Raw genomic sequence first — 64,902 nt, 5'->3', positions numbered from 1 at the left:
CATTAGAGGAAACTGGGTAAAATTTATACTAACAAGAAAATCAACTTTAAATCATAACTTCAGTTTCAAATTTACTCAGGATATTGAGGACATTTTGACCCTCATTATACTACATATAATCTTTTACAGTCTCTATCTATGAAATAAGTATAGTATCATAGTCTTCACCATTTCTTTTGAATAAATGAGTAAGTCAACATACAAGATACAATACAAAGCCTGTGCTCTAGTGAATTCCAAATCCTTGTCTTATTTAACCTTTTTTTCTGGTTTATTTTTCCTTTTCAAGCAAAACATCGCAGATCTTTTAGAGATAAATATGATAACCCAGTTCTGAACTGTACTTGTTTAGCTAAGCAAAACTCTGAAGTTTTCCATCTCTGGGGCCAGGAACTGCATTTTCCTGAAAGGGTCTAACACCACCAGTCCACAGACTGGGCTGGAACAGCAGACAATAGCTCTGGATGTTAATAAAAACCATTCTGCGACACCACATGCTTGCATACTCAGCAGTGCTATCTTATGTTCAACTATGATTAAAGAAAGAACAGAGATTTCTTTCCCAACTCCTTCTCAAAACTGATGCAAATTATACCTCTTAAACAGCAAACTGTATATTTGGTTTTAGAAGAATGGCAGTCTGTCTAATGTGAGTGGAATATAACCCAAGTATGTGAGTCTGAAGCTCTGACTCCCGTCTTCAGCCTCAGCAGGAGTTCCTGAGACTGCCTTCATTAATGCGTTACAGTATAACCTGCACACATCTGTGTGCATGCACAGAGCTGATAGACCAATGGAGCACAAAATGCGCATCTGTCATCAGACAATTAATTTCAAAAGTATGAAAGGATTAGTAATAAGGTAGAAAAAACCTGACACATTATTATTTCTCTAGCAAAAGCTTCAGAAAATGCATCTTGCCGTCTCTCCTATGCACATTTACATGGAACAAGGAAAATGTTAAACACCAACCTCAATTTAGATCTTATTTCAGTATTATCTGCCAGTTGTGTCCAAACCATAATTACTAAATATCCTGAGAAAAATATATCCTCTTGAGACTTTTGAATCAAATAAAAATAAGTGCAAGGTATATAGTTTATTATAAAGGCTATTTCAAACCTGTTTTAGCAGAGTTTGAATAATCAGCTGTCTGATTTTCTAAGTGCTTTTCTAAGCTAACCATATGGATTATTCCTATATAATAAATAGGAATAATCTGACAAGCTTTTCATCTGCTTGAGAATTTATAACATACAGAAAGAGTGAACAGCATGCTGTGATGGATTTAAGTTATGGGCTGATTATACAAACAAATGTTAGAGAGGTAAAATTGGAAATGTATTTAAGGAGGATCTTTGAATTTTATAGGACAGTCATGGCAGCAAGCCTGGCTAAATATGATTAAAAGTAATAGCTTTTGGATCATGCTTATAGTTTGTAACAAAGTTTAATAATTCCAGAAGCAGATATTGCAGGTTCTAAATCATCCTCTCCAAAAGAAAAGGGGGATCCATTGGTTCCTGTTGTTGTAACTATGGATTTGTTGTTTAATTTTACTGCAAATGTGCATGGTCCCTGTTAAAGATAATGTTTTATTCTTAACAGCTAAGAAATTCCAGGTATACTGAATGCAATGATGAATCAGATTCTAAATAGATATGGGCTTTACATATGCAAGAAAACAAGATTCTGGGTGCTTATTTAGAAAAACGTTGGTTTGTAGACCAGACTGCATGAAAATATTCTGAGATTTCACTGTTAGTATTAACCAGATGCAGCATATATCTGACAAATTTTAAATAGGCATTTTACTTTTTTTTTCTGGAAGATATTACAAGATCTGACACTTTAATCTGCTACATCAACCATGGAATTAAGAGTCACAGTAAAAGTACTTTAAAGGAAAAGAATAACAGCTTCTATGGGTATGTGAGTTGAAAGGGAATTCTCCATCAGGAACCAAAAATCAGGCAAACTGAGGTGAGAAATAAGGCACTTGAGTTGATCCACACGTAATGGGCTTTTAGTTATTTCTGTGACTCATTAAAAAGCTTTTTTTCTTCTTTGCATTCACTGTTTATGCAGAAATAATTAAACCTAAACAAGGCTTTACTAGTAAAAACAGTTGTAGCTATCTCACATTTTCTGTTTACCTCTCTTTTTCCTCCTGTTTATGGTGATTTGCACAAGGGATGGAACAGTTGGAGCACTCTAAATCCTTCTTTTGTACTTTGTTTAACTTTGATGAGCAAAATGGAATTGCTAATCCCTTCTGCAGACACATGATTTCCTTCCTTTCTCCTTCTCTCCGAGACATTTGTTTTTCTGTTCTCCAGTCTTTATTCCCTAGTTCCAGTGAATTTCATACAATGCACTTCTTTTCCCAGGGTCCTAGGGTGAATGAGGTTCCACAATCCAGCAATTCATGAAATGCAAGTGATACTGAGACAGGCAAGGGATGTATCAAAGCAGCTTCCTACCTCTCCATCCTCTCACTATGCCTTTAGAACAAACAAACAAACAGAAAAGAAGAGTTGGAGTGTTCAGTACCTCAGAAGGAAACACTCTAAAATACTGGTCTGAATTTTAGCCCTGAAATTGATTGTAGGATTTAAATCCTTCAGTGATTCCAGGATTTCACATCGTGTTTTCTCTTTGTTCAATGTAATTTTGACCACATATTTAAAATTGGAAAATAAATAATAAATAATGATTCTGTAAATAGTAACATCACACACCAAGAACAATCTGAGAAAAACATTTGCTTCAACATGAAGCAGACTGTCTGGTACAGTACATAACATCAATGAAAAAGCTGGAGGATTCTAGCATTAAAGGCCTGAAGGAAGTAGGATGTCAAAGAAGATGGATCCAGATGCAATAAGGGAAAGCTCTTTGTTAAATGCCTTAGTAAAGTTCTTCATGACTTCTATTTAAAAAATGGACATAGTTTGGAGTGTGAAATATTACTTTTATTTAGAAAACTAAAAACTATCCAATTGGACTAGGTTGAAGTACCTATATACAGGTTAGAGGGTATTGGTTTAAAAATCATATATTAAATTGTAAAAGAAAATTTTTATAAGTTCACTATAATAGGTATCTTTCCAAAGAGTTTAGAATGTCTGTAGAAGGATTTACATCTACTTTGCGGTCTCTTCTCTACAGTGAAGTCAAAGAAAATAATCATTCATTGTGGGCAATTTATTAATAAAGGGTACATGTGTGAAACCTGACCTAAATAGGCAAAATTTTATAGGCATTTAAAAAGGAGAAAAAAATTCAAAAATTAGATAGTATATCTAAATCAGTAACCAAAGTGACACAACGTATGGCATTTTATTACTTCAACTATGAATTCTCTCCTAGTATACAAAAGAATAAACTAGATATTACACAGGGTTTTTAGAAAAACAACACAAACTTGCTTTTTCTCAAAATAATCCTTGAGTAAGTTTAAATATATAAGGAATCTGCCAAAAATATAAATTCTAAAGTTTAAGATGAAGTTTTCTATACCCACTGAGGTTACATTCTCATAACAACTTTATTCAAAATAGATGGCTCTTACCTCTGCTTTGTTAGACTATCCTATAGTCTTTGGTTTACGCTAAATGCTTTATACCAATTGAATGTGACTATTTTTTGCTGCCTTCTTTTGTAAGTGCCCCACATTAGCTTCCTCATACTAATACTAGTGTTAACAAGCTAATGCTAATACTAACGTGTTAATGTTACCTGCATTTTGGTTGTAAGACATAGCATATATTGAAAAATGAATACTTAGGGAATTCCCACGTGACCAAAACACAATTGTCTCCATCGCGTAATGTGAGTGACACCATTTTGTTCATCTGGAACATGTACTTCTGGTCACAGAATGTGAAAAAGAGTTGGAGGAAACATGATCAATGCATCTTTTTAAAAAACTCTGAGGCCCAAGAAGCTGAACTTACTGTCACCAGTACTGGAATGCTCATGTATTTCCTCTCCCTTATGTAGACTCGTCCCTGTCCCAGGAGAAGGTGATCTTTCATTTTGTTACTATTATTTTGTGTGAAAATACATCAACATCTTCATTTATTGCTCTTACTCTATAGTTTCAGACCAGGAACACCTTTCAGTGAGGTGCCAAGTAGAAACAATCAAATGCATGACTGATTTTGGAACTCTGTCACTCCTTCCAAAGCTGGATATTATCTTGCCCTCCTTGTTAAAAATCAGCACTAGAACTTTCTAGAGCTGACACAGTAGACTGAAGACTTGTACTTCTGTTCAGGCTGACAGACTGTAAAGGTGCCAAGAGGGAAACTTGGTACCGTACACAAACTCTTTCTGAGGGTCAGACAGGATTTTTCGTTTTATGGCAAAGCTAGTATTTTTTCGACACATTCTTCCTTATCAGAAGTTCCTGGGGATGAATCTGTGAGGCCCAAAAGAAAACAAAGCAAAGAAAAAATTATATCAAGTGGATGCTGACAGTCTGAATCAAAGGCTTAGTGCTTTATAATCAAGGTTTTGCAAAAACAAGAATAGGACAACCCAGAGGCTTTGGCACTGAGTTCAAGAACACAGTTAGGAGTCACTGCACCTCCAAGAACTGAGAGAACTGAAATGGGAACAAAGCCCTCTCAAAAAACAAGGGAATAAATTAATTCATTTAGCACTGCCAGCAATTATACAATGGGAATGCATTTTAGCTAGGAATGTGTTAGGCAATGACCACAGCTGGATATGCTTCCAGCTGAAGTCATGTTCCAAAACCCACTGAATGTGATGGAACTCTCCGTTAACTTCTGTGAGCTTTTAATCAAACCCAAGTTTGTAAATCAGACAGCAATATTTAGAGGCAATTGAGGAAGTTTGCAAGACAGTAACTTAAACTGTACAAGGCCAGAGGATCTGGGAAAAAAAACAAGTGTCGGTGAAGGGACTAATTGGAGGACATGAAAAGCTCACTCCCAAGTGTCCTTTAGTCAGACTCAGGAATTTTATTATCTTCCGTGATAACAGGATTCAGAAAGCACAAGGCTGTGATCTGAATCAGTTCCTTGCTCAAGCACAGATTTTCTGTGAGCTTTTTTAAATGCTTGTCTTTCTGCTCAGCAACACCACAATGGCTATAAGTAGTCCTTCTTTTCCTTTGCTTCTAATGGCATAATATTCTTGAGTTGTTTAAATGTTGGGTGCCTTGGGCTTCTAGCTAGTCTTAGGGTTCCTAGTATCAGGACTTCTAGCATCCAAGCTCGAAAAAATGCCAAACATTAATTCCAGCATCAACTAAGGTGTATCCCCTACAGATACAACACCCAATCTCTAAGTTCTGGTTCTTTAAAGCATAAATTGAGACAAAGCTGTTTTACTTGTTTGACCCCTATTGGCAAAATTTGTGTGCCATACGAAACACCATTCTCATAAGCTTGTAAAATGTTTTGTATAAAACATATCCTTTTCCAGATAAGTTTCCATAGCTCTAACAAAAAACAGAAGCAATTTCAATGTTTGTAAATTAACATTTGCCTTCAATTAATTTTACTTGTTTAGTGTTTCTGGAAAAGAAGACCAGAAAAGTATATTGTAGTCTGACAGGAATACAGTAAGTCACTAAAATCAAGATTAAGTTAAGATCCAGAGCCAAAGTGGTTTGAACTTCATTGGTCTTAACAAAACAAAAAAAGCAAACAAAAAAGCAGACCAAAATATACAAATGTTTCAGGCCCTATGAAATCTATGTCTAAATCAACTGTAAGAATGAAGAAAAAACATCAATGTAGATATGAAGAATTTGTTGTAGATAAGAGTTTTCCTTCAATAAAAAATACAAGATTGGAGTCTTTTGTACAAGTGAAATCAGTGAACACTGGGCCTGTCTAGACAGAATATATTTTGTAAATGAATAAGACATATTGAGAGTGAGGATTTAGTAGAGTAAATCTTAAATGACCAAGCATAGCAAAAAATAAAATACTTAAAAGTGAAATAATGTTAGTTACTTCAACACATGGAGAATCATAAAAATTAGCAGTAGCAGTAATAAGGTGAAATGATTAATTTTGTTGCAGAAGATATAGCTATTTGCTTTGTTGCCAGGAAGGAGCATACATAGGCACTGAAAGCAAACAGATCACTAACTTAAGGAGAAACTGAGGCCAAAGCTACTGACCTGAAGAAAAAGGAAGGACCTAGTGTGGTACTCTCACTGTACTTATTGTTCTGATTCTGCATGAAAGAAGCTGCTTTTACAGTAGGAAGGAACTGTGAATAAGGAAATTAAAAATATCTGATTTAATGATTCAAGGTCCCCATTTTCATAGAAGCAAATCATGCTGAGCCTGCCTTAGAAAGAAGTCTGTCATCCAGGAGTCGTCATAGTACTGTAAAGCACTGCAGACTTGAGTCAATTGCCAAAATAGCACATGATACCTAGTACCATTTGATATGTCCTACAATATCCTACCCTCTACCTATCTGCTAACAGAGCTGTTGCTCTTCTGTCCTTTGATTTATTTCTCTGCCGAACCCTTTCAAATGTCTTGGATTCCCTAGGCTAACACTAGAAGTTTGATGTTGGACACGCAAATTATTGAGAGCTGGCTTAAAATTCTTAACACTCTTTCAGTGTCTCATACAAATTTGGCCTTCTAGTATGGTCTTCTTATTAGAGAAATTTTGATGTGGAAATCATATAAAGTAAAGGGATTCAGGTTTGCATAGCACATTGGAATCCTCTACGTGAATCTTATATTCCTCCATAGATAAGGAATGTGTTCTGCCTCTTCCTAAGAGTTTATATAAGACATTGTCAGTATTAGAAGGTATATTTCATTGAAGAGTTGGAGGAATGATGAAAATTTCAGAGGAATGGTTGTATGTTGTACAAAATACCGGTAATATAAAAGTAAGCACAGAATTAAGTAGGAACGGATAATAAAGAAAATACCATCAATAAGGAAAAGCGATGGCTTGAATTCTGCTAACATTGTAAAACTTCTTTCTGGTTTCATGATAATACAGTGTATGCCCAGCATTTGCAGTGTATTATAGCAGTTCATATCTATTAAGGAAGTAGTATTTCCCCTACAGGAGGAAAACATACTGGAAAGAGTAGATCCTATGTGAATTGCCTCATAAGTACTCACAGAAAAGTAAAGGGAAAAAAGAAACAAAAGTATCTTTAAATTCATAGCAGATAATATCCACAGCAGATGGAAATTCATTAAACATTATCACATACAATGAGGCCCAAAATATAAATTTTACATATAGGAAAAAATATTCATAAGTAATCCAATTTGCTTAAGCCTTGATTTTGGATGTTGGAAAATATGCATTTCCAGATTATCAAGACACCCAAAAGATTGTTTCCAGAATGCAGCTGAGAATGTTATTCGTATATTGGTAGGAGCAGTAAGAAATTTGAGGGGAAGGTGTAAAATCTGTGATGTGAAATAAATGGCATTTGTTTACAACAAACCTTTGTCTGACCTTGCTAAAATTCAATTTAGCAAAATCAAATATAAAGGTGTTTGAAGTCTGAGAAACTGTGGTCTCCAGTTGAGGGTAGAAGCTGTACCACCTCCCACAGCCCCAGAATGCCACTGCCATTGGTCAGGGTCTAATACCTCTGGCTCTGCATTCTCAGTAACTCCATCCCATTTGAGAGATTGGAAGCTAAAGGTAAGTTTTGGTACTTCTCTCTTAGAACAGTTAATTAGATTTTTAACACGGGAAATATTTTTATAGTATTTGTTTTACTTTATCATGCATATTACTGATTCAAAGGCTGCAGATTGAAACTATTTATTTTTCCCTGGATATGTCTTAGTTCCTTCCTGTGAGAGGAGCACATAATCTTCAACAAAATATTTGATCTTACAGCTATTGCATATGCCAATATCATTACAGTGTGTTCCAATATATTACACATAAGGCAAGTAGAAGGACATACAAACTCTGCAAGTTAGTGCAGTTACTATAGTCATAGGTAAATAATCTTTCTTTCACAGAGATTATCATTATATTTACTGGTTTTGTCTATATATATACAAAATTAAATACTTATCAAGCCCTATACCCTTTAAAAATCTTTTCTTTCTAGGCAATTTGAAATGAAAACAATTTGAATAATAAGTAATTTTTTTATTTAGGAATTGTTTATTCAGAGGAAAAATTATACTAGATATGTTAGTGTTACATTTTGGGTTAGTAGATAACAGCCTTTACAGCTGAATTATTTGGAGTAAATGACATGCAAAAGAAAAGCAAGACCTGAAACAGTCCTGTCAAAAATAGGCAGCAGAAAATATAAAGACAGGAAAAAAACAAGCTTCAGTATACTTCAGTTTATTTCAGAGATCAGTTGCATTTTAATTTTATTTTATTTCATTTCTTTGTAACAAAGCAGAATACCTTTAGTAGTATTGGAAGCTAATACTGAAAGGTGCAATTCAACTAAGTCTCAAAGACAAGCCCAAGTGACTCTGGCTTCTCCCAGCAGCAGCTGAAAAGTCTTTTTTCAATAAAGCAAATGAGAGAAAAATGAATGCCTTGTGTTGCTAACCATCCCCAGAGGAATTTCATATCCTCATGCCTAAACCAGTTTCATAAAGACCTCTTTTCATGAAGTCAAAATCCAGTTTGTTGCTCAGCGCACACATTCAAAAAATGTCTCATGCATTTCTTATACTTAATCTATTTTAAGTAGCTACAGTTTTAAAATGAAATATTTAAGTGTGTGTATTATGGCATCACATCAATTTATTAGACTGATACACTGCTCATTATCACTGTCTGTGCTTTTGGTGAAAACAGTGGGAACTGTAGCTAAATCAAGGTGTAAGTAGAGAATGACAAATAGAGCCTTGTGTCAGCCATCTTATATGATAATAATGAATTACTTACAAGGACTAGGGAACACAAAACCACTAATATTCAAGCCTAGTGTGAATTTTCTACTATTTTACTGAAATATGAAACATTTAAATGGATAAGAATTTGATTTTACAGTTCTATTCTCCAAGGAAAACAGGTGACTGTATTATGCTACCATTTCTCAAAACTTTAAAAATGGTTTTGGTTGAATAATGAAGGTATGCAGAGTACTGTCACTTTCAGGGTTATGGAGGACACTACTATTTTTTATTTTGCTCCCCAGACCTTTGCAGAAGTGATGATCCAAATATGCCTCACTATTCAAACAACTAAAACTATATACTGGCAAAACAACTATGGCGTGAAAAGTGTTTTGATTAAGTTCATCCACAGATAATAAAGAAAGAGCTCTTATTGTTTTCTAATTTTTTTTTTTGTATGGTGGAGGAGAAAGACAAAATTACATTGTTATACATTTCAAAAGATTATTTATTGTGATAGACACAATTAATTTAATAATTTAGCTTTTGGCTAGTTTCTCAAAAGTTCTTATCTAATGGTGCAGCGGAAATAGGTGAAGTTAGATGAAAGGGAAAAAAGATGAATATATATATATTCCTTTCATCTTTTCAGGTACTTTTTCATCGACGCCAGTTTATTTTTATACCAATAAAACTCAATAGGTCTTTCTTAAATTATCTAAATGTTAGTATGGCCAAAACAGTTTGCAGAAATTCTCAGATCCAGGGACTCTTCATGAAGCAAAATAGAATAAATCATTGGGTCATCATGAATAAATATGAGTTATCCATCAGAAATATTGTACTGTATTTGTGAGATTAAATTTTAATTTTAATAGATTTCTTGCAAACACAGATTACCCACATTTTGTCCATTTTTTTCTCTCTCAGAAAAGAAATCAGAATGCAGACCTTTGTAAATATTTTTCTGGGATTTTTTATCTTCGAGTCTGTTGGAGCTGCACCTATCACTGATACTGTAATTTATGATGCTGAGTTCTATGGCATACCACTTGGAGAGCTGCCTCACTCATTTGTCTACGATGAAAATGAGGAGTCTGACCAATCAGAGGTAATCAGAACTTCATTTATTCTATCTTTCCAAAGTGCACAAATGCAGTGGGTACTGATGAGTTTTTGTTGGCCATTTATCAGACAAGTCTACTCATGTGGTTGTTATTGCCTTTGGTTGATCAACAGTTTTCAGTGCTAATAACACACTGTAGTTCCTTCACATTTTCCCTAATCTACAAATGTGGCCAAAATATTTTCAGATTTTTTTTTTTTTTTTTTGTGGGGTAATCTTTGACTGAAGGTGAAAGCTACCATGCTTCCCTCCGGTCTCTTGCATTACCACAAATTCTGTTGGAGGTTGTCCTTGTGATTTGTCTGTCTGGATGAAGGACAGAGGTAGCTGAGATAGGACATCAAGCATTCCTTATTAAATGAAGTTGTAAAATGCTGTTTCCTGAGGTTATTTCTTATAGTAATAGATGTGTTCAACACAAGCATTTCAGACTATAAATGCTAGTGGTTTCTATTTCTCCTATAAAAGTGGGCAGAAGGAAGGAAAAAAGAAAGGGAAAGCACTTGAATTGAAAAACAGGAACGTAAGAAAGATTACTGAAAAAACATGTTGAAATTCTGTTATAGTATGAGATAGTAAAATATGTTGCCTGTATAAGCAAGGGACTCCATTTGCTGACTTAAACACCTCCTTCCCCTCCTACATTCCTGTATTTCTCTACATTACTAAAAGTCTACATTAATTTTAATCTCACTCTGCTGCTTAGATATGGGCACAACTTCCCTGAAGGTGATATAAGTACTGTATGATGCAGGACTGAGTGCAATAGAAGTTGAGTGAAAAATTTAACATTTAAATAATAAAATGTGTTTTTCACTATTAGACATAATATTGTAGCACTTTTTCACATAACAGTACATAATTCATGAAAATATGTTCCTCTGAGTGATTCATGATTGCAGCAGGAGGGACAGGATACTAGTCTTTCATCAAGGTGAGATCAAAATTGGATAGCAGCCTTGAAATCAAAGGACAGAGGCAATTTAAAAATAAATATATTCCAAAACCAGAGAACTGAAGAGATAAAAATCATATCAGAGTTTGTACTAAGATCACAACCTTATAGTTTGGAGGAAATCAATTTTGTCATCTAAGAAGGAGTAGAAGAACTTTGCTCTAAACAAATTACTTTGCTTTTGGCCTGCTTCCCTGTGCCATGCAGAATAAAAGCCCTTTACATATCCACGCACTTGAGCTCTTTTCCCTGATAGTCACCCCCACTTTTAGCCACTGGATAATTGGACTCTCTCTATTTCACATTGACTAATAAGTCACAGTTCCTGTCTTTCTTTCCTCTTAAAAATGAAGCCTTTATCAGTCCTGCAGAAAAGGCTTCCTTCCCAGAAACGGGAGAGGCTATTTTGTATGTGCCTCACCATAGAGATCTTCTCATTCAAACAACAGATTCCTTACTAATGCATTGAATGGTAGGTGGGACTCTCCTGTGCTGTGCTTGCTCTGTGATGTTCTACGACACCAAAACATGGGGTGGCCCCTTTCCAAGTTTCTGAGTGAAGGATAGAAAAGACAAGGCTCCTGTGCTTCTTTTCCAGCTGAAAGGAAATTCAGGATGATCAATATTGCACCCACAAAGAAAAGATACAAGTCCTATCAGAGGTTGCTTTCTTTAGGGAAGCATGGAATAGGCAGAGTCCAAATAGTCTTTTCATTTTGTCTTGTAAACTTCTTTTCCAGAGCAGGATTGTCTCCCATTACTGAGGTCTTCAGACAGCCTTCTTAAAATTCATCAAGTGAAAGTCATCCATCATAGCAGTTGGAAGGAATGTTACTTTGCATATGGATGGACCTCCCTGTGAGAGACTTTTTTTCCTAGATGTTTAGCCAAAATCTTTTGCTTACATTCCTCTGACCATGTACCACCCAAAAGAAACCTAAGCATTCACAATTCCCGTAAACCCAGGAGAGCTCAGAGTGGTCAGTGCTGTAGAAATCAAGCAGCTTTTATAGACATGCATGTCAGTCTTGCAACTTATCTTTTAGACATTGAATATCATTGATGTCACTCAAGTTTTAAACAGAATGCATTTGATTTCTTGATTGTGGTTATGGCTTTCATCCCTACAATCCTGTTATCATAAAGATGTGAACTACACAAGTGGCTCTATGTGTAAAACCCAGTATTTATGCAAGGTCACAAGTTAGTTTTTATTATGCATAGCTAAAATGATGAGGAATACCAGAGACCCAGACAAACAGCAGGCCTTCATTAGATCTAGCCTGTGTGCAGTAACTCTTTAGGGCCCGATTTAAGACCTGCATTTCCTTTTAGAGAACTCTGAATCATGCCTTTAGTCTTCTGAAATAGTGGAGAAAAAACAAAATAGCATTTTCTGTTGTTGCAGTCTTCAGTTTAAGATCTTAAAATTCAGTTATGTGCAAATATAAATCATTCTGTTTAACGTGGTTTTAGACTCATTGGAGAAATACAAACTTTTCCAATGTTGTACATCCAACTGATTTTCAGCAAGCCCAGGAGACTGACTGGTTCTAGGACTTCAGATGCGTTTGGTGTGTTGCTCCTGTTGATTTCAATGGGAATTAGGCATCTGTGCATCTTAAGGAATTAAACTGAAGTGCCTATGCCAGTATGTCCTTTCCAGAATGTTACCTATTGGGTACTGTAATCACTAATTCAATGTGTAACAACTAAAATGTGGAAAGACCTAATGTAATTAGAGAGGGATTCCTCACACTCATTCTATCTGGCTAAAATTAGGTGTTGCATCCCAAGACCAACCTCAAAGACAAGTCTGCATCATTCTCTTGGGATATCTATTGTGGTGGGTTGACCTTGGCTGGCTGCCAGGTGCCCATCAAGCTGTATTCTCACTCCCCCTGCTCAGAGGGACAGGGGGAGAAGCTGAGATTAAAAACTTATGAGTTGACACAAAGGCAGTTTAATGAAGAAAAGCAAAGGTTGCGCACAGACGCAAAACAAAGCAAAAAGATTTATTCTCTACTTCCCATAGCAGGTGATGTCCAAACACTTCCTGTGAAGTAGGGCCCCAGTACACATAGTGGTTGCTTTGGAAGACAAATGCCTTAATAACAAAGACTGCCTCCCCACCTTCCCACCTACTTTCTCTTAGTTTTTATTACTGAGTGTGACACTCTATGGTATGGAATATCCCTTTGGTCAGTTTGGGTCAGTTGTCCTAGCTACGACCCCTCCCAACCTCTTGCCCACATCCAGCCTACCAGCCTTAGGGTGGGGAAGGGAGTTGGAGAGACATAATGCTGTGAGAGCAGTGCTCAGCAGTAGCCAAAACACTGGTGTATTATCAACACCTTTCCAGCTTCTCTAGCACTGAGGGCTGCTATGGGGAAAGTTAATTCCATCCCAGCCAGACCCAATATGCCTATCATCTTTCTCAAATAACTTTGGATGGACCCTAGGCACCTGTCTCAGGCTTAGCACCAAAATTTCAGCTTAAAAAAGTTGATCAAGAATGGCTGAGTCCAAGTTCATGACTTCTTTTCTATTTCTCCTACGCTGGAAACATTTTTCTTTGTGAACTATGTATGCCAAAAACTAAGTGTATGCGTATATATACATGCACATTGGCTTGTAAATATTTTTCTGAGAACATTTTACCTAGATAATAGCTGTTGATATTTTCCCACTTGAAATCTATTTTTCTCATAGATTTTAAAGTAACTTTAAGGTTTGGAAGAGTTACCTAACTATGGAAATTAGAGGTTATCTAGCATTGCCCGCTAATATCAGCAGGTCTGTTTCATTTCTTTCATTCTTTTCATTATATTCAAGATGTGTACATGGAACACATTTTTTAATGCAAAGATTTTGCATGGGAAAATACCTGTAGCTGTGAATTTTTTGAAGGAATTGTATTGCATCTTCAATCAAAGCTATGCATTCTCATATATTAGATGGGTGAAATCTGGGCTATAAAATCTGTGGTTTCCAAGTTCCCAGGTTAGTGAGACATGGAAGGTTTAGCTAAAGCTTTGCATCCAAAGGGAAACTGTTACTGAAAAAGCCTTAAGTAACATACCACTCAGAAACAAAATGTGTATAGAGACTTTAGAGAGAACAGTATCAACACTTTCACAGATAATGGTAAAAAAGACAATGTAAAAGAAAAGCCTGTTACCAATGAATACATTCCAAGGTCCTAAAGGAGAAAAAGGCTGCAAAGGAATGTCACTGTAAGGTAGTGTACAAGCTTTGTGTTGGATTTATCTTCTGAAACTGACAGCTACAACATTATAAACATGAGCTGCTGTATAACCCCTTTTCTTCACAATAAGTTTCATTGTTATTTTCAATGAATATTTATATCACAATAGGGTCCAGAGGCCCCAGTCAAGAACGGGTCTTCATTGTTACAACTGTTCTGCAAACATATACAAAGACTGATTTCCTTCTTTAAAATGGATACTATCAAGCCAGACTGTCAAAGGCATTGCTGTGTAAGTTTATCACTGGTAAAACAGGAGGCTCAGAGTTTTTGCCTCTTTGAAACTAAAACTTTGTTTGGCTAGCATGTGAGAAAAACAAATTATGGAGAGAGATTCCTATGTACATTAGCTACTAATGTCTAATAAAATAATATCGCAAATTTTTAATTACAGTGCCCATTAAACATAACCAGTCCATTTTCCTTCAGGTAGGAAAAGCTAAGTTAGAAAAATAAGAAGTGAAAATATAGGGGCATCATAAAATTATTTTCATCAATAAAATACGCTCCCAATGAGTCTGAGAAGCAAGGGAGCTATCATAGCACTGCATAAGCAGCAAACCAAGGGAGTTGAATACAGATTGGTCTGTGTCTGAGTACACAGAAGTGGTGATCTGGAAAGTACGATCCACAAAATAGTCATAAATAAGCACTGTTAAAGTCTAATATTTAATCCTGCATTAGCTTGTTGAATTTGAATCAAACTGATAATAGGATATTCAGGTGCCTGCACAAAGCTTAGAACTTGAGTCATACACATACATTCACTTAAATGGATGTGCACATTACAGACAAAGCATCTCTGCTGTTGCCATAACACACTTGAAGATGGGTCTTACTTGTGCATGAACTCCCTCTTGCCATTCGGCAGAGTTGAAAGAGGCTTACGCTGCTGTTTCTGTCTTTGTGGCAGGTATCTGATTAAATAAGAGACTTCAGGGTGGATATGCAATGACTTTCAGAATATGTCATATATACCTTTAGAAAACTTATGAATTGGTACAAGTAATGTAGAAGTCTACATAGTTGATAAGAGAATTAAATTTACCATTTGAAGCTTTATCCTTAAATAGGAAATTTTCTATTTTATCAGAAAAGCTTTGACTACAGCTCTTATATTCACTCGGCTGTTCATAACCAATACCATATGCTTATGTACAGATGTCTTCACAAAAGGTGAACATTTCTGTGGATTAAAAAGTAGTCATGAAATACCTGAGTGATGTTTCAACTATTTCAACATATAGCAAAATCAAATATCAAAGATGAAAAGGAAAGACTTGAAATAACATGTTAGTCCCTAAGTTCTAGTACAACAATCCAAGAAGAGCTTGTCTCACTGACTTAGCTATCTGAAATGTTATAAAGACTAAGTGTACTAAGTGTACTAAGACATTCTTAAGCACCTAAAACTCTGATACTGGGCATGCCGTTATCACTACCTCAGCTGAACAGAGTAACTACATCCTTCTCTTGCCTCAGACTAGGTGAGATTCTCTAAGTAGTTGTAATGGTTTGAAAACACCTAAATTGGTCCATATCTAGGGCTCATTGCTTAAGAGTAACTATCACACTGTTTGAAATTCCTGTGACAGACGTGACAGCTGAAACTTCACAGTGACATTACACAGACCTTTTAGAGTAGATACTTGCTACCTCAATTTCCCTGGTCACTTAAACTCTTTTTTTATTTCCAGACTTGCAGTTTTGTGGCTCCTTTCAGAAAAAGTAATGTGCATCATCCCAACTGATGTGGGATATGAAACAAGGATACAAATATTTTAGAAAATTACCCCAAATTCCTAAATTGTACCCAGGGCTATATATTTTTTCTGAACATAGTCAAGTTATATAGCATGTGCATTTCTATCCCATTTAAAAATAAGATAAGAATCATTTTAGAGCAAATCGCAACAATCAAGAGCATAGTCTGGGACACAGTTCAGTGGGGAGAGTGTTGTGGTTCTGCTCTGAGTCTGCTCTGAGTCATTGTTTTGTTCATGTTTAGTAATTATCTAATGCATGGGACATTAATAATCCTTTGAAAAAAGTCCAAGGTCTCTTTCTTTCATATTAGGCTACATAAGGGTTTCCTTTGGCTTGTTCTTCTTCTCCTGCCATGAATTTTGCCTCTTTGGATATATTCACGCTTTGTTTCAACATCTCATCCAAACTCTCCTCTGCCCCCCATTTGATGATTAGGATGTCTTCTGGAACAGCGTGTTTTGCGGTGCTGGCCTCCTCAGGCTAGGAATTTGTGTCTCAGCTCTCTTGCTTTGATGAATGGAAAACCAGAACCTTTGTTTTCATCTGAACTGAAATGGAGTAAAACAGTTGTGCAAATTTAGCAGGTGGGTTCTTTAATTTACTTAGGTGCAGGAATGGCTCATTCCCTACACAAATAGCCTTAAGTGTGAGACAGCTCAAAAAATTTTTCGGAACATGCACAACTGTAAAGCCCTAATGAAATTTCTGCCTGAATCCTTAGCTGCACAATATGTTTCAGGCACTTGAGTTAGATAAGTATAACTTCACTGAATCTCTTTCGCTAGATTCCTCAATGCAACCTAGTATCTTTTTAGATGCTTAAAGACTTGGTAGACTTTCCACCAGTATCAACATAGCTGTTGTTTTTAATGACTTGTACCATTTTTTTGTTTTGTTTAAAGAAAAAAATAGTGTAGAAATAGTACTGCAGTAATTGTATATATTTCATAGCAGCACAATCCCTATTGTGACATCACAGAAGTCCAAGGATTGAAAATTTTGTTATTTCTCAAGAGTGGTTTTGGCTCTGGCTTTCTTTATGGGAGATCTAATCTTGAACCAGCTTCCAATCTCTGCTTTTCAGCTTCCACGCCCAACTTAGCTCTTATTAATAGAGGGGGAAATAGTAGCTGTGGATAAAATTGCTGCACCTATCAATCCTGGACATAGAATTCAGACCAGAAGTTCAAGACAAAGTAGGAAGCACAAAAATTTAATGTGCAGAAAAAAAATGTTCTTTTTTTATTATTATTCCTTTTTTGATATTGGTGTTCCTTATTTTTAGAGTTGTGTAGAAATGCCTATTGTTATGATGCAGAATGTCCCTCCCAGTGGCAGAACATATATCACACCTGCGCCCCTGTCCTCAGCACTTTCTTCCTTGCACCGTATTCATATCCTGGTCCTGTCACTAAATGATTGTTAAATGATCTTAACGCTGGCGAACATTTCTATATAGCATAACAGCCCACACTGTGAAGACAAACCTAAACTATCAGAAACTTCTCTAGTTCTCAAGATATAGCAACTTGTGACCACTATGCCTGTATCACTGCAGCTACATATATGTACCGGATTGGATTAAATCGGATGAAATGTCTTTGCACTATAAGCTGTAGAAATGAGAAGAAGAGCAGATCTGACACCAGACTTTGGCCTTGATGACTGGTAAAAAATACGATTTCCTCCATATGGTCTCCTTTACAGCCAAAGGAAGATGGATAGGCACCTCAGGGAGTTAATTCACAACATATGTGTGCTGAACCTCCCTCAAGAGGTGATTCTTCCTCTGCTGTCTGCACCAGCAGTGTAAGGAGACTAAACTACTAAATAAGACACTTAAATTCAATGTCTGAAGTTAAGTGGAGTGAATCCAGTCATTTTTGTCCATGTTTCTAACACTGTTTGGTTTTAGTTTGGATTCAAAGCAATCACAGTGCATTTAGGAAAAGCCACGCTGTTGAACTGGGCAAAAGCATGTTCAGCTCCAGCAGTGCCTGGTCTGCCTGGACAGCATGAGGAAATATGCTTGAGACACTGAACCCTCCTTTACAGTGAGCTCTGCAAGTACAGCTGAGGCAGCTCCTTAACACAGGTCTGAGGGTTGACAGTGTTTCTGGTAGATACTCTGATCATCTGAGTGATCTCCAACTTTGTCTGGCTCTGTATGTTTACTTTGTGGCTTGGATCAGCAGGAGCTCCTGTGGAAATATTAATTAACTAGCTGGGATTAGTGTTTTAAATAGTGCAAAGAGCCCTGTTCTGATTTCTAAAACTGGCATATTTCTCTCTGAAATTTTGTCTTGCAAAACTTCAACACTGTTCCAAAGAAAAGTGCCTGCTGTAGGCTAACTTAGATATTACATAGCCCTCAAAGCAGAATATTAGAAATAAAATCTGTAATTTCAAATACAGTGCTGGAATGAGACTTTGACTTCACTTGTACTCATGGAAATCCAGATTAGCTCCATTTATACTGAATTTCTTCATTCTCAGACAACAGAATTAGTAAGTAAAATCTCTGCAGCAATGCTGTGCAGCATAAATGTTTTTATTCAGCTAAAATCAGGCATGACATAGATACACTTGCTTTTGAGACAAGAAGCTTTAGGATATTCTGTGGTGAAGGTGCTAAAAAGACTACTTCTCTTTCTAAGACTAATTAAAAGAACTTCAGGGTCTACCTATATTTTCTAAGACAGACGCCACAGACATTAATTTCCAAAGAAATGAATTATAACTCTAGAGCTCTGTAACTTAAATATTAAGGTTGGTTTGACTGAAGTATGAATCGAAATTTATGCCTGTATGTGTTTGTAAAACCCAGCAGAAACAACAAAATAACTAAAAAAATGGAAGGCTTAAAGGGTTAAAAGAATGGCCTGCATTGATAATGAAGGACACTGTACCCAACTGCACCACTTCCAGAACACTGTTCCCATCAGCAAAACTGAGGAATGTGTTGTTTATGCCAAAATCAGAGGTCCTGCATGCTGATAACATCACAGCACAGATGACTTCTTGGTGAAGACCCTTCATCCTAACACCAGCAGACAGGAAATAACGTTGTAGAATACAATATATACCATTCCTTTCCATGTTAGCCATCATGAAATCATATTCCCAATGAGGAAAAGGAGGCAATGAGCAACAACCTGGTGTAAGATTCATGGATGCTGGAGTATCCAAGACTCTGAGGAAAAAGATTGCCCTATGACAGCTGGTGAATCTTAAGGAGATAAAAACCTGTCCAAATGTTAGTTTTCAATGCTTATCGGGAAGAACACCAGAGGCGCTAAAAGGACTCAGTAGCTTCCATCCCTTGACTTCTGTGTTGAACACAGGTGATCCTGGCCAGACCACAGGGGCATGCACATTTAGGTATGTGGGAGTATGTGGGTGTAAATGTGCAAGTGATTAAAATCTGAGAGAATGACTGAGTAGGTAAAATCAGTTTAACTTAGAAATTTTGTAAACAAATATCAGCTTCCCCTTCCCCAAGATTTCACTTTTCTTACACTAATTTCTCCACACAACTTATTTATGTAGCTCTGTACAAGAAAATGACAATTTATCTGAGCTGCATAATTTGCAGTCTAAGTAGTTATTGCATTAATATGCAATGGCTCAGAGATCTATTGATTTTTAAGATAGCACAATAGGAGAAAATAAGACCTTAAAAGCAAAATTCAAGAAGAAACAATCATGAACCACTTTTGGAAAGGAAAACAAACCAAAAACCTCTACCATAATTAGACATTTTCTTGTAAGACTTTGGCAGTTTCAGAACAGCTGTGGGGGAAACTAGTTCCTTTTGATGGGTCAGTGTGTGGTACAACTGTCTCTTCAAGTTTATAATGTTTCTTTTTAAGTTTTGAAATTTTGTTTGTGTTTTTAAGTATTTTTTTTTGCAGTAAAAGAAGCACTGAAACAGGACACACTTCAGATTCTCCTGTGGATTTAAACTTATTACATGTAATATATCAACTTTGTTTCTAAAAGATGTAGACATAACACAGTAGACAAAATATCTGCCACTGGAATTACACCACCTCAGAAGAAAAATGTGGCAACTGATGGCTTCCAACCTTGCCAATTACCTCTTTAAATCTATTTATTTCTTGTATGTTATTACTTTGCATAGATTATGTGAGTCCATAATCCTCATATAGGTTATTCCTATCTTCATTTCTATTCTGTTCCACCCCTACTGACTCCTAGCCCACAGATACTTTCATCTTACTTCCCACCCCCACCCCCACCCCCACCCCAGCTGAGCCTCCTGAGCTGTTTCTAATCTTAAAAACCTTTTCATTTGTCTCACCTCCTTTTCAGCCAATGGTGAGAGATAGATACCTAAAGAGCCCATCCTAAAAGAAGCATCTGTGGGCAATGGTTGGAGCCGCTTTTCAGAAGTTTCTTCTCATTCTCTGCTGACTGTGACATAGACTAAATGCCTAGCCTACGGATGACTGAAGTTACAAGTTGACTTTTACCAATTCTATTTTATTGCTCTTTGATATGTGCAGATTTCTGTGTTCTTTAATTTTAGTGGTCTGAAAGTGCCTCTGATTTGGCCATCCACATTAAGCAGTTCCATTTGTAAATGTAGTCACATTGGATAAATATAGGAGGGGGGAAAAATAGATACTCCATACAATCTTAGGAAATATATCACTCTCCTTTGGCATGCTCTGTGTCTAATATTCTGCACTGGTATTCTCTAAATCTCTTGACTGATTCCAAAGACAGAGTAGGTTAACTATAAACTGCATAGTTAGATTGCTAAAGGTAGGTGATATGGTTCGCTTTCAGTGTTTTCTTATGCTGTGTATTAAATCTGGCCTGGAGGCTAATTATGATTTGAAGACTTGTAATTATTGACAAAAAGAAACACATTTTATTGTATTTCTCTACAATATTCTTCCTGCTTTGTGATTTTTCATAAAGAATATTACTTAAGAGTAGCAAAAGAAATACAACCCCACCCCCTCCTCCAATGCCCCCAAAACCCTATGGAGAATAATACCATTAAGTGATACAGAATCATTTCTGTTTCAGTTTTTTAGTAAAGTGCATGTTGCCAAAAATAAACAAACATCTGGAAGATGAAGAATCATTCTGTACAGTATATAGTCCAAGAAACATCTTTGTCTTGTTACAATCTTGCGTGATTTATCAAATATGTAAAAGATAGAAAGCTGCATGGATCAGATGACCGATAATGGGGAACAGACTTTTACCTTTAGGTTACTGGTTCAAGTCCAACCTATGTACAAGTAAATACTGTTCATGCTCTAGGTCTGGTATGTCATACACATGTATCAGTGAACTCCTACTCCACTATCAGTGTAAAAATAGCAACATCATTAAATTCACTGTAATAACTGGTATTTTTTATGACAGTCACAACTGGTGCAGGAGACTCAATAGATAATGATAACTGCTTGGAATAGTTTCTCTAGAACCCAGATTTAGCAGCTGGCAAGGAAACTATGGGGAGGCTTTAAACTGTGCATCTCCGAAAGTAGATAACATCCTGTAATAAGAGAGAGATAACAGCCTAGAAACAGAACTACCAGAAGTTAATACCTCTGCTTTGGTACCCAACAGCTATAGTGGTCAATCAGCTAAGAACATCTGAGAAAGCATAAAGCAAATCACAAATCCCAAGCTAGTAAATTCCATAAAGTATTCCCTCTAATATTCAGAGAAGTGACAATCAGTGTAGATGACCCCAATCCCATGACAAGAGAAAGGAACATTATCTTGGGTCTGAAGCCTATTTATAAACTGTATCTTGAAATTGCCATTCTCCAGAATATTATTTTCAGTAGAACTGCCACAAAAGATGCACACAAAGCCGTTAATAGGTATCAAAATCTCTGGATTTTGTTCCAAAGTTCAGGACAGAGGCTGTTACCTGATTTCCACTAATCTGGTGAAGAAGTAGACAGCATGTGCAAACACTTTAGTGCAGTACTACCCTGGGTCAATAAAAGTCTGGAATGCATCTCTCCCTCTAGGCCTCCTCCATTCGGAGAACATCTGTCCCATTTCCTTTGTTCCCAAAGTCTTCTTTTGATTTGTCCCCAAGTCCATTCCTGGTTAAGCTGTCTTACTGTCAGTGCTGCAGATGGGAACATTGTGTATTTGTCTGCACAAAGCAACAAGGTACATCCTTACTCACACCAACAGGTTACTCAGTCATAGTTCAGCTGAAGTTCATTTTGCTCACTTGATCACCATGTGTTTTGTAAAGTTATGATCCTAGTAACTGTATCAGGGCACTTTTACCTATAAACGTTACTTAGTAATAGTGTCTATGGTTTATTGGAAAACAACAAAAGGATATACAGAGAACTTGAAGTGCACTCAGTTGAAATCTGAGTCTGTGAGGTTCAGAGTGCTTCCTGGTTTTTCATTGCTTCCATATTCTCTGTCTTCAAGTGAAACTAATTAATGCAAAATATTTGAACCTATAGCCACTATATAACTTAAACCAAATTATGTCTGTGCAAAAAGTAGATTTTAGATGGTTTAGATGTTCTCAGGTGGTCCAGGATTACAATGTTTAATACTGCTAGTAATGATATATAGCTACACTGCGAGATCCAGAGAGTTTATTATAAAGCGTAAAGTGTTTTCTTCCAAAATTGTCGTAAATATATATATACACCTACGAATGTATATAGGTATTTAATATAAATGTATTTAAAATCTGTTCTATCCAGGAATAATAAGACAAAAATGACTCTATCTGCTAAATATTATACAGTTAAGCTAAGAGATTCAAACAGGGATCAGAATATAGCAAAAGTTTTACCTGTGCTTGTAATCCAGATCTCAGGTGTGTTAGTTCCTTTAACTTGTATAGTCAACATAGAAAGCCTAATTTAAAAAATCTTAACCACTTGTCCAGTCTGGATGCAATCTACTTTTACCTGTCTTTTACAACTAGAATTTATGAGCACTAGCGTGAGTGATTTCAACAACCGTTCTCCGTGGAGACAGCAAAGTCAGCAATAGTTGGGGGATGATCTAAAAAAGGAGATGTTTGGTCAGGTGGAAAATTTGGGATTCAATAGTTTTATGGTGGTGTTATGCTAGAAGGCTGCAGTGAGGAAAATCTTTATTAAAGTATAATTTTAGGCTTCAGTGCCTCCGTACTTGGGGTAAAGATATTGTGACAAAATTCCTATTTTTGGTCATGACTTGGATATAGGCTAAGGAGTGTTAACTGCAGCACAGGGGTGCAGAACCCACAGGGGTTAATGTAGTACCTAATTTTTAAACAATACCTCAGATGTGCAAAGCCCTATAAGGACACTAATTCATTGTCTGGGATTTAAAAAATAAAAAGTGCAGTTTCAAAGGAGGCCCTGACATGGTCAAACAATATTATTACACATGAGGAAATCAAGATACAGTGGTAAAGTAACTTGCAAAGGTCACACAACTAGAGTGCATTCTCAGTGTCTGGGTGATTACAGTAAACTACTCTGTCTCTTTGCAAACGTAGGCCCCTCTGCAACAAGCCTGGCAAAACTGAAATACTCTTTTGATGAGGGGTGATATGATGCAAGAAAATTGCTACATCTTAGTTTTTATCCTGAAATTATCATATAGCTAAATTAACAGAATGCATCTTTAGAAATAATGTTAACACAATAAAATTTACCATTTGACTAATTATGTTGAGTGGAGAAGAAAATGTAAGGTTTCTAGTTCCATGAAAGGATATGCCAAATTTTATAGGATTTTTCTAAATCAAGATTTTATCTAATATTTTTTACTTATATTCTTAATTTTTCACACTACATAATGCAGCCACTGATGAATGAAACTAACCAAAGCTTTCTGGTATTCAGATTCAGAAAAAAAGTTGGCAAAACCACTGCCAATATATTAGCAAGTAGTATGTAAACTTACACTTCAGAATTCTTAGATAATAAAATTTTTAAATCATGTTAGTGTTCTTGAAACACAGACTGCACAACTACATTAGATTTGGATTTATGCTGGTACAATTCACAATTTTATGGTTAAATGACTTGCATCTTTTTGATGTTTCACAGCAAAGTTTCATTTGTCACACAGAATATATCAATTTTTATCAGAAATCTAATTTAATTTTAAATGAATGTGGAAAAAGCATTTTGTTAGTGCATGTTCTCACTAATGAAGTATATGCCTGTGTGCATACCACAAAACATTTAAAACACTGAGATAAAAAGTGAGTAAGGATGTTGGGAGTTTCATGAATTGTTTACACATCATCAGAATTCATTATAGCTGCCAGATAAAATGTAGCTCAAGCACTAAGTCTCAGAACATATGTGACCTCTAGTGGGAGAATATGAATAACTGGAAGAGAAAGAGCTGCCAGTGGAAGTAAACAGTAACATTTCCTGTTTCCTCTTAATTTTCCCTAGACAGAGATTGGGACAGCACTACGTGCTATAATTCAAGAGAGTTATTCTTCTGCACCATTGACAGAAGAACCCGAGGAGGAAGCATCAACGCCAAAATTAATTGATGGGTCTTCAGCACAGGGGTCTGGGGTTCTTAGACTCCAAACTCAAGATGGTTAGTAGGAAAGAGAAATGAGTTTTGTATGTGTAGCTTTGCTTTTGAGTGACCACATTGTGCTTGATTATGAATATCTACCTCTCTTACTGAAGAGGAGGTATATAATTTCGGTACTTCTCTTACTGAAGATAGGTATAACATGTCTATCTTGAATGCTCTGAAGTCAGATAGGTGACTAGACAAAATGTTTACATACTATTTCACTATGAAAATAACTGTGCCAATGAAGATTTTTTCAGATAAAATTTTACTTAATACTTAAACACTTACAACTTAAATATCCACTAATGGTTGGCAAATGCTACCAGTACTTTTTTTTTACTTTCATTTCAATATCATTACCAACTATCTTTATTTTATAATGATTTGTTACATGTTTTTCATAAATGTGTACATACAAAACATAATTTAAAGGTTGAAAAATTTTTGACCATGAAAACTAAAACCAGTGAAACTTAAGGAAAGGGAGCTATTTAGAAATTTTGGGTGAAGCTGATTTTCTGTTCTGAATAATAGCTACAGTGAAATTAGAACTTTCAACATCTCACAGGGGAATTAAAATTGTAAAACACAATCTGTCTCTCTCCCACACAGTCACTGTGATGCTAATAATTGGTATTTGTTAGCAGCTACTCTACTCTTGTAGTTGAAGCTTACTAGAGTTATCCACTGCTGTGATGGGTCTGTGTGTTGTATGATGATCAACATACAACAGGAAAATTCTACTTTTTACTATGCCTAAAACTATAAATGAGTGCCTCAGAAGACAAATGAAAAAAAAAAAAAAGAGTTCATACTTCCAAAATTGTGTGTTCAGTGAAGAGAAATTAATAATTCCTAGTCTTGTTTTTATACATATTACTAGTGAGACTTGACCAGGAAAAAAAAAAATACACTGATGTCAAAACAAACAAAAATGGAAATGAGAATTTCCCAGGAGAGGTCTGAAAAAAACCACAATTTTCTTCAATTCTGAAAGCTTCAGGATGTTACAAAACATTTCACGTAAATATTACATATTATGACTTCTGTATCTGTCAATATTTCTGAGCACTGAATGCAAATCAACTACTGCATCAACTAAAGATATGCATGGGAGGCTCAAGGCTGTAAAATATCAAGTCAGATTTTTTTGTGTCCTTATTTCTTTTCAGCAACATATTTTCCTGTCAGATGTTGCTGTTCTTGGCTTGGTACTGGATAGAAGACTACAAGGCTCAGGAACACCAAGCCAAGTCCATTTTTCTTGTTGATATCTTTTTGAATCTTTCCCATACTTCTGTCCTTTTTCAGATTACACCAGCCATAGGTGACAAGTAGCACCCCTCAAAGATCAAAAATAGGACAGAAGGGGAAACTTTGTTCCTGTACTGTGTTGCAATATTTTGAAAAAATGTCAGCCATCCTGAACTTTACATTCATTTAGGCCTAGATTTCCTGGAATAGTTCAAGGTGTGACAATTTATTTTTTCTCAGTGTCAGGCTTGCTCCCTGTGGCTGATTTAAACTGTCCTGTGGAGAAAGTTAGGGAAAGTATAAAAAGAGTCTTATCTCTCCAGAAATGTTAATCCTGGATGCCCAGGTATTGATTCTTAAATAAAAGAGTACTCTGGTCACTGATGTTTTAATCTTGCTTGAAAAGACACCACATATATAGCCCCGCCCTTCAGTTAGTTACTGCTGCCTGTTGGTAATTGACACAGATTAAGAAATCTTCTATGTAGCCACAACTGATATGGAGAAAAAAACTCATCTGCAAGAGAAACATTTTTGTACTCATTAATTATGCTACTATTTTGTAAAGTAACCAGAACAAATAACCAGCCATCTGCTACAAGGAGGAGAAAAACATAAAAGTATTTCTATGGGATTAAACACTGAGAAACAGATATGGTGATTTATGCCCATAATCAAAGAAAAGATGCATCAAAAATTCAACACACATAGCAACTAACAACATTTCCTACTGAAAATGACACACAAACCAGTCAGTGTCACTACTCTCATCAAATCTGAACAGCACTATCAAAAAGAAACTTCTGAATTCACGGTATTCGTGCAGTTTTATGAATGAGGTAAAATGGCTTCATTTTCATTTTCATGAACTTCTGCTGGTAACCAAATGTTTTGTTAACATGGTCTCCAAGTTACCTTAACTCAGACTGATAGAAAGGTTTTTCATGATGCTGAATTTCTGAATCACAAAACGTAAATAAATAACATGCAAAGGAAATTGATATTCTTCTCTCTAGTTCTGTAGGAAAATATTAATTTTCTTACAAATTATTCAGAAGTACTATTTATAGAACCAAACTTGGGAAATCATAACAAGTTTCAGTCATCAGCTGTTATTTCTCCATCTAGATGGAAGTACACACTTGCCAGTTTAGGGGGAAACTGATCTTTGGTTGGCTGCTGTCACCTAATATTCTATTGTTATAGCCTGAGAAACACTGTATCAGAACAAGTTAAATGACCTTCTAATAGGCACAGGAAGAAAAAAAAATAGTTTTAAGCAGAATTTAATCACTTTCTTGTTGCAATTATATGCTGTGGTGATCAAACCAGAATAGGAGTGAACTATATCATCAACAAATTCTTATCATTATGTGCTTAGGTGAGCATTTAATTGTAGTAATTTACATATCATTTTTGTACACTTTTTTTGTAACGAACTCTTTTCTTTTAAATTCTTTGATAGGTCTTCCCACTTGCCTTTTGTGTACATGCCTAGGGACCACAGTCTACTGTGATGATCATGAGCTTCATGCTGTTCCACCGTTGCCTAAGAAAACAACGCATTTCTACTCACGCTACAACAGAATCAGGAAGATCAACAGAAATGACTTTTCTAACTTAAGTATGGATAGTAGTATTGTTGCAATTAGCTTTAATTACTATTAGTTCTGGCTCATACTAATCTAAGACCTAGTGATTCATTTTATGTAATGTTTGATGATGGTAGGTTTGTACACATAAATGCACACATGGAAAAATGGTTTGCTACTTTTGAACATAAAGGTCAATGCTGCAAATGCAGACTGTCAAATTTTTGAATTATTAGAAATAACAACGTTCATCTATCTTTTTTGTGTTACTTGTAATCAACTTTAGAAAGGTAGGAAAAAACCCAAATGTCATGGAACATTTGTAGAATATTAGAAAGTACGGTTTTTCTAAACCAGACAAGTTTTAGGATCAAATATTTGCAAAGTATCTGTGTGAAAGGAATTTTATCTTTAAATTTTACCTTTAAAGTATACACTCATTGGTTTACTCCAGAATTAACTAAGAAAATCCTCAGTAAATGAAAACTGATAATCCAAAACCACTTCTGGCCTAAAACTGCCCAAAATTGGTGCTTTAGGCAGCTTATATTTTCACATTTCCTACTTGAGATTCTAAAGATACCTGATGTTTCAGGCAGTATTAAGTCTACCCTGTTTAGAGACAGGGACTGCTATACACTCACCAGCTTGAATATCAAGCCACATGCTTTGGTTTTTTTTGTTTTAGACCTAACTTTGTGTAACAAATGCTTAATGATTTCATGATGAGAAGTGTGGAAACAGTGTCAAAAAAGGCTACTACAATAATTCAGGGGAATATAAAGATCCTTCTATGAAAGAAAACTATAATGGTTTGGCTTGCTCAAACCAAGATGGAGGTTTGGGAGAAACACAACTGATATATAAAAAACCAAGGGGAATAAAGACTAAGAAGAGGGAAAATGTATTTAGGTCAAAATATACTGTTAACATAAGAATAAAATAATAAAATAAAATAACCATTAAAAACATTCTGGGTGGAAAATAGAAGTAAGATACAGAATAATTAATTTAAAATTGATGCATATTAATGCACTGATATTTAGACATGGCTGTATTTTGCCAGAAATAACTTTCATTTTCTTTTTTTTGATTGGAAAATTTCTTTGAGCATATTTTAGCAAAAAAAGCCAAGATATCAAATTTCTTACATATAGGAAAATGTTGAAAATAAAGAAACGTGGAACAAGGTGATAGAGAATATGTTTATTTCCCTTTAAATGTTATTTTTCCGACAGAAAATAATTTAAAAGATTCCCAGAACACACAGAAATTTTAAAACTATTAACTTTAAAATCTTTCACTGAAAGATATACAGAGAATGACACAGGCAATTGTAAGCACAACGAGAATGAGGTGTTGATCCTCTTCCTTAGGAGAACTGTTCAAATATGGATTATTGTATTATATACAGAGAGAAAGCTGTGACATTGTGGGTCAGGAATGGATCTGATTCAAGACACTTCACCTATAATTTAAATTTTTGCCTTTTTTAAAAAACTTTCAGGAAATATATTCTTACGTGTTTGTTGTATCTTATTTCTCTGCCAGAAAATTTAAAAAGGATTGATTTGACTGCAAATTTTATATCAGAGATCCATGAAGATGCCTTCCGGAGGTTGCCCCAACTTGAGGAGCTGGTGCTCCGTGACAATAAGATAAGACAACTCCCTGAGTTACCATCTACCTTAAAATTCATTGACGTTAGTAAGAACAGGCTTGGTCGCAAAGGAATACGTAATGAGGCATTTAAAGTAAGTCTGGATTTGATGGGAAAATCTTTTCTTCCTCTCTCCAAAGGATGTGGTCAGAAGAGCAGCCTAAGTGTCACTCTACACTAGTAAAACTGTTAAGATTATAGGCACCGTGACTGTGCTGGTTGCTGGGTAAATCTATAAAGATGGAGCAAGATGTATGAGCACTATCAGCAGGACATTAGAACCCTTTTTATTCCTCTTTACAACGATCCACACAAGACACACGATGGCATACTATGTTTGTATCTATGAACCAACTACCCACATGACTAGCAAGACTTCAGAAAGTTGTTTGCTGTTCCTTTACAAGTAGGCAAGAGGGAAGGGCAAAGCTATGGATGCTGCTGCTTCAAACTTACTCTACCATGTATCTACATGGGAACTTCCTAGAGGATTCACTAAACGTATATACTTTCTTTCCACCTTGAAAAGCAAGGAAATTGGAACCTTTGAGTGATTGTCCTTCCTTGAGAATTTTGGTGGGGAGAAGCAGCCTTGTACTGCTCCTAATTGCATGTGAATTCTGAAGTCATAGAATATAGGCTAGTTTCATATGTTAGACCTGGCTCATATGCACTATTCAGTTCGATCCAAGAAGGCAGTTGTAACCAGCCATGTCTGAATTCCTCCTTTGGAAGACAGCTTCTCAATGAAGCAACCAAGAGCAGTTACTGAATCAGATATTTTCTCCTAGCCCAGCATAAGGCAGTTCTTGGAGTAGGAATAATGGGCAAAAAACAGACCCTCAAATTGAGACTCTGGCCTAGCACCCTTTTCTTTTGCACTCTCCTGATTTTAGCCATGAAGGAGTCTCAGCCTTTATCTTCCATATTTTTCAAGGACCTTCACCCTGATATCTCAGAGTTCTGTTAGTGGGAATTAAACTAAGACACTGCACTCAAAGAAGTAGTTAGGTACCATCATAACTTGTGAGTGTAAAAGGGGGCAAAATGAGAGTATTCTGCTGAGCCTGATTGACCTAGCCAAGTTTATATCTTACTACTGTTACAACTACCAGATGAAGTTTCTTCTTCCATTAATACAAGGGAGAAAATTATTTACCTTTTCAAATTGCATGAGAAATTTATTTTTAGCTCAGCCATTTCTTAGGCAGTTATAATTTGCTTCAACACCAATACACTTCTGCAAAATTGAGTAAGGTCACAAAAGCAAGAAAACAGACAGAATAGGAAGCCTTTCTGCACAAGGACTGGGAGAGGCAGTATTTTTACTTTAGAACATCACTGAAATTACATCTCTATCTATGAAGTCTCTAGACATTTCAAAGAAAGATTTCCTTCATCTTAATCCAAACACCTAATCTTCAACAACAGCTCTTAGCCTGTGCAAATGAAAGTTCATGACTGTCTTTGAATTTCTGCCTTTTCAACCATATCATGCTGAAATGAAGTGTGTTTTCAGTGGTGCTCACTGCAGTGATAGATTTCAAACTTACTTGCTAGAGATTTTCAAAAATGTCTAACGTTTTCCCCTGCCTTTTTCCTTCATCCTCTAGGATCTGCATGAACTGCAGCATCTTTACATCACTGACAATAACTTGGATCATATTCCCTTTCCGCTCCCTGAAAGCCTCCAAGCTCTTCATCTTCAGGTACGCTACAAAAGTAATGGCTCTATAGATCATGTTCAAATAGTAAGTAAAACTGTTTTGTTTTGTTTCTTCTGTTTATCCAAAAGTATACTTACCTGACTAAACAAACTATTGGAAACATACAATTAACTAGTGAATGAGTATTTGAAAGAAGTAACATTTAGCTCAGCTAAGGATTAATTATTAGAATTTGTAATACAATATTTTTCAAACATAAAAGTCTAGATTTATTGTTAGTACAGATTAAAGTTATGTTCACAGCAACATCACTATAAGAGATTTCAAAACCAGAAATCCCTCACACTGCTCATACAAATCTTCCAACAGGAATACTTTTAGATACCCAAAGAAACGCATTTCATTCTCTTAATAAAGGTCACTCCCAGTTGTTAACATTTTTCAGCCAAACTTTTCCATTTGACTATGTGGAACATCCCATCCATCATCCTTCTGTAATCCGTTTTGGTTTTTTGCATTTGCTTTTACCTAAACCTTTGTTTCTGAATTCTCCCTTCTAACCTTTTCCATTTCTGCTTCTTTCCCTTTATCTCATCTTGTACCAATGCCTAGTTTTGATTATCAGATGTTTTAATTTATTCCATAATACAGCAAAAAACCTTTGACTAAATAACCTGATGTACCATACATAATTTGACCTCTATCTTTTAATAAATAAATCTATAGAAATACTCAGCCTGCTAGCTATTTTTTTCACCTGCCCATACCTGTAAATTAAATATTCAGTGGTATGTGTTACAGACCATAATGATCTGGACTTTTTCCACACCAACTTCTGACTAGCGAAGTAGTGGAGAAGGGAAGAATTTTCAGACAGCTCTCATTTCAGGAGGTGACCTTTTTAGTCACTGTTTAGACACTGTTTCCATTTAGACACTGTTTCCAACAGCATTCTCCTGGCGAAACTGGCTGATCATGTCTTGGATGGGCACACACTTTGCTGGGTAAAAAACTGGCTGGATGGCCGGGCCCAAAGAGTTGTGGTGAACGGAGTTAAATCTGGTTGGCGACCGGTCACGAGTGGTGTCCCCCAGGGCTTGGTTTTGGGGCCACTCCTGTTTAACATCTTTATTGATGATCTAGACGAGGGGATCGAGTGCACCCTCAGTAAGTTTGCAGATGACACCAAGTTGGGTGGGAGTGTTGATCTGCTCGAGGGTAGGGAGGCTCTGCAGAGAGATCTGGACAGGCTGGAGCGATGGGCTAAGGCCAGCTGTAGGAGTTTCAATAAGGCCAAATGCCGGGTGCTGCACTTGGGCCACAACAACCCCCAGCAGCGCTACAGGCTTGGGGAGGAGTGGCTGGAGAGCTGCCAGTTAGAGAGGGACCTGGGGGTGTTGATTGACAGCCGGCTGAACATGAGCCAGCAGTGTGCCCAGGTGGCCAAGAAGGCCAATGGCATGCTGGCTTGTATCAGAAATAGCGTGGCCAGCAGGGACAGGGAAGTGATCTTACCCCTGTACTCGGCACTGGTGAGGCCACCCCTCGATGAGTGGGTTCAGTTTTGGGCCCCTCACTACAAAAAGGACATTGAATTACTCGAGCGTGTCCAGAGAAGGGCAACGAAGCTGGTGAAGGGTCTGGAGCACATGTCGTATGAGGAGCGGCTGAGGGAACTGAACTGGGGTTGTTTAGTCTGGAGAAGAGGAGGCTGAGGGGAGACCTCATCACCCTCTACAACTACCTGAAAGGAGGTTGCAGAGAGCTGGGGATGAGTCTCTTCAATGAAGTAACAAGCGATAGGACAAGAGGTAATGGCTTCAAGTTGCACCAGGGAAGGTTTAGACTGGATATTAGGAAGCATTTCTTTACAGAACGGGTTGTTAGGCATTGGAATGGGCTGCCCAGGGCAGTGGTGGACTCCCCGTCCCTGGAGGTGTTTAAGAGTCAGGTTGACATAGTGCTTAGGGATACGGTGTAGCTGAGAACAGTCAGTGCTAGGTTAATGGTTGGACTAGGTGATCTTCATGTCTTTTCCAACCTAGATGATTCTGTGATTCTGTCTCAATTTTCTGACAATGTTGTATTCTAGCAATTCGTTATTGAAAATGGTTCACTTCAAGAACAAAACCTCAGCAAAGATAAGGTATATAAGAGGAATTCAAAAGAATAAAACCTAAAGCATTCAATTTTCCCCGTATATATACAGATGGGGTTAACGTTAAGCTCATGTGAGAGGGCCTGAGGGAAGAAATTTGTCCCAGATCAAATTGCAGATTTGTGCTTTTGCAGGTTGAGGTGTATCAAGCTGTCAGAGTGATAATTACGGTTCTATGATTTTTGGAGTGGCCTATGTTGGTTCCAATTTGTGTTAATAAGGCTCTTCAATATGGTCCTGGATATGAAAATGCTCTATACTTCTACCTGGCCCTTCCTGCAAAGCCTGTCTCTGGTACAAGGTTTGAATTACTTAGTTTTGAAGCTTTGCATTGGCCAAGAATTTTCCCACTACTTGGAAGATTTCTCTTTTGATGACTTGCAGCCCTTGGGATCAAACAAGTATCTCTCTAGGCACTGAAAATACATCCATAAATTGTTCTTCAAATAGTAAAAAATTACTTTTGGGCAACTATTCTGATAGCTTTTTTTTTTTTTAGAACAACAACATTCAAGAGATGCATGAAGACACTTTCTGCAAAATGAAGGATTTTACTTATGTACGTAGGGCTCTTGAAGACATCAGACTGGATGGTAATCCCATCAATTTGAGCAAAACACCTTATGCATACATGTGTCTACCCCGATTGCCAGTTGGTAACCTCATCTAAGCTTTGACAGAAGGCAATACTATCATACGTTATAAGAATCTTTAAAGACAAATTATTAACTCAGTGCTACACTAAGCAAGATGCATTTTTTTCAATCTCATTAATTTGAGAAATATTTCCATTAATAATTAAATCAATTATTGAGATACAACGAATAATGTGAAGTACTAAGACAACTCCATTATCTACTCAACTATAAGTTGCATAAGAATATCAAGAAAAATATTTTACTACAAAAACTGTACTGAAGGCAATAAAATGCAAAATTTTATGTTGAATTATTCAGATCTAATGTACGAATTCTAAAGTTAAATAATTTTATATGTTAAAATCTAATTATAATATCATAAAGAAAGAAATAAAAATAAAGTGTGTACACAGTTGAATATTTATCCCCTTTTTATTTAATTAAATATTTTTGTCAGAGACACATCAATTTTCCTACTTCTTTCCTTAAAGATCCCTTCATTTTGGAAAAGTACTAGCAATGTCCCAAAAACCATGTTTTCTTTAGCAACAGATTTTTTCTTTAAATCAATAATGAAATATAGAGCTTAAACTTGTATCAGATTACCCCCCAAAAGTACATAAACTATTTATAACTTTGTAGTAATAATTGGTCTTTGTAATGCTGATGAGGCCCAAAGCTGTCTTCTGTATCTAATAAACTTGCCTGACAGATTATCTGGCTAATAAAAATCTCATGTAAAATAGCTTATTTGAGAAACACTGACCGTTATTTTGCATAGGACGTAGAAAAATCTCCCCTTGACATATTTACACAGTCACACAAAATATTGCAGTTCAGTATACTAAGGACCAGAGTTCAGAGACCCAAGTCACAAATATTTTTGTGAAGCCATGGCTGTTTCCAATTATTTGAAACAATTTCACTGAGCTTTTTTGCTTTACTGTTTAAGATCCTTACCAGTTAAAGATTAGGAAATTCCCTCCCTTTGGATAGTTTGAACAACTGTCCTCCTTTTGTGGAGGAACTTTGACATATTTTTCTAGGGAGAAAGCCTCCAGGAAAGATCCACTAGATACAATATAGGTACTTGCGCATACTGTTCTACAGTGACAAGCAACAAATAATACCTGCACATCATCAGTGATAAGGTTTGATGAAAGCTAAAAATATTCCCATAAAACATTACAAATCCTTCCACTTACACAAGTTGATATTTCCCTTTCATCTAACTGAACATACATGCTCATTTAAAATACAAGTGTAGCTGACTTGCTAAATTTCTGTCAAGCCAGGCAATGGAAACTCTGCTCACAGAGACCACATTCTTCACCTTCACCACCACTTTCTGGAAGAGAACATGCGGGGAAGATGAACAGCATGTTTGTACGCAACAACCTTAGACAGGCTAAAATCAGAGTTGAAGAAATACAGTAGGCTACAATGTCTGTGCCTTTATGACTGTACCTTTACCAGTTTGGCAGTCTTACTTGAAACCGAGATAGACAAAAAAAACCCCAAACCAAACATAACAGCTGGACCCTTCACTTCTGTTTAAAATAGTTCTTTGTTTTTAGACACTTATACAGAACAAACTGTAGAACAACAGCTATCTTCATTTAAGCATTTCTTTCCAAAGACATGAGTTGCTCTTAGATACACGCTCTTACAGCTGAGACAATATTTTTCTTCCACCCTCCAGTTCTATTCTCTCTAATAGTAACTGAAAGGTTAATGATTTAAAAACAAAAAAAACCCAAAAAACAAAAAAATCCAAAACAACAACCACCTTCCAAGCTACAGACTTCAATTCAGGCTTAAAATCTGCACCTAAGGGGCTGTGTTTAGTGGTCAAAGGGACAATATGCAGTGCATTCTTAAATACAGAGAACCTACAGTGCTTTATTCTGTAGCCATTTTGTCTTAGTTTTGGGACTCAGTTTCCCTGTTCTGTCAATCTAGATGTAAATAAGCAGCTTTACGTTGTTTTGACATTGCTTCGTCAATCAAATGAAAATGAATATTGAGGAGGAAAGCCATTATTTGTTCTGTTGGGCTGTTGTTTTCTTTGAAATCTGCCTCTGTCAGTGTGTTGCACTACTGGTGGATATTGCCTCTAGAAGGTTATGATCTCTTAGGGCACATATTCATTGCTTTCTAGATACCAGCCAGAGCTTGCATCCACCATCACTTTCTGTGCATTTGAGTTGCTTGGGCATACACCTATGTTCAGACAAAAGCTTTAGGCAGGCTTTGGGGCATGCTTTGAAAAACAACCATGATTCCATGTTGGATTTAAATGTCTTTGCACTCATGTCCCTGATATACAGACAGATTGAACATTGCCTAATCTATAGGCATTTAGCCTGCAATATTAACACATCTTTTGGAGCTCTCTCAGGTGTGGCCAGTGACATGCAGACAAGCTTATTGCTAAAAGAGTCCTAATATTGCAGTGTAAATTTATCTCCAGGGACTTCCTAAGAGAACTAGTTACTCAAGTTCACATGTGCACATGTGAACACAGGTGCAAACAGTGCCTTACACTCCAGTTCAAGTAAAGTGCTTTTCCAGTGCCTAGCAGGTAAACAGAAGTTCTCACAATTGGCTGTAACCGTGTAGTTAACTCAACAGTATCACATAAATGAAGGAAATGGTCAGAAAACAACTGATCCTGAGAAAACATTAAAAAAAAAGCCCAACAGAAAGCCACCCTATCGCATTATTTTATGGTAATCTAATTAACATAAATATTAGATTCCTACAGAACAGGGACATTTTCATACCCAGATGTGTTTCATTACCTATAAAATATATGTCTGAATATCAACCTCCATCGGTTACTTCACACCCTTATTGTGAAGCTCTTTCCCCTCCAGCAAATGGAGATGTAAGCAAAAGAATTCCCAGGTTTGAACGAATGACTTGCCTACCAAGGACAAAAAAATGGATAAATAGCTTTCAAAGGGTCACACAACATAGGGAACTCTGCTGCCAAAGAACTTCTAGGAACTGAGTAGGTGATGGAGCTGGGAGGAAGGAGGTGAGGTGAGGCAGGGACAGGATATGGAGTGACATGATGAAGCAAGAGAGGAAGAAAGCAGGGTTGAGAGCAGAGAGAGATTATTCTTGTTCTCTCCTGTCTTGCTGAAAGGCACAGGGAAAGCAGCAAAATCCCAGAAGTCTTCGACTCTAGCTGCATTTATTTTTATGCTCAAGAGATTCTAGCCTTTCCTTTCCATTCACACCTCACCCCTCATGCCATCACCAGCTCTTCATGTTCCCAGTGGAGCACATGTTCTCTGGGAAAGATAAAAATTCAAGGGTTGAGGGGGAAGTGAGGGAGAGTGAAGGAGAGAACTAAAGCCCTTTTCACAGTTGCTGCAGTAGTAGTGAATCAGCTCCTGAGATTTTGGGCAGAGGTCAAGCACCATGCCATGGATTTGGTGCCCATGCCTCATCTGTTTCAGGGAAGATGCGTATCAGTCAGAGAGGGCAACCCTTGCTAATCATGATGAGTACGATGCATTCCAATTATACAAAGGAATGTGGGTGTTCAGATATCTGGCCCTCAAGCATATTCTATATGGTGTGTACCTGCAATTTGAAGACTTGAAAGCTCCTCTCAGATCAAGGACAGTAGGGAAGGGGTATGTTGCAAAAAAAAAGCGCAGAAATTTCTGTGGTAGATAAAAATCAACTATTGTACTCCAGAAGTCAAGAACTATTGAATGGAATACAGTCTCTCTAAACTATGCCTTGGAAGATACCTCCAAAACCACAGACCAGAGCTCCATCCCTTGTATAGTGGTCAGCTATACTAATCTAATGCAGACCTTGTCCAGTTGTGGGAATCCAGCCAGGGAGTTCACAGTTTCTGTGTATATATTTTTCTTTTTTGTGTGGTTTCTCTGAACTTCAGTCGCTGTTTCACATTACAAATCAGACGAGGTCTCATGGAATTCAGTTGTGATGCTCAGGTGCAGACCTGCTTCATGTGAACAGACTTCCTGAAGCTCTCTACCAAATTCCATTCTTCAGAGGTTTAGGAGAGGTGCTCAGCATGCAGAGTGCATGTGCTACCTGCTCTGCTACTTTTCTCTGCCTGAGCCTTAGCTTCTCTTCCTCTGCAGTTCAGTATCCTGCAACAGCAGTGCCAAACATAAAGTCTAAGCCTATACTTGTCTTTCAAGCAGTCTTGCAACCTCCCCATTCAAGTACATGTGAAGCATGTGCCTGTGCTAAGGAAATGTTCTAACTTCTGCAACTGTGAATGTGTGATACAGGCAAAAAGTCAATGTGAAATTTCACCAAAAGGAGAAGTTGTACCAAAACTTCACCGAAGGAGAAGCAGACAAAACCTCCTACAATGTGTCCTTTTGTCAGAAATGTCTTGACTGGCATACACCAGAAATAGAAAGAGCACTGGAGATGCAGAAGCTAGACAAGGCTATTGTTACAGGCTTCTGTTTCCAATGACTGTGAAGACTCCTAGGGAATATTATCAAGGCCATGAGCAGTAGCACAGCTGTCATTTTCCACAGACTTTTGTGAGAGAATAGCTTTTAGAAATTTTCTATTCAAGTTATCTTCACACTACTTTCACAAAATGAATGTGCATGGACCTGATTGATTTTAGTGAAAGATAGCTAAAACCAGAACAACTAAGAGCCTTGAAAACACTGTGTAATGGAAAAAACTAAGCATTAAAGACTGTGCCCATACTGTAAGTCCCTGCTTCCTAAGAAAAACAAACAAACAAACAAAACCATTAATAAGGACATTATTCTGGTGCAAGTTTACAAGGCCAAGCACGCTCACTCTTCTCAGTTTCATTCATTATACATCTAGATTATCAGTTGTGATCCCTTTATATTGTAGGTGGATGTTAATGCAAAAATAATAATCTCTTCTGTTCTCTGCCACTGAGCCTACCACCTTTCACCATTCAATATTATTAACATCTGTAAGAACATTATCCTCATTCTTATTTGGTTGCATTTAGAAACAATGTTTTTCTGAGTTTCTGTATTTATTTCAAAAGCAATGTAGATGAGATTTGGGGTTCTCATTTATTAAAAAGAAGGGAGGCTAACACAAATTTCAGGCAATAAATAGAAAAGTCATAGTAGGTAAAAGGGTGTGTGCCCAGGTGGGTGGGTTTGAAAAAGTAAGGAAGCCAGAAAGACACAATAAAAGGAGAGAATCTTACTTCTCTGAAGTTGATAATGCAAACACATCTCTCAGCAACTGATTTAGTCAGAATTTTTAGGAGCAAACCCAGACCTAGACAACCCTAACATCAAATAATTGCTTCAAAATTAATTAATGGGATACAAAGTGGTACATTTTCAACACAGGAAGACAGGTCTACTGCTTTAATTTAAATTATCTGACCCCCAGACTGAAAAAAATATATATCCTTTGTATGCAGAGTCTAAGTACCTGAGTGACAAATGAAAGGTGTTAGATTTGCAGACAGTTCTCAGCCAAATACTCAATATTAGTACAAGAACCTGGAAAGCCTATTAAGAACAGAGAACTGAATAAAAAATAAATTATACAAAACAAAATAAAGGGTGATTCCCAGATTTTCTGTAGCCAAGCCCTATTTGAGGAAATTGGATGTGCATCACTGAATTCAGTTTATCTTTCTCCCTTTGTCCTTTGTGCACTATTCTACTCTTATAACACATAATTTGTGTGACTGCAGAAAACACTTGCAATTGCTTGACTTACTGGCTTCAGAGTGGGACACCAAGTGAGGTGTCTGATGCCTTCCATGCTGCAGGACCTTAGTGCCATGCAACATAACCAAAACAGCTGCAGCTCCTGCCAGTTGGTTACTACGACACAGTGAATGTGGCACCAAGTCTTCAGACTTGCCTCATCCTGTTTTCTCTGTTGTGGGATGGTATTTTTACATATTTTGAATCCACAGTCTGAAAACATATGTTCTGCCCTGAATTCCTTAACTGACTAAGCCTTACATTGCCCTTATACCATGAGAGTGTTCTCACCAGCAATACAATTGATGCTCTTCCCACTTCAGAAAATAGTTCAGAGGTTAGCATCAATAATGACAAGGTTACATGTTTGAGTTGTGTATGGACCACTCTGCTGCTGCTGTTTTCCAGCACTCCTTTCTGGACATGTAGCAAAGTCCTAGAAGTGGACAGAACCTTGTTTCTGCCAGTCCCTCTCTGCTAGGAAGTCCACGCTCTTAGAAAAGTTCTGTTAGTGAATCACAAAAGTAAAATCAGTGCTGGCTTTAAAAGAAAAAGATATCTGTTACATTTTATAGACAGTTCAGTGCAGCAGTCGTGTGTTTGACATTTTTGAGAATGTCTGCTGGGACTGTTTCAGGAGAAAAGAATGACTTGTAAATCATTTCTTGACCTGGGGGACTGAACTGTTCTGGGAGGACATCAGGTGTCTGAAACAGTAGAGCTATGTTATCCTTGTGCCCTTCTCAGTAAATCCTGTTAACCTATGCTTTTTGCACTGATGTAGCTATTTCTGCTGTTAGGTTCTGGAGCTGGGAGGATACAGGGTTGTCTCAGGAGCACAATCCATTGATTAGTACAAATGTTCCTTCAGCCACAGGACCAACCTGACTCAGCTTGGGAGACCCATGAGACTCTCCACCGTTCAACACTGTAATTACTTTAAGCTACAGGGAGTTGATGTTAAATGTCTAGTTTCTGTCAAAGATCTCATCTGAAAGGAAATCCATGCAGACACATTCTGCAGAAAGGCTGAAGCTGTCAGTGTTCAACAAGGAGAGAAGTAATAACATCAAATCAAATCAAACTGTTCATTGTGAGTATTAAGCTACTTTTACATACCTGAAAGACTGTTTCTTGACATATTGAAGATGAAGTGACAATGTAGTTTGGAAGAAGTTATATTTGCTTAGTCAGTATGTCTCTCCAAGCAAGAACCTTTGATACCTCACTCAAAACTGATCACAGATAAGGAAGCATTATTAGCTGAACGGGCTGTTAAAGAAATCTTTCTTTTGATATGGGGAGGTCCCTGAGGTGCTACAATCTAACCAGGATGTAAAGAATGACTAGAGAACCTGCCATAGTTAACATGACAAGCCAGAGAAAGCTTCCCAAAATGTCACCACGGTTAATGACATGACCAGACTGCTACTTTATACATCGAGTTTGAGATCACAAACTATATCTGGAATAACAGTTAGGGTCACGTTGATTAAGCATAGACTCTTTTTTCTGTTTTTTAATTTTTTTCATTCTTCTGTGAAGCTGAGCTCGGTAACGTGTCAAGATTCATAAGCAAAAACTGTAGCTATGTCTAGAAAAAAAGCCGTAAAAGAGATTTTGTTTTACTAATGTGCATCATCAGTTAATCATTTCATGGACTACTACTGCCATCGTGTGTTAAAAAACAGTAACACTTGATATCATACCAAAGCCTAACATTAAGGGTAGATGTGACTTCTCTTTGTTCATGTTTGGTAAACTTAATCCTATGCAAATTTTTTTCCTTTCATTTTTAATGAAAGCTGAAGGAATAGGAAAAGCTTTCAAGAGAAAAACAAAGGAACACTGTGTGCTGTTTGGGGGTTTTTTTTAAATCAGCCTACAAAATTAAAAAATATTTTTGTATGAAATACAACAAATATTTCATATTTTTAAAAATATTCTACCATTTTTCTTATTTTGTATTTAAATAAATAGACTAGAAATTGAATCAGAACAATTTATGTGTCAGGGTGTAATACTATGAAGATGCTCTAATCATTGAGTATGAAAATTCAGAGCCCTTGATAACATCTGTCATCAAAAGATGGACCCAGGCTCTTCTAAATGTGGATTTGCATCACTTACTATGAAATCATAAGCCTGATCTGACAGTATCAGTGGATGGAGAGGGGCAGTTAAACAATAAATCCTGGCTTCTTCCTAGCTACACAAGACTTGTAAAATTCCACAAACACAGCCATGAAAAACCCCACCCTTATCTTTGTGAGGTGAGAATGAGGACACACCACTTGTTTTTCAATAAATGCGATGTATAACACCTGTCTCCAACCCAGCTGTCTTTTATAAAGCTTTTTATCTCACCATAGAAGACAAATTTATTTATTTATTCTGTACCCCAGGAAGCCAACAAAAGAGATGCCACAAGTAGCACCTGGTGTGATGTAAATATAGTATGTATAGAAAACGGGTCTTGAGATAGGTCTGCTATCCATCTTGCTACCTTGCACAATAAAAGGACAGGAATTAATTTCAAAAGATGATGCAAAGGACTAGATGCAGGATTTTGAGTCAGGAGAGTGAGAAATGCTTTTTGTCAGTGTTGACTTCCTGTGCGAGCTTGTGAAAAGTTACTTAGTCCCTTTGCATCTTTCTCTGTCACGTGGCCAGAATAACATGCACTCACTTTTACGAGAGGTTTTGAGGCAAGCAAAAATTAGGACTGACTAACATTAAAGCTAGTCCTGGTGTGGAGCCTGGGCTTATGCAGGAGGAAGGCACAGATGTGCCCTGTCCCCGCTGCTGACCAAAGCTGAGGTCACAAAGGCTGGTGTCCTTGTCACAATCACCCTCATGTCACAAACATGACCTGCTGGTTCCGCAAGGTGGGTTGGCAAGGCAGTCTGTCACTTTGCCCCCAGGCCACCTCAGGTGAAGACTCTCTGCTGGTCAGTAGGGTGTCAGCATGGAGCAGGCAAGTTACAAGGCTCCCTCCCAGGCATTCGGGCTAAACATCCCCCATGGATACAGGGATACTGCCCTCGCTGCAGAGCCAGACCCCAGCAGAAGAGGAAATGACCCCTGGCACAGCCCACCCAGCCATGCCACACCACCAGCCGCGGTCAATCCTGGGCAGCATGAGGAGGCACAGCAAGGTGAGGTCATTGGCAACAGGCAAGGGCAGCAGCAGCAGGCACAGGCAGACAATGTGGCCCACTTTCTCCAGTGGTGCAACAGGGCTGGCAGAGGCAGAAGGCGACAGCGGAAACAGCAGCACAGGGAAAAGCTAAAGCAACAAGAGAGAGAGAAAGACCTCATGGAGCAGGACCCTTGTGCATCTTCCTCAAATGGCTGCGGGAGGCAGGGGAGCCAGCGCAGGTCTCCTGTGCACAGCCCACACCATGAGCAGTCTGGGGAGGCATGCTGGCGGGGTCACAACCAGAGGGGGAATCAACAACAACAACGACAATGCATTAAGCCCTTCCACCAAGTCCAGGCAAGCGGGCAAAGCAGCAGTGGCCAGGAGGAACTGCTGTTCTGGAATGTGAAGAAGCATTGTTGGGTCACAACTTTGCACATACCAGCAGTGATGCTGCGAGAGACACGTGCGCGCCTCCGCCCCATGAACATGGCAGGGTACTGCCTGCCAGGGATGTGCGTGCCTCACAACACCAGCCAGTACATCATGGACCAGCACGAGTACACATGGAGAAACGAAGAGGAAGCAGCAGAAGCAATATCCAGAGGAAACAGTAACTATAGCACTGAGGGTGAGGACTTTGCTCTCATGGTCCCTCTCCCTTCCACCGTCCAGGAGGATGGAGGCACATCAACAGAAGAGGAAGATGAGAGCACACAGCCTGCCTGCCAAGGCTAGAAGTGCCAAGATTATATCTCCTGTGAAACCTAAAACAGAGTGACAGCACAAGGAAAGCAGCTGACTTGTAAAATCATCAGCTATTAAGAGCAGGCAAGCTCTTGACATTCATCTCCCTAAATAAATATATATCTGCACTTCTAACCCTGCTGCCTACTGCCTAGTGATTCACATACACTGAGATAGGGCTGGCAGAATAAGAACCAGAAAAAACAAAAGGTTAGCAGTGCATATGCAAAAGTGGTCAAAACCTCTACCCCAGAAATTTATCTTTTAGAGACCCTGTGTTCCCCTCAGGTACATAAGTCCCATTCAGGAAGGCTTTTAAGTATATTACTATGTTATTCTGAAAACAGAAGACCTTACTAGGTAATTAAAACCAAAAAAATCATGACATATATTTCAGCACACATTAGAATGAAGGGTTTTTTTGAACATTAGAAAAGAGTACTTGTTAGATAAATATACTTTTTGACATAAACAGACACAACAATCTGCTTATCCATGGCTAAAGTGTACATTTGCATGTATACATGTAAGCAAAATAAATGTAGCTCAAAAATGGGAGAAAAAGAACAAAAAATCCCACTTGGGGCACAGAAGCCCAGTGACAGATCATCTACCTTGACCTGTCACTAATGCTCATACCATTTTCCTTTTACCAAAGGTCAAGAAGAGAAAGAGGTTTGGTGATATGCCCTAGCTTCACTTTTTAAGGTGACAGAAACTATAGCCACAGGACCTATCTCAAATATACTAGTATTTCCATGTCAAGTTGAAGGAATCATATGTCTACTAGCCATCATAAGAGAAAAGCAGTAGTCAAAAACTCTTGGCTTAAGAGGCTGTTTAAGAGAGAATGATGCGAATGGGGGCTAGGGATTTGAACGGGGGAGAAGGAAAAATGGAGTTAGCAGGAAAGGCTGTGTTTCTGACCTTTATATTTATGGACAGTCAAAGATAAAATAAGGTGACATAAGCCTTTTCTATGGTCTAAGTTGAGACAAGGTATAAAATTCAGCTAGTTATAGAAGTATTAAATTTTTCATGTTTCTACAACCCACTAAAAACCAAAAAGAGAAATAAAATCAATATTAAATACAATTTTGCTATCGATGTCAATATGCTTTCTGTGTAAAACAACTATGTACAAGTATATAGTCATATATATATACATATTTCAATTTCTTGAATACCTTATGTAGAGTTAAGTGGCCATGTAGATCTGTGGATCTATTTTTTCCCTTTGGGTTCTTTTCTCCAACTAATTGTTTAGAAATCCCAAATGCTCTTCCTGAAGTTCACCTTTAAATCTCATAATGTTTTAAAACTTTTTGCTCTTCCTCCTTCACACTCTGCTTCACAGCTAGTTAATAGAAACCCTCTCAAAACATAAGAACTTGAACATTTAGCAGTATTCAAATCTCTTACTTGGCAGAAATCCTAATTTTTAGCACCCATATCTTGACATAGCCCGTGAGATGATATCATGGATTGTAATGGGATAGGGTGGTGTAGAGAGAGGCAGTAAAGCAAGAAAGAAAGGTTCAATATGCCATAAACTAACTAGAAAAAACTGCTACTTCATATTAGACTTCTCAAACCCTTATTTAATTGAAAACCACATTACTAAGGTTATTCCTAAACTGATGTAATTTTCAATCTTTTTAGTGCCTGTAAAAATGATTTGAAACTTTTCTAATCATGAAGAAAAGAATTTAAGTGTAAGGTTTATAGCCTTATTATAACATCCCCTTTTGGTATATTTCTGCCCTTGAAAGGCAATAAAATCTTGATAAAACTTTTAGGCTTATCAAAAAGGATCTAGATAGATTGGAGAATTGGGCAATAATTAATGAGATGAAATTTAACAAGTCCAAGTGCTGGACTGTGTACCCAGGACAGAGTAACGCTGGGTACAAGTATAAATTGGGAGAGGAGTGGCTGGAGAGCTGCCCTGCAGAAAGGGCTCTGGGGGACCTTGTCGACAGCAGGCTCAACGTGAGTCAGCAGTGTGCCCTGGCAGCCCAGAGACAAACCGCATCCTGGGGTGCATCAAACACAGCATAACCAGCTGGTCAGAAGAGGTGACTGTATTCAGTGTTGGTGTGAACTCACCTTGAGTACTGTGTGCAGTGCTGGGCCCCACAATTTAAGAACGATGTGAAGGTCCTTGAATGCATCCAGAGGAGGGCAACAAAGCTGAAGAAAGGGCTGAAAGGAATGTCTTATGAGAAGTGGCTAAGGACTTTGGGTTTGTCTAGTTTGGAGAAAAGAAGGCTGAGGGGTGACCTCACTGCTCTCTACAGCTTCCTGAGGAGGGGAAGAGGGGAGGGAAGTGCTGATGTCTTCTCCCTGGAATCCAGTGATAGGACTTGTGGGAATAGTTCAAATCTGTGCCAAGGAGGTTTAGGCTGGACATTAGGAAGCATTTCTTTAGAAAGAGAATGGTGAAACACTGTAACAAGCTTCCTTGTCAGTGTTTAAGAGGCATCTGACAATGACCTTAATAATATGCTTTAAGTTTTGGTCAGCTCTGAATTGGTCAGGCAGTTGGACTAGATGACAGTTGTAGGTCTCCTCCAACTGAAAATTCTATTCTATTCTATTCTATTCTATTCTATTCTATTCTATTCTATTCTATTCTATTCTATTCTATTCTATTCTATTCTATTCTATTCTATTCTATTCTATTCTATTCTATTCTTAAAAAGAACCGCAGTGTCACAAAACCAGAAAAGACAGCCTCCCCAAAAGAATTTCAAATTTATTTCGTAAGTATTTCACACTCTCATTCAGAATGTGTCTATTCAAATCTTCTTATTTGTTTTTAAATTGTAAGATTGAGATAAAAATCTTTCTTTTCCTTTATGGAGAATGAGAGATTTTTCCAATTTTTAAATTTTTGTTTTAAAGTGACTTCAAGATGATCAAGATAATTTCTAAGACTACCTGAGATTATAAGAGAAAAATGTTTTCCTTCTTTCACCCTTTTAATTAACTATTAGTTGTATCCAAGAGTGAATCTGTCTGGAGAAATATTTTGGCAAAATTACAAGTGACATGATGATAGCAATCACTCAAAAATTGACATTTTGGTCAAACTGAGTATTCTATTAATCCAACCTGTAGTTGGGGCATTTATTTTTATGCAAATTTCAGTTCCAATGTGCAAAAAATATTTGGTTTCTAAAAAATGACAGAAGAAAACTGTTTATTTTGACAACAGAAATCTATAGATTTTGGTGTGTGAGAAGTTATCATAGCTGATAATCTTGGAGTAAGCATGTTAGCTACAGGTTTCTGCTAAAATGAGTAGTGATGTAGCACAATGCTAATTTCGTTCCTTATTATATCCTCACTGACTTCATTTTGAAAATTAACAAGAAGTTCAGACTTCCACATTTTGTACGGGTTTTTTTGTTTTTTAATTGTTTCAGTAGTATTAAATGATCACAGTTCAGCAAACAGTTCAGAATGTCATTGTAGAACAGTGGAATTTATATTTCAAACAATATGAATCAGTATTCAAAATTCAGAAAAAAAAAATTGGTTTATTTACTTAAAAGTTCTTTGGTCATTGAAATAACAGTGCCCTATGAAGTTGAAATTACTTATTCCTTTTTTCTATTTTGTTATTGTACTAGAAAGGACGAGAATGCAATACACCACAGTTAGTACAAAATATTTATAATTTTGCTACACAACTGAACTAGTTTGAATTTATTATAGTGTATTTTTCCCATTGACAATCTACAAGTTTTGTGTCATCTTGTTGAGTTCAATGGTGGACCATTGTGATGGTCTGATGAAATCATATTTGATGTCTCAAACATCTGACAAAGAACTTTGGTAAAGGAGATGGTCTCTATGGAAATGCTGGGCTTGTGCAAACAACAGGAAGATGTGGTGCAAAGAAAGGGTCCCACGGAGAGGGGAACACACTTTTCTGAGGCTGAAATTCCCTATCTTGAACAACTCCATAACAAGCCAATAGAGAAGCCGTTTTCATGATGCATGTACCAAGAAGAAAGGTCAGACAATGGTCATATCTGAAGGGAGGGGGAAGTAACTCTCCAAGGACCCCCAAGCCCACTGACCTGTTTTTAGAAGACTCTGAAGGTACAAACTATCCATGCACCAATGAAAAGAGAATTCTAGAAACATAGACTGCATGATGCCTAATTACCCTAATGAGTCCAAATGCCTTCCCAGAGGAGGGGCAAGGAATCATAAAAAGACATGAATCGAAGCCCCAGGTGCTGGACCCCTCTGGAACTGAACATCTAGGCTGGCTGGAAACAACACGAAACCAGGACCAATGAAATCTTTCTTTCTGTCTCTCTCTCTCTCTCCCTCCTTACTTTTCTCTCCTATTCTCTATCCCTGTATCCCTGCACATACAGCAAGGCTTGTCAGTGTATAAGATCTACTGCTTGTTGGTGTATGTTGTACGACTTACAGCTTGTCGGTGTATGTTATAAGGTTTAACATTTGTTGCAGAGGTTGCAAGGCTTACTGATCAAGTTTCATGCCAATATCTGTTGTGAGCAAATAAAAGTTGAGTTTTGTGAACTGAAGAATCCTTGGTGTCATTTCACCTTAATCCTGACCTGAGAATCAGTAAATCTAAGTCATCATCCTGAGAAATTAGGACATGACAACCATTGATACTGTATGGCTCAGGTGTTGCCAATACAGGAGATTGTTTTGAAAGATCCTGAATATGAGCTCAGTTACGAAGCTGAAATGCCTTTCTTCAGAATTAATTCTGCCATTAATTATAAAAACCCCTGACCTTTCAGAATCTGCCAATAAAATTTTTAAATCCCAAGTTTTGAATATCTGATTGTTTCATCTATTTTATCTGCTTTTGTGATATAATTGGGAAAAGCAACTCTGTGGTACTGCTCAATAATATGGCAGAGCATGGTTTAAATATTGAATTTCTGTCTAAAATGCCTCTAGGGGAAAAAAGCTTATTGCACTTTTAACAGTTTCATCTTCTGACAAAAGAAACTACACTTGTTAGATGAGTGCTGTTTGTGAATAACATTTTATCTCAAGAGCACAAGGAAAATTTTGGGTTTTAATTTACTGGTGTGGATGGGAGAAAGAAAAAAAGCAAGAAAGCGGAAGATGTTCTTAAAACTGTAAAGAGCCTGGACAAATTCTGCTAAAGGGATTACCTATAATGGTGTCCCAAAAGGGTATGAGCCAGACATAGGGAACTCACAGTGAAAAACAACAGCTGAGAGAAAATATTAGCTTCTTCTTCCCTCCCCTCCAATTTTATTTTTTTTTTAATGTGGGCTAATACAGCAAAATAGAATGCTCTAAAGTGCTTTCGCAGGTGAAGCAACACTAACTTTATGGCAACATTTTGAATTGATCTTGTTTATGAAACTACATTTTTTATTTAAGTTCTCCAGACAAACAGTATCTAATAATTTCAAACTGACATGTAAATACTTTCAAATATGTGACACATAAACAGAATGAGAATGTGAATTATTTATGTGCACATTTCTTAAACCTCCAAATAGTATTTCTTAATGCCTCCCAAAATACATACCTCCTAAAACATGAATTTATTGTGAACTCTGTCTGAATAAGTGTTTCTGGTGGCATCTGAAGGTACATAAAGATCAGCTTGGTGTTGACATTTACATTAAAAAGCTCATTACATAAAAATCTAAATCCCTAATACTTTTACGGCACATAATCGAATATATACTCAATTTGGTAAATGAGGCCAACAGGGTATTGCTGTGAATGCTATTAATGGCACTCCACAGACCTGCCGATATCTCTTTATTGTACATTAATGAAGCAGCAAGGCTATTTTTACTATTTCTTATTTCCTTATAGTGTTGCTGGAAAACAAAGTCCTATTATTCATTTACTGAATGTGACATTGACAGAGCTAGAATGACCTTCTGCTCCTCCTGCCTGGGAGTGTATCATACACGTAGCACAGCAAGATGGCCTCTCTTCCTTTCCATGGTCTCATGTGCCAGAGACAAGAGATCAGACTGATTTCATTTTAGGTATTACACACAGTGACCAAAAATAAGATGAGAACAACCTTCCAGCCACTAGTTTAGCGTATTAACTCGAGACATAAGATTTCTGTCTGTGCTCCAGTGTGCAGTTTATGGTACTACAAAGTTGTATAGAGTCAAGTGAACAGATTAAGGTCACACTGAAGAATGGACACTCAGGTCTCCTGAATACTAAGTAAGTATTGAAATCACTGAGCTGTTAAATGGTGAGGGAACAGTATCATCCCCACCTTCAGAAAGTTTGAGAATCTCTTCTTTGTATCTTTGTAGTATAATCATATTAGAAATTGAACACATACTGTGTCTAGGAAAGTGTTGGTAACAGATGTATTGATATGAAATAGCTACGACCGCATAGATGATTGACAGTTCAGAGCAACAGTTAGCTAACTCCTGAGTAAGGCTACTACATCACCAGGGATAATTCATACACCCCACTGTGACAAGTGAATGACTCTATGTTGGGTCTGAGGATGGCTGCCTGAAGGACCCTTCAGATCCCTTGAGAAACTGCTAGAGAAAATGAAACAGGACTATTGAGAGACCATTTTAAAGAGAAGCAGAGAACCCATCCTTATTCCACTTTTATATTACTGATACAAAAAAGCTGTTGAGAGAAAGACTAAGCTAGTCTGGAGACATGGATATAATAGAGTCCAGTGAAGGGTCAGGGTGATGGTTAAGGTATTGGAGCATCTGACACATGAAGAGTGGCTGAGAGATCTGGGACTGCTCAACTTGGAGAAGAGAAGGCTGAGGGGGATCTTATGAATGTGTATAAATGCTTCTTAATGAGGGCAGTAAAGAAGGCAGAGTCAGAAACTTCTCAGTGGTGCCGTGTGAACAGACAAGAAGCAATGGGGACAAATTGAAATACAAGCAATTCTATTTAAATATGAGAAATGCTGACCATCTCAGTGAGGGTGGTCAAACACTGAGACGGATTGCCCAGAGAGGCTGTGGAGTCTCCATCTCTGGTTCTTCAATACCTGACTGGACACTGTCCTGGGCAACCTGCTCTAGCAGACCTTGATCTGAGTGGGAAGGTTTGACTTGGCAATCGCCAGAGGAACCTCTCAATCTCACCCACTGTGTGATTCTGTAAGCACTTTACCTTGGCTGTATTTTCCTCCTTTGGCAACACAAAGCAGTTGTTAATCACTACTCTAATAAACCTGTGATTCTACTGAAAACACAGCTCCACACCATTAATGATTGCATAATAATGCTCCTCTGCGTTTACATTTCTAGTGATCATGAATTACCTTTTCGAAAAGCAATAAAATTCCCACAGGAATTATAGTTTAAATGGGAGGTGTGGCTTAGAATATACATCTGAAATGTAAACATTAAACAGTACTTGTAATTGTTTCCAAATTAAGCCACATAAATTTAAGAAACTGCAAGGTTAAGGATATGCTTAAAAGAAATCCAAACAATGTAATAACATTTTTTTTTTTAAAGAGACATCCACATGATTTATGTTCTATTAAGTATTGATATCATTACAAAAATACAAAAATGAAACATCCTTCAAAATCCATTAAATCTAATCTGGGAGTGCAAAGCACTAGACTAATTATCATTCTGTGCTGACTGCTGTTATTGCTACACCAGACTAGAGATCTGAGCACCTTGCTTTGACAGATGTTTAGGAGATGAACATACAGTATTTGAAAATGATATAGTTGTTTACAAAGACTGCAATTAAATTACTTTCTGATCACAGCCTTCCCCATCCAGGAGTTCTTCATCCATGGTAGGCACTTTCTCTAAAGCCAGCTCTGTCCCAGTATCGCATTTCTGATTTAGACCCCTTCCTCAGTCTTCTCTAACATTCCCAGACTGAGCAGCTGAACATTTTCCCTATTCCCACCTCCCACCATAAACCTTCATCTACACTAGAAAATTAAAATGCTTAAGGCACTGTTGCACAGCTCTCCACACCATTAACATGGAGCCTGGCATCATTTTGGCTTGAATGAATTACTGCTCTTCCAGGCAATACCTGAAGTTAGCATGGGCTGGAGACCACTCAAATCCAGCAGTCTGGATGTGCCCATCTTATTTTGGGTGGGAAGGGATCTGAACTATATAGAAATAAGCTACAATGTGTCAATTGGCCTCAAGGTCAGAAAGGCCCATTTTATCTATTAATATAAATGCAGCAGAGTCTTTGTTCCAATCTGTATATCCTTCCTTTCCTTGTTTGATCTATCCTTTCTCTCCTCTAGGTTCAAATTAAGTATTTTCTCCTTCGTAGAAGCATGAGGTCGCATAGAACAGTTGCAAGCTTCCTACTCTGAGTTTAGGCCCCAGCCCCAACTCAGCCTAAAATAGACCAGAGCTGCCCAAATCCTTTTGAAACCCTTCCAACCCTGTGCTGGCATACGAGCTGGTTGTGTGCCTGCGTGGATAGCATATGCGTGCTCAGAGCAGGTGGAATCCACAGACAGTAAAACTGCAAAACCTTCGCAACTCTCCTGTAGTCATAACTAAACTGCATTTCCTTTAAAGAGTCATAAATGGAAGAAAAAAGAGTGATTTTTTTTTTTCCTTGTATTCACAACAGAAGAGGTATGCCCTAAAACAAATGCCAATCTTCAGATCAGCATCAAGGTCCTGCTCTAAAGTACAGGAGGTTGAAAAAGAAGGACAATAAGGATTTTTAACATGGACATGACACCTTTTCATAGTCTTATTCTCAGAAGCAGCTAAAATAAATTTGACTAAAAGTTTCCCAAAAGTTAAACCTGAAGAAGATATCCAGCATGGAAAATTTCAGTCCCATGCTCAAATCCGTTACAATCAGTCACAAGTACCTGAAGATCGAATATTATACTGAGAATTACCATTGATAATAGTGCTTAAAATTACAAACTAGTGAACTACCAACAAAAAGTGCACACATGGACTAATTGTTCCCCCATGAAATTACACCTGAATAAAAACATATTCTGAAGAACACAACAGTATACCAAACGGAATAAACAACTTTGGTCCATGCCAAAGTTTTCATACCTAATCCTGAGATGGAAATCATCCCACTTAATTTTAGACATCTACAATATTAGTTGTTCCCTACAGAGCTTTAAGAACTGGATTCAGACGCAAAAGAAAAGAAAAATGAGCTTCAACCCTGCATGTGCAAGACACATTCTCTAGGTCACACTTAGCTCAGCTCCATGCCTCATCCACAGTATGGCTAGTTTTAGCCCTGAGAGAAAAAGGTGATTTTAGAGGCATTACGCAGTTCAAATTGGTGCAACATTTCAGCAGACTAAAGTATGCATTATGGAGATGTTAGCAGGATACAGTATTTACATATCTACTACCTAAGATGCCCATGGAAAATTGTGGTCATCTAGGTAAGAGCAAGCTGTACAGATCCATGAGTTATGACGTTTTCAGTCAGAGGACTGGTCAAGTTGTGATACTTAGCTATGACAAACTTGAATCCCATTATTGTACCGTTTCTTCAAAACTGTGGCTTAAATTATCTCCTGAACTTTTAAAATCCTTTTGAATGTGAAAAATCTGGATGGGAATCCTTAAGTGATTATGGAGCCAGCATGATGGCACAACAGAGGAGGGTCCGTTAACGACATTAAACGTGTTGGGATTTTCGATTTTTTTATGTGCGTGGGTTTGTGGGGTTTTTTTTGTCTTTTTCTGTATATGAACAAACATCCTCCTTTCCAGCCCCCTACATTTCGCCATGGCTTTTCAGAGACAGTTGTGCCCGATTCCCAGGTAACGGGCTGGCGAGCCGGGGCTGCTGCCGGGCGACCGCGTCCCGCTCCGCGGCAGCGGTGCTGCGCGCCCGGGCAGGCGGCGCCGGGCGGCCGGGGGCGGCGGCGCTGGGCGGGAGGAGGTTGCTCTCCCTCCTTCCCCCAGCCCCGCCACCGCCGCCCCGCCCCGCCGCTCCCCGGCAGCCCGGCTGCGTGTCGCTGCCAGCAGCGGCACAACGCCAGTGCCAGTGCGCTCAGAAAGCTGCGAATAGGGGAGTACAGGCATTTCAGCACTGTTAGTTTAACACGTATTTTTCACGAAGAAAGTAGCAGGCCTTTTGCAGAAGAAGGTTTTATTTGTGATTGTAGCTTTCTGTCCGATCCAAGCTTTCGTTCCTTGCACTGAAACTCTTCTCTGTTCAGCAGCGCTTTTTGCAGCGACAGAAAACCAGATTACAACTCCAGGGGATCCTTTCGGTTTCCCCGACAAATGTCACCTGGACACTATCGCACTACATTCTCTGGGCATCAAAGGGACAGCCTTAAGACAACTCGTAAATACTTTAATAGCCTTAATAGTTCGATACTTCTAGACAAAATAGTTCAGAAAGCACGAATAATATGCCCACAGCCTTGTAAAACCCGAGTTTTCATCTTCACTCCAGTCCTGGCATGCTGCCAAACTACTTTCTGATTTTTCTACAGGTAAAATAGTGATCTTTTACTTGATATTATTAGATATGTCAGTGTGTTTAATCCATTCATAAACTGTTTAGAAAGCTCTGGATGCACACTGCAACAGAAATGCAAGTGTCTGTGTACCCTGGGGTCAGCCCAGCTCTTCTTTGGGGTGGGGAGTATTTTTAACTGTTACTAAGAAACAAGAACTGAAAAACAGTTCAGAGAAAATGCTGGTTTCAGAGGACTGAGGGTTGGGAGTGGGAGGAGAAAAATTTTAAGCCAGTAAAAATTCCTGGGAAGTGAAAAGCATCAACCCCCTGAATCTTGCTGCTTGTGGGAGTAGTAGAAGTAGCTTTCCATCTGTTCAGCTCTAGTATGCAGAGGTAGTCAGAGTCCAACAGAGCATTCTCCTGCTTGAAAACACAGTTTGTCAAAATTGAAACATAGTTCAGGGTCACACTGACAAATTGTCATTGTTTGAAAAAGTAATAGTGGTGACAAAGAGGAGATTCTGTTAAAAGCAAACCAACATATTTTGGTTTTGTTTCCAAATAATTTTTCATTTCTGTTAGCATAAGTTTGAGAAAACTGAATTATCTATACATAAGACCAGGATCAAGTTACATCATACACCCTAAAAGACTATTCAAAATGACCACTATATTCCACTGCCATGTCTGGATATACCACAAAGAGTGCATAAAAACTACTCCAGAAATGTGTTAGAGACTTAGAAAAAAAATTCACACACTGATTCATTGTCTCTATAGAAAAGAGTTTGAGAGCAAAAAACATCCTGAATATGAAATACAGTGATGATTTTTTTGTCTATAGGCTGAAAAAAATATATAAATTTGTTTCTAGAGGTGCCTATAGTTGATGCAATATGCCACTGAATTTGGCAAAGCTGCATAGAAAAAAAAAAGTTACCGCTCTAGGGCTGAATATTCTCCGTTTTAGTCTCAGCAAAATACAGGCTAGGGATGTCTTTGCCTTTAAATGTAGAAGAAAACCTGCTTATAATCAATTGTCTGAGAAGACAAACATACTGAAATATAACAGCAAGCTTCAGAAAAGGGGGGTACTTGGTCAGAAATCTTGTGAGGTTACAGAAGATTCATGAGGAGTTCATGCACTGGCAGAGTAAAAAACCACCATCTGTTCTCCTCAGAGGTCTTCCTCTTAATAATTTGCTTCTTTTCTAGATAACTGAGCTCGTGAAGACTTTTTAAAAGCTAGCAAGTTGTCCAGTTTGCTGCAGATTTTCAGCAGAATGAAAGGTGCCACAAAATTATTCTCGTCCTACTATTTCAGTGACTCCACTGGGAGGCCCTCTAACTGCCTGGGGAACTAAACTGTCTGACTATTTATATTTTGTCTTCTCTACCTGCCCCCACTGCCCAGCCCATGATAGCAGGTAGCTAAGTAGTTTGTTAGATAAATTACAATAATCCAAAACACATCAAGCTTAATTCTCAGGTTGTAATAACAAGGATGTCATTTAAATCAGTGGAACTCTTATCACTGCATACAAGATATACATCACATCCATGATATTTAAAATCCAGGGAAATTTATCTTGAACTTGTTTTCACCAACTTTCTCTGCCGCCTTGCCTAATTATCAAAGAGATCTCTTGCCTCTAGAGAGAAAGTAATTTAATATGCTTTTCTAGTTGCTTCAGTAGCTGAGTCATAATACATGGTTTGTGAAATTATATCCTTTCTTTGGTGATGGGCAGTAAGATACAGGGAGCTGCATGAATTAGTGTACATGTAGGAGAGATTTAGAGAAGAATTGGATTTTGGCAGGGTAAAGTCTACTTCTAATCCACAGAAGTAACTCTAGTGTAGAAAAGAGACCTAAAAAAACCCACTGGCAAACTAACGGTTTTGGCAGAACATTTCTCCTGGAAACGGTGTGAATTGTCTGTAAAAAACCCCTCGGATAATATATTAAAATAAAGTATTTTCAAAGTACTTCTTGTGCATTTTTACATCCCTAAGCACGTACTTTGTTAAATCAGGTTTTAAAAAACAGGATTTCTCTAACAAGAAGATGACTAATTAGAACAGACAAGTCCAGAAATTACCTAACTGCTGTAATATACTGCAAAAAAATCTTGAAGGGGAATATTTATTTTTTTTTAGCATTTCATCTTTTAAATAAATGCCTGTACCGATTAAGATAGCTATCTTGGCCAAAGAAGTATCCAATTCTTATATTAATTGACTATAAAGCTCTTCATTATTTGAAAATATTTTACAGCTAAAATTAATTAATTCAGTGCTCAGACTGAGGGTTTACTGGGGCAGATTTCTGTTTGGATTATCATTTTGCCCAGAAGAATTATTTTTAAAATTAGGATTACATGATGGATCCCTTTTTACTTCAAGAATAAAAATAATAATAATTTTTTCAAGAGTCTTTAGAAAAATTAAAAAAAGAGAAAGGAAAATACCAAATAAAATGAGCAGCCTTGTGACATGTGAGAATAAAGCTAAATGCCTTGGAGAAGGAATTAAGAAAGCAATCAAACAGAAGACACAATTGAAGAAAGCTCTGTGACTGGAGGGCCTTCTAATGCAGCACATGTTCCTACCAGTCAGCATTTCCTTTGAAAGGCTGAAACACCCTTGTTTGCTCTTTAGTGACAGATTAAGCACAGATGGTAATTCAACAATCTTGTCTGTGCTTGTTGGCCCAGAGAACGTGACCTGCGTCTGTTTTAAGCAACAGACTAATGTGTTTGCTCAAGACAGCAGCAGGCATTGCTGAGTAATCCTTGGATTCACATAAGAGCCTCTTTTCTTGCCTCTGAGACTTTTCCAACATGGAAGAGCAGGTGGTCATATGTGCTTGTTCTAGGATGAAAGATGGCTTTCTGGAACACTGCTGAAATTTCTATTTTGGCAGATTTTTGTGGAGAACGTGAAAATGAGCACATTATGTTTCACAGAAAGGTTAGTGGAGTGCTATGCCACAAAAACTTTGTTCTTTAATATGTCAAGGCAGAAGGCTGTGATTCAAATGTGCATCTAAAATAAAAATCAAAATATTTGTCACAAGTCTAAGTGTATTTACTACATAGATGTATAGCATTTTCTGCAGACCAAGACTTTTTGTGAAGTAAACACAAATCTACATACAGCAAGTTTGTTATCTGTATTCCTACCTCAAAAAAAAAAATTTTTTTGAAAACAGTATTTGCCTTAACACTAACATTCAAAGATATGCTGAACTACCAGAAATTAAGGCAATATCTATAATGTCCTTGAGCTAGCTAAAGGCTGACCAAAACTTGGCACACTTCTATAGCCCCCTACCTCCATATTGATCTCACTGTTCTTTGCTGTTGAAGTTAGGCTGTTCCAAAATCCTAATTGTCTTTTCAATCCTATTTGTCTTTTGAAAAGAGCCACTTTCACCCTTGAAAATTTCCCAATGGACACAGCTCTGGGGATATCACTTTGAGGGCAGATGGTTAGAGGTCTGGCCAATGCATGCTGGGGCCCATCTGTACTGCACTTGTGAACATAGAATGGTTTGGGTTGGAAGGGACCTTAAAGATCATCTAGTTCCAACCCCCCTGCCATGGGCAGGGACACCTTCCACTAGATCAGGTTGCTTAAAGCCTCATCCAACCTGGCCTTGAACACTTCCAGGGAGGGGGCATCCACAACTTCTCTGGGCAACCTGTTCCAGTGTCTCACCACCCTCACAGGAAAGAATTTCTTCCTTATATCTAATCTAAATCTACCCTCTTTCAGTTTAAAACTGTTACCCCTCATCCCATAACTACAGCCCCTGATAAAGAGTCCCTCCCCATCTTTCCCGTAGGCCCCCTGTAAGTACTGAAAGGCTGCTATAAGGTCTCCCTGGAGTCTTCTCTTCTCTCAGCCTGTCCTCATAAGGGAGATGCTCCAGCCCCCTGATCATCTTCATGGCCCTGTTCTGGGCCTGCTCAAGCAGATCTGTGTCTTAGATTGGGGGCCCCAGAGCTGAATGCAGTACTCCAGGTGGCGTCTCACAAGAATAGAGTAGAGGGGGAGAATCATCTCCCTGACCAGCTAGCAACACTTCCTTTGATGCAGCCCAGGATACAGTTGGCTTTCTAGGCTGTGAGCGCACGTTGCTGGCTCATATTCAGTTTTCTATCCACTGCTACTACCAAGTCCTTCTCCGTAGGGCTGCTCTCAATTCACTCTTCACCCAGCCTGTATCTGTGCTTTAGATTGTCTCGACCCATGTGCAGGACCCTGCACTTGGCCTTGTTGAGCTTCATGAGGTTTGCATCGGCCCACCTCTCAAGCCTGTCCAGATCCCTCTGGATGGCATCCCTTCCCTCCAGGGTGTCAACTTCACCACACAGCTTGGTGTTGTCAGTGGACTTGCTGAGGGTGCACTCAATCCCACTGTCCGTGTCACCAACAAAGATGTTAAACAACACTGGTCCCAGTACCAACCCCTGAGGAACACCACTTGTCACTGCTCTCCACTTGGACATCGAGCCTTTGACCACAACTCTTTGAGGGCAACCATCCAGCCAATTCCTTAACCACCGAGTGGTCCATTTGTCAAATCCATGTCTCTCCAATTTAGAGACAAGGATGTCGTGCAGGACAGTGTGAAATGCTTTGCACAAGTTCAAGGAGATGAAGTCAGTTGATCTTCCCTTATCCACCAGCGTTGTAACCCCGTTGTAGAAGGCCACCAAATTTGTCAGGCACGATTTGCCCTTAGTGAAGCCATGCTGGCTGTCATCAATCACTTCCTTGTTTTCCATGTGCCCTAACAGTTTCCTGGAGTGTCTGCTCCGTATGCCAGGCACATAGGTGAGACTGACTGGCCTGTAGTTCCCTGTGTCTTCTTTTTTTTCCCTGTTTGAAAGTGAGGTTATGTTTCCTCTGTTCCAGTCAGTGGGAACTTCACCAGACTGGCACGACTTCTCAAATATGATGGATAGTGTCTTAGCCACTTTATCTGCCAGTCCCCTGCGGACCTGCAGATGCACCTCGTCAGGTCCAATGGACTTGTGCACATTCAGATTCCTTAGATGGTCTTGAACTTATCTTATCCTACAGTGGGCAGTTCTTCATTCTCCCAGTCCCTGCCTTTGCCTTCTGTGACTTGGGCGGTGTGGCTGGAGCACTTGCCAGTGAAGACTGAGACAAAAAAGTCACTCAGTATCTCAGCCTTCTCCTTGTCCTGGGTAACCAGGTGTCCCATTTCCTTCCAGAAAGGGCCCACATTTCCCTAGTCTTCCTTTTATCACTGACGTACCTATAAAAGCTTGTCTTGTTACCTTTGACGTCCCCCATATGCTGCCACATGTACAGTAAAGCTGAGACTCCTGTAGATGTGTGGTGTATTCTCATACCCACACCTCTGTAATTCTCAGAGTATGCCTCACAAACCATTCTGCACTAGAGGCAAATGTTGAAAATGTTCCAAAATATTAGGTATTCTCAAAATGTGCATTTAGTCTTAACAAGAATACTTGTTTGTTTAAAAAAACCCCCAAACCTAGAAAAGTTTCCTTGTTGTGTATATTTGTCTGCAACAGCAGGTAAAACTTAACACATAACTTGTCCTTTGATCACAAAACTGCTAAGACATGATTAATGTGGAAAATAAGGATTTTCCGGAAAGAGTTCTAAGGTACTACCCCAGAGATTTCAGAAAATGCTGAGATCCTAATGGCCAAATTTGGCTTTATTTTTTTTAAAACCTAAATGAAATCTTTACCTTCTGTGTAAGATTTAAACAATTACTATTTCTAAAAAAAAGAAAAAAAAAAGAAATAAAGCCATTTTGTTTCAAGACTTTTTGTTCAATCAAGTTTTGAACAGTTAAATGGTCAAATTTCATATTACTAAGGATTTCTATCTGCTTGTATGTTACTGAGGCTCTCAAATAAACAACCAATGATGCACAGAAACAGACTCTACAACTCAGAGAGTTATAAAGCAGGTATGTTTATTCTGGCGCCGGGGTACAAGGGGATTTCTCCACAAAGCTTGCACACTAACAGCATATTTTACCAGAAACTTATAGATTGTGGATATACATATTCATTGGATTACATAACACAAACATACATATGCACGAGTAAGGCTGGGTTAGTTCAAAAGGCTGGTGTCAGCAGTTTATGTTATCTTTGCACCTGCGCATTGCCTCCTGGGGGGCGTCTTTGGGAGTCTTTGGGAGGAAGGCTTATAGTCTTCTTCACCTTGTACTTTTCCTCAGAGCATGCACAGATTCTCTTAGCCAATTTCTTGAACAACAATCTTATCTAAAAGCACTAGCTTATTAGTTTCTACTGTCCATATATAGTCTACAAAGACTAAACTTGTTAGAACACATCTGCTTTCCAAGGACATGTCTCTTATTTTTGCCGAGCATAGTAGTTCTTGGTAAGTTTCCACAGAAAACTGCTTTGTTTTGATGAACACCGTAGCCCATGGTAAGCTTCCACAGAACAGTCAGGGCAAGCAGCATTACTAAGCAATATCCAGAAATCATTATAAGTTGCTATAAGTAAGTTGCAAAGCAGTTGATCATTTCCTTATATCACCAACCACCAAAAAATTAAACATTTATTGTCAACAAATTTAACTAGCCCTCCGCAAAGTACAGGTTCAAATGTCCATGAGAGGAGAACAGAACAACTTCCTCAGGTTTAACAACAACCCAAAATTCAGGACAAAGCACCACTCCCTAGGGTTTAATGACAACCCAAAATACTCTATCACTCACCTAACAAGTGAGGGGTCTCAACCTCGAGGACCTTCTCAGGGCAGCGTCCCGACCCAAGTCACCTCAAGGAGCTTCCTTGGGCAGCATCCCAACCCAAGGGGAGAGTCCTCAACCACAGCGTGCTGCTCCAGGGGACCAGCTCAAAATGGCTCCCCAGGGGACTCCATTTATACCCAGGCCAAATCTGATCTGCGGTCAATAGCGGCTCCTATTGGCTGAAGGCCCCAACTACCGTGAGGCCCCGAGTGCAAAGGCAATCAGGAGCTGCTATACTTCAGCAGCCAAGAAGCCCTGTTTTCGTTGGGTGGGTGCACCTGCCACATTGTGTCACAAGGTACTTTTTTCCAAAATTAGTTTTATTTATCCTTTTTCTATTTGATGACATTGCATCAGAGTAGGATATGATCATGGAATGTAAATTTTGGAGTGTTATGACAGCAGGGCTGAGAACTGCATCATAGAAAGGAGGAGAAACTACACATAATTTAGGAACAATGGTAATTTTAAAGCATTTTTGTTGTCACATTATATACTTTTCATTCAAGGAAAATAAATTTCATCATTCTCAGACATTTCAGTTAGCATGACCTGCAATTCAATAGTTAATTTTAATACCAATAACGTCTAAAGATTTTTATGAACTGATTTTAAAACTCACAACTAGAATTAACTTGAAGTTCAGTCTTAAGAGACCCATAATTTAACAGGTTTTTACAATCCTTCCAACTCTTTTTTACAGTATTTTTTTACTACTGCTTTACATGGAGAACAGAATATAAATTCCACAATTTTAAGGAATTAAGAGGAGGAAGATTTGGAGGTAGAATATTAAATAATTTCTTTATACAAAACTCCTGAAGCATGTCCTCACACTAATGAATGTCTCAGTACACAATACTCCTAAAAACAAGATTTTTTTTCAAGTTTCAGCACTAAAAAATTACATTTTCATGAAAAATTAATATTTATTTTGAGAGATGGTAGCTGAACCAGGTAATACTTTTTTCTGAAATCAAACTCTGGAGCCAAGTGGCAAGACCAAATGAAAACCACTAAAGAAAACCCCTGACCACTTTTTCTGCTTTATTTGGGAAGTATTTTGGAAAAAAAGAAAAATACACATTTATAAGGAAGCAATCTGACAGTCAATTTTTACATGTAACTTGCTCTTCAATAAAAACTGTCAGAAAATTAAACATATCTGACTATAAATTTAAATAACTTACTTTAAAAGAAATACAAGTAATAGTCACTGAAAGTGTCTGCATCATCCCCTATCTTAATGATACTCAGGGGATTAAAAATGAATCAAGCAATCTTCACCTGATAAATACCATTACTTGTAATAGTTGGAACATAGATTATTTTTTAATATATATATATAGAGACAAAAATAAAGAACTAATGGGGACATATGTCAACTTTTTTGAGTTTTAAGCATTAACCAAATTAATGGGTAGCATTAGCATGACAGAGATTTTGTGAACTGGAGCTACTGTTTGAGTTGACAGAGCTATTAAGAATTATTTTCTTGCTAATTTAAAGCCTGTATTCCATTCCACTCCATGGAATTTAATTTACTTTTTTATTACATTAAAAAGAAAACTGTGTTATACATTATGTGAAAAATAACACCTTGTTCTAGCAAATGATTTTTTGCAAGTGGTGCCATATACATTACCAACATGTGTATCAGGGATATTCTTAGCTAATAGAAACTGTCATATCCAACAAGTCAGTTTCAGCAGAACCATTTGTTTCACCTGAGGACCTTTATTCCACAGAGGTTTCTGCTTTCAAGTTATTAGTAACCAGTGTGACACTAAATACACCTATTAGTTATTAAAGTTTAACAAAGATTGCTATTTCTCTAACTACCAAACCAAGCTCACTGAAGAAAAGCCAGCATTGACCAGAACTACCACAATCATGATGTCCCTTTTTGTCATGAACATAACTAAAATAAATTCTGGTCAAAACCAAGTTGATAGTTGACATCACCAGCCTCAAGGCATGTCAGGCTTGCCAAAGCAAAATGCTTTGAAACATTCAATTTTCTGTTCCTCTCCTGCTATTCTTTTCAAGCCTGCACTGCTCATCAGCCACCATGTTTATAATACAGGAGCTATCCAGAAGAAGCGATAGGTTGTGGATAATCCCTCCTAACTACATGTCGTGTCTGGCCCCAGCCAACAGCCTTCCCTAAGCTAGGGTAAACAAGAAGGCATCTCTGTGACAGACAAGTTGAGGACCTGCTGCCCAGTACCTGCAGCTTGGCAAAAAAGGACCTGGGTGTCTTGGTGGACACCAGGTTGAATGTGAGCCAGCAATGTGTCCTTGTGGCAAAGACGACAAATGGTATCCCCAGCTGCATTAGACAAAATATTGCCAGCAGGTTAAATGAAGAGATTCTTCCCCTTTATTCAGTGCTGTGAGACCATCCCTGCAGTACTGTGTCCAGTTCTGGGCTGCTCAGTGCAAGACAGACATGGACATACTGGAGAGAGTTCAGTGGGTCCACAAGGATGATTAAGGGACTGGAGCACCTCACACATGAGGAAAGGCTGAGAGAGATGGGAGTGTTCAGCCTGGAGAAGAGAAGTCTCAGTGGGGATCTTATCAATGTATATAAAAAACTGAAGGGCAGGTTCAAAGAGGATTCAGCCAGACCCTTTTCAATGATGCCCAGTGACAGAAGCAGATACAGTAGGCACAAACTGAAACACAGGAGGTTCCTTCTGAATATCATAAACACTTTTTTACTGTGAGGATGACAGCACTGGCTCATGTTGCCCAGGTAGACTGTATAGTCTCCCACTTTGGAGATATTTAAAAGTCATCTAGACATGGTCCTGGGCAACTGGCTCTAGGTGGCCCTGCTTGAGCGGGGAGGTTGGACCAGATGACCTCCAGAGGTCCCTTCCAACTTCAGCTATTCTGTTATCCTGATTTTGTGAAAGACATTCTCTTCCCTTAGCATTCAGACCTTGCTCAGATTCCTGCGGGGGTGTGGATTGGAAAAATAATACACTTAAAATATGCAGGAGAGGAAAAGAAAATCCAGATAGGTAATGTTGACAGATATCTATTCAACACACACAAACTGAAAGTGCAGCAAGTTTTAATTACTTCAGTTCAGAAGAACAGAAATAGACATCAGTAAGTACAGCTTGAGAAATAAAGTATTGAAAGACTTTAAAAAATGATCCAAAACAATCAAATGAGGAGACATATGAGGGTAGAAAAATAATCAATGTGAAAAATGTTATAAATTAAATTCCTGAAATTACTGGTTATTTTAAAAGGAAAATTCAGTTCAAAGTTACCTACATCTAGGGATCTTCTCATCTATTTCTCAGCAATTTAGGAGTATGGAGAAAACTGGATTATAGCAGTGCTATTCTGATTTTGCTGAAGTAACTGAACATTGGATATGTTCCAAGATCTTTCCTTCAAACTTCTGATCCCTCCCTGTCCTGCTACTGTCTTCACTGTCTGTACTGGTCTCTCTGCAGCTTTTATCCTCAACTACAGCATCCTTCTACAATATTTAATCTTGTACACCTAGATTGAGTCTCAATCTTGTTCTCTTTGTTGAAAGAGTATCCGAAAGATTTATTGGTGTGCTTGTTTTCTTGTATCAAAATACATACCTTCAACCATAACATAAGAATCCTCATGATTTTATAGTTGCTATAAATATGTTGCTAGAGAAACATATAAGCTGTATCTGTAGTAATAAACTAAAGAGTATAAAGAGATATTCTCAGACCCTGAAGTGACCAGATTATAAAGCTAAATTATTAGAATAGAACCTGTGGTGATTTGACCCAAGTCAGCTAGCACTGCTCCAAACACCTCCTGGGTGCTATTCAGGGGTTAGCATGGGCTGAATACTGTTCTTAATAGGCAGTTACAAGGATGATCTGCTTAGAAGGTAAGAGAGTTTAGTAGTACGGAGAATGGTCCCAAATACATTCAGCTCATTAGTATAGATGGATACTAATGTCTATATTCTTTCGATCAGCTGTAGTCTACAAGCCTGATATATAGCCTGAAAGCCAGTCTTTCCATCAATACTCAAGCTCTTTGTCAATTACTTTTCTCTTTTTTTGTCACAGAAGAAATTGAAGTAGGCAAATCTTATGACAGCCAAAAATTATTAAATTCAGGCCCTGAAGTGCTAAGGCTTGGACAATAGGCCCAAGCCAGAGTTGACCTATAGATGAATCCTGTATATTTTATAACTGATAACCATTGTGCTAACAGGTATTATACTAAGTTATAGCAAACCACCTAGTCTGATGTAAAAGGTGGAAGTGTTGAAGCCTGAGCAACAGGCCCTGCACCGAAACTGTTAACTCAGTATGTAGTCATTAATGAAATATGCATGGAGGATGTAGCTATCTTGAATGTATCTTACCCTTCTTTTGTATATGAATAGAATAACAGAGTCATGGAGACAGGTGCCTGTCCTCAAGCCCTGATGTGAGACCTTGCGCATAATCTGATCCAATAAGCAGAGAAATTCCATTAGTTTCTT

General features: G+C 37.9%; 1 protein-coding gene across 1 annotated transcript; it reads left to right on the top strand.

The window, feature by feature from the left end:
- Positions 1 to 9,798: 9,798 nt before the first annotated feature.
- Positions 9,799 to 33,546, top strand: EPYC (epiphycan). The gene is made up of 6 exons (XM_074869411.1): positions 9,799 to 9,966; positions 24,407 to 24,560; positions 27,265 to 27,423; positions 28,943 to 29,145; positions 30,665 to 30,760; positions 33,376 to 33,546. The coding sequence occupies exons 1-6, from the start codon at positions 9,799 to 9,801 to the stop codon at positions 33,544 to 33,546; spliced, it is 951 nt and encodes a 316-aa protein (XP_074725512.1).
- The last annotated feature ends 31,356 nt before the right edge of the window (positions 33,547 to 64,902 follow it).

This window comes from Strix uralensis, chromosome 5 (assembly GCF_047716275.1).
Source record: "Strix uralensis isolate ZFMK-TIS-50842 chromosome 5, bStrUra1, whole genome shotgun sequence".
Classification (NCBI taxonomy): Eukaryota; Metazoa; Chordata; class Aves; order Strigiformes; family Strigidae; genus Strix; species Strix uralensis.
This window is presented reverse-complemented; position numbering and strand designations above follow the sequence as displayed.

What these genes read in the sequence shown, in the direction of transcription:
- EPYC (XM_074869411.1), top strand. Translation starts at nt 9,799, where the DNA reads ATGCAGACCTTTGTAAATATTTTTCTGGGATTTTTTATCTTCGAGTCT. An exon ending in AGGAGTCTGACCAATCAGAG is followed by an intron (nt 9,967 to 24,406) that starts GTAATCAGAACT and finishes AATTTTCCCTAG; the next exon opens with ACAGAGATTGGGACAGCACT. An exon ending in TACGTAATGAGGCATTTAAA is followed by an intron (nt 29,146 to 30,664) that starts GTAAGTCTGGAT and finishes TTCATCCTCTAG; the next exon opens with GATCTGCATGAACTGCAGCA.